Raw genomic sequence first — 72089 nt, 5'->3', positions numbered from 1 at the left:
CTGCTTTAACTCATTAGGAGCTGCGCGTGGGATCTTGGAAAACCTCTAACACTTATCACACTTTCGCACAAACTCCATCAAGTCTTCATTCATAGTCGGCCAGAAATAACCCTGCCTAAGAATCTTCTTTGATAAGCTTTGCCCCCAGCATGATCTCCACAAAATCCTTCATGCACCTCCCTCATCAGCTCTTTAGCCTTTTCTGGTGTAATACATCTGAGCAGTGGCATTGAGTATCCTCTTCGGTATAGAACACCATCGACCAGTATGTACCTAGCAACCTGTCTCTGAAGAGTCCTGGCTTTGTTTCTATCTACTGGTAGTACACCACTCGTGAGATACTCCCAGTATGGTGCCATCCATGTATCCACTAACCAGACCTCCATATTGGCTTCATCTGCTCGTATGCTCAGCTCGCGTAGCCGCTCCATTGGCACTATATTTAAAGTGTCAGCATCTTTCGCACTCGCAAGTTTGGCTAAGGCATCTGGGTTTGAATTCTGATCTCGAGGTATTTGCTGGAGGGTATATTTCTCAAATTGCGCCAACAGATCTTTGGTTTTGTTCAGATAGGCCACCATTTTCAGACCTCGTGCTTGATACTCCCCCAAGACCTGATTCACTACCAGCTGTGAATCACTGTAAATATCCAGCACCTTTATGCTCATATCTTTGGCCAACCTTAACCCAGCGAGTAGGGCTTCATACTCGGCTTCGTTGTTTGAAGCGGTGAAATCAAACCTAATCGCGCAGTGAAATCGATGCCCTTCTGGCGTTATCAATATCATTCCTGCTCCTGTGTGAGATTCGTTGGACGATCCGTCCGTGAATAACTTCCATGAAGGAGCTTCAACTTGAGGCTCAGACGCACTAGGTTTTTCGCTCTGCTCACTGTCTGGGAGTTCAGTAAATTCTCCAATGAAATCATCCAAGACTTGTCCTTTTACTACTGCTCGCGGTGAATACGTTATATCGAACTGCCCGAGTTCAACTGCCCATTTCAACAAATGACCAGCAGCCTCTAGCTTTTGTAGAACTTACCGAAGGGGCAGATCAGTTAAGACTGTGATGGGATGGGCTTGGAAGTAAGGACGTAACTTCCTTGAGGCCAAGATTAAGCAATCGGCTAATCTTTCGATGGGAGGATATCTCAATTCGGCCCCGATTAACCTCTTGCTTACATAATACACTGCCTTTTGTATGCCTTCTTCCTCTCTTACTAGCACCGCACTAGCAGCATATTCGGTGATCACCAGGTAAATGAACAAAGTTTCTCCATCTAAAGGTTTTGATAAGACAGGAGGTTGTGCCATGTGGGCTTTTAAGGCATGGAAAGCATGTTCGCAGTCTCCAGTCCACTCGAACTTCTTGTTGCCTCTAATTAGATTAAATAATGGGACACATTTATCCATCGATTTTGAAATGAATCTACTGAGTGCGGCAATCCTTCCAGTCAAACTTTGCACATCTTTGATTTTTACCTGCGATTTCATATCGATCAGGGCTTTGATCTTTTCGGGGTTGGCTTCGATTCCCCTCGAATTAACAATGAACCCCAAAAATTTCCCGGATCCTACTCTGAAGGAACACTTTAGAGGATTTAGCTCCATTTGATACTTATTCAAAACATTGAACACTCCTGTAAATCCTTCACATGTCCTTCTGCCTTTTTCGACTTTACCAGCATGTCATCCACGTATACCTCCATGTTTACTCCGATCAACTCCTTAAACATGTGGTTAACTAGTTGTTGGTAAGTCGCATCAGCGTTTTTCAGTCCGAAGGGCATTACTTTATAACAGTATAACCCTGTATCGGTCCGAAAGCTAGTGTGATCCTTGTCAGGGGGATGCATACTGATCTGATTGTATCCCGAGTATGCATCCATGAAAGAGAGGTTCTCATGTCCTGCAATTGCATCGACTATCTAGTCGATCCTTGGGAGTGGGAAGCAATCTTTAGGGCAGGCTTTATTAAGGTCTGTGAAATCCACACAGGTTCGCCATTTGCCGTTAGGATTGGGAACCAGTACTGGATTAGAGACCCACGATGGATAAAACGCCACCCTGATGAACCCATTCTCCTTCAGCTTTTCAACTTCTTCTTTTAAGGCTTTCGATCTGTCTTTATCAAGCATCCTTCTTTTCTATTGCACGGGTGGAAAGCTTTTGTCGACGTTCAGGACATGGCTGATGACTGCAGGATCTATCACAGTCATGTCTTTATGTGACCAGGCGAAAACTTCCTGGTTCTTCCTTAAAAATTCCACCAGTGCGTGCTTTGTTGTTGCTTCCAAATTTTTGCCGACCTTTACAACTCTGGTCGAGTACTCTTCATCAAGCTGGACCTCCTCAAGGTCCTCGACAGGTCCAACATCTTCCTCAAAATCCCCAAAGCGAGGATCTAAGTCTCTGTCCTCACTTTTGGCAACACCCTATTTGGTGACTTCATCACCTGATTGGGCTTGTGCTTCAATGGCCATCTGCAACCTCTCTGGGGAGTGCTCCTCAACGTTCCCTTCTTGGCCTTAGTAATTGAGGCATTATAGCACTCCCTTGCTTCCCTCTAATTTCCCAACACGCGTCCTACCCCTGCGTCTGTTGGGAATTTCATGGCCAGGTGCCATATTGAGGTGACGGCCCGAAGGTCAACCAGTATGGGTCTTCCGATTACAGCATTGTAAGCCGAAGGACAATCGACTACTATGAAAGTAGTGAGTAATGTCCTGGTAGCGAGCGTTGTACCTGCTGTTACCGGAAGTCTGATTGACCCTGTTGGAGCGAGTCCCTCACCAGAGAAGCCGTAAATTGTTTGGTTGCAGGGCTCCAAATCCTTAACGGATAACTTCATCCATTCTAGCGAAGATTTATACAAAATGTTAACTGAACTTCCTGTATCGACCAGCACTCTTTTTACCATCATGTTGGCAATTTGAACATCCATAACCAGCGGATCGGAATGCGGGAACCGAACATGCTGGGCGTCGTTATCAGAGAAGGTTATTTCACCATCCTCTGACCGAGCCTTCTTTGATGCCCGGTCCTCCACAGTCATCATCTCGATGTCCTGGTCATGGCGTAGGGTCCGAGCATATCGTTCCCTTGCCTTTTCGTTGTTTCCCACAAGGTGCGGGCCTCCACAGATGGTGAGTAAAGTGCCAACTACGGGATCAGGCTGCAAAGGTGGCGAGCGTTGGCGTGCAGGCACCTGGTCGTTGCCACCTGGAGCCTCTCGTTGGGAAGCCTCTGAGACCCGTTCGTATCTCCTCAAGTGCCATTGTCTCATAAGGAACTCGATTTCATCTTTCAGCTGGTTGCACTCGTTCGTATCGTGTCCGTAGTCGTTATGAAAATGACAGAACTTGGTAGTATCCCTTTTCAAAATATCCTTTTGAATGGCAGCGGGTCTTTTGTAAGGCACACTGGAACTCGTGGCCTGATACACCTCTGCTCGAGACTCGACAAGGGCAGTGTAGTTAGTGAACCGTGGCTCATAACGGTTGCCCTTAGTGCGCTTATTCTCGGAGGTAGAAGGTTCATTATGGGGTCTCTTCCCCCCATTTTTGTCGTTGCCATTGCCGTTCCCGTTGCCTTTACCGTTGCCTTTGGGTTTTGACCCATTGGCGGCTTTGGCGGGGTCTTCAGTCCCCTTATCTTTGCCTGGGGTCTTTCCCTCGCTGACAATGGCATCTTCGAGCTTGATGTATCGATCAGCTCAATCCAAGAATTATTGGGTAGTCTTAACCCATGCTTCCTGAGGCTACTCCACAGAGGCGTGCGACGCCTAACTCCTGCAATTAGGGCCATCATTTTTCCTTCATCTCCCACTGTTTTGGCTCCAGCAGCTGCTCGCATAAAGCGCTGGACGTAATCTTTCAGTGGTTCTCCTTCTTGCTGGCGTATCTCAACCAGCTGGTTTGCCTCAGTTGGGTGCACATGACCCGCATAGAATTGTCCGTAAAACTCCTTTACGAACATCTCCCAAGATACAATACTTGCAGGAACCACTCCTGCGTAGCATCAGAAAGTGTTGCAGGGAAGATCCTGCACCGAGCGTCTTCAGACACTTTCTGAATGTCCATGTGTATCTCAAACTTGTTGACATGAGATACTGGGTCACCATACCCGTCAAAATTTAGAAGTGTGGGCATCTTAAACTTACTGGGAGTCTCTGCCACAGCTATCCTCTGAACGAAAGGAGGGCCCCTTCTCCTGTCGTATTTGATGTGAGACGTTCTTCCCCCGACTGGCTGTTGCACTGCTTGGTTCAGGGCATCTATCTGGGCTTGCATGGCTTCAAGAATCGCCAGGTCCTCTGCTACTGGGGGAATGTACTCGTCATGCCTTTCCTGGCGGTCGTTGAGTACATCCCTTAAATCTTCGTCTCTTCGCCGTTGCTCACTTGCTCCGAGCCAGTTAAAGACGTTGTTTTGTCTGGGCTGCTCCCCAGCGTTACGTCTCTCTTGTTGGTCTTCTCTAGGTGGTGAGCTTCTGCCTCCACCCCTCTCTTCATTTCTCCGACCGGCATTCCCTCTGCCTAAGTCGGCCTCATTGTAACCATGGCCATCTCTGAACCTCGATTGGCTATGGTGGAACCGACTGTCCCCTCGGTTGCCTCCTCGGGCTGGAACTTTCTGAGCGTTAGGGGGAGGCCTGCGCTGGTCGGTAGGTCCCCGTGCATTATCATGCCGTGGGGGGCCCCAGACCGCAGAACTTATCTCTGAGTTCCTTCTATTGCCAGAAGGACGCTGTCCCCTGCTCGGTGGGTTCGGCTCTTCACCCCCATGGCATCTAGGACTACGGGGCTATTGCCCGGCCCTATTTTTCCTTGGCTGCGGGGGATTGCCTCGACCAGCCTAGAATGGAGGTTGCATCTCAGGGTCCCTTGGTGGGACATCATCCTGAGGCATTGGTGGTTGCTCGGGCCTTTGAGGGCTCATTGGCTGGATCGGAGGGCTAGGATTGGGACCCCTTTGAGGTGGCCCATTTGAGGGTTGATCAGGCTGTGAGGCAGGTGCAGCCTAATTTCTAGCCAATTTCAGGGCTGCTTCGAGGGCTTCCATGGCCTCCCTCTGACGACGGTCCATCTCCGCCTGTCTTTCACTTAGCTCTTGGCGCTGGCGCTGGCACTCTATCTCTTGCTGCTGCCGCGCCATAGTCTCTGCAGCACTTTCTTGACTGGCCCTCAGATTGGCCAGTACATCTTGCAATACCCCCAAGGTATTTCTCAGCGTTTCGGAGTCCAGTTCCTCCTCATCAAATTCCAAGTGTGGCTCATTTTCAGCCATGTCAGGAGGAGGAGGTTGAGATGGTGCAGCGCCAGCCGTCTGCCCAGTCTTCTTTGTTGTTTTTTCCATTTATGCTTCAACAATCTCGTCTCAAGCTCTCAATGAAAGCACCAGAATGTTGACCTTTGATTTGGTCAACTGACACGGAGTCAAACGCTTGATGTGAATGAAGGTGTTGAAATAGATCTAATGGAAAAACAGTAAAGGACACAACAAATTATAGTGGTTCGGCCCCACAAAATGGTAATGACCTACGTCCACTTAAGCTATTATTGATATTAGTTCTCAAATGAGTGATCAAAGAACGAGGGTTCTCTGAGTTTCACAGACTTGAGAAAGATGAATAATATAATCGTAAGATAATAGCTTTAATTCTCTTGTAAGTATCAACTTAATTCAGCCAAAAGTCCATTCCTTGAGCTATTTCTCTCTATTTATAGGCTCAAGGAGGATTACACGAATTAGTTACAGATATTCTTTCCTAAATAATCGGATCATCATGGATCATGGGAGATAATCTCGGATATGATTACAATTGTACAAAATTATCTCTAAATATATGGAGCATACGACCAGGCTGGTCGCATATAAAATCTGAATGTTACGTCAGGGAAACCTCACTGGATGATGGTCGAACAAACCTTCTGCCAGGTGTCAGCCCGTGTTAAAAACGCCTGCCACGTCACCCATGCCTGCTTTTTGGATAACAGATTGAATGATTGTTATGGTTATAACAATGGATAACGTATTTACATTTAGTGTAAAACGTTCTATGAATTCAAGAGTGGAATGATGAGTCTATGGTGGAGTCACAAGAAATTAATAAGGTAGTGATATTATTTGTTATAAATAAACTCACGATAACTTATTGGATGAAAATCACTTCTATGCGTGTAATTATGTTTTCTATTGTATGTTATTTTGTGCATATAGAAAGCATACATATAGACTTATATAAATGAGATCCTACAACTGACTTTAGAGCCAATGGCTGCTAGTTTGTATGTTTACATACATGTATGTGATATTTTGACATGTTAGATATGTTAATTGGATGGTAGCATAATTGTTTGCATGTTTAAGTTTTATGTATGTGTGATGCTAAAAGAATACTGTTCATAATTTTTGTATGTTTATGTGTGTTATTTTGTTATATAAAACGCATAAACTATGTACATAAAATCAAAGTTTGAATATTGCACAAATATTTTTTTTTTTTTGGAATTTTTTGTTTAGCCTATGAAAATATGTATATGTGCATATATGTTTAAGTATTATTTTTTTAAGTTATACATATATTTATGTATATATATATATGTGTGTAAATAACATAGTATTTATATTATATATTATATACATTGAAAAATTAAAAAAATAGAAAGGAACGTTAATGTTTTTTTGGGGAAATATATATATATATATATATTAGTTAACATATTGATATACATGAAGGAAAAAAAATTATTTATTTTGAATTTGTATTTTTAATTCCTTAATAAATGATATATTTTTGTGCAAGTAAATATCTATTTTTTGGTAATTTATTTTCTAAAAAGAGAATAATGATATTTTTTATTGGAATAATTGAATTAATTTTTAATTTGATTAATATTTTAAGATTGATTGAATTAAAATTAATTGAGTTTAATTAATTGATTGATTTCATGAAATTGTTTGATTAATTTTTCTTAGCTATTCATTTATTTTGGTAAAAAAATGTACATACATAAATTAGTAACATGTCATATAAATTTTATGCTAGATCCATCCAATTAATAAACATGTCATGCATCATTATAATTGTCATTTTTGCAAATTTGTGCTTAGAGAATGGGCTTATAGTGATGGCCCATTATTTTAGATAATGGCAAAAATGTCAAATAAAACGGGTCATAATCTTGATAGGTTTTATTTGGGCCCAATTGAACATATAAAGTTAAAATTTCTCTCTTGTGGGTGGTTCCATTTGTGAAGGCTCATTTGCTTTGCATTACTAAATTGGACCTAATCAATTAAAAAAGCAATCAATAAAACGAAGGTTTAAATTCCTATCTTTTGCATTATGTATGGAAGTTAGGGGGTCTAGTAGTGGGAACGACATGCTGGGCCCAGACCTCGGTTGGGAAAACTTATACAGGATCTTATTTATTCTCATGTAGATCTTATATTAAACAAATTAATATAAGAAAACCTAGAACATGTTTTTAAAATTGAATTCATATAGAGATAATGATAAGAACACTTACATTATTGTGCAGCGAAATGATTGAGTTCTTCCTTCAGTTTCTCTAACCCTTGTATCCTTTCTGTTGTAGGGTATCACCATGAAACTGAACCGTTCTTCAATTTTCTTCACAGCATTCCAAAGTATCCTTAGAATCACCTAGACTAGAGTGGGCAATTCTCAACACATGAGATAGATACAGGGAGAATAAGAGAAAATAATATTTAGGCTTAGAAAATGACTAATGCTGTAGAGAGAATCTAAAACCTAGAGCATCAAGAATAGATCTTCTGATTTTCTGTCAGATAGTCTTTTGGTAATCTCAAACATACATATTTTCAACTCTCACTTAGCATATCTTTTATAGACTCAATTAGGTCATTTATTTTAATTATTAAAAATCAATAAAATAAAATATAATATCAGCCATTTGGTCAAAATTCTCATAGGTTTAGGCACTTAAAATCAAGGCATATATTATTTTCTATTGATTTAATTAATTAAATAATTATTTAAATTATTTATCAAATTAATTATTTATAATTTGAACCTTGATTTAAACTTATTTATTAATTTAGATACAAATTTATCTTAATTAATAAATCTGCCCTAATTTTTCTTTTCTTCTCTAAACTACATAACTCTGTGAAACTATCCAAAATTGACCTGGTCAACTTTGATAATTCTAATTGATAATTAAATCAATTAATTGAGGTTATCTAGATGAAATTATCCAAGGTACATTGGGGACCATGGGCCCATGAATTCAAGCTCCAATAAGTCATCATAAATTTACTAACCTATTAATTCATCGTGACTCCACTAAAGACTCAGAATTGCACTCTTGAATTCATGGAACGCTCTATTATAAATATAGATACGTTATTAATTATCAATTGTTACAACCACAATTTTCACTCAATCCTCTATAGACGGTCTACAATGAGATAGGACTAAAATACCATTTTACCCATCATTTTATTTTATCCTTAAAACACTTAGCTCCTTATAAATGATATTTCAGTAAACTAATATTAATTACTGAAATGAGATATCTATCATTTAGCACCTTGAACCAAACTAAAAGGAAACCATAGTTTCACTTCTTCATCAGAAGCTATAGATGTTCATATCTATGATTAACACTCTCACTCAATTATACTACTGAGTTCCCAAGATGTAAGTATGGGCTTGTCCATAGGGTAAGCTGGTAACGAACAAGTCAAAGAACTCAAATAATACAATCAGTTAAACTACTAACCACTCAGAATTGAGATTGAATTGACATATGCTCAACTATATGATATGACTAGAATAGATAATAACGATATGTTTACTTATCTTATCTACTGTCAATATCGGTCCAGTCCGATGTAACAAATACATCTGATCTTATCTACTTTGCTAATGTTCTGGAAAGAACATAACACTACAATGTGTAAGTAGATCATATCGTAGATTGGCAAGTCAGTGTAAATCATGTGCACTGACTAATCTTAGGACATAATTATTTTTGAACATATAATCATATTTATATTCCACTGTGATTGCATCATTATAAATATGATTAGCTATATGCTCGGGATTTAATAGAAGTTAATATTAAAAAAATAATCATGAAAGTAAAACATGTGAGAAAAGTGATTGACCAAGTCAAAAATTGATTTCTATTCTTTTATTGATAATAAAATGAGATTGCAAATGAATTTGGTTTTAATTATGGCATAAAACCCCAACAAACTCCCACTTGCACTAATTGAAACTAATGCCTTAATCTACTAATCCCATTTCCTTGATATGCTTATCAAATGTAGCTTATGGCAGTGTCTTTGTAAATGGATCCACAAGATTGTTTTCAGATGCAATCTTCATTACCTTCACATCTCCCCTGATCACATATTCTCCAATTATGTGATACTTCCTTTCTATATGCTTACTCCTCTTGTGACTTCAAGGTTCTTTCGAGTTGGCTATCGCTCCTATGTTGTCTCAAAACAACACAAGCAGTTTATCCATTTTTGGAATAACACCAAGATCCGAATAGAACTTATTTAGCCAGACTATTTCCTTAGCTGCTTCTGACCCAGCTATGGTGGAATCTGAGATTGCAGACTATTTTATGCTTCTCCATATCACAGCTCCACCCCCAAGAGTAAACACCATTCCAAAAGTAGACTTCCTGTCATTGACATCAGTCTGAAAATCTGAATCAGTGTAGCCTACAAGGTTCAAAACACCACCCTTGTAGACTAACATATAATCCCTAGTTTGCCTTAAATACTTCAGGATATGCCTAACTGCTATCCAATGTTTTGATCTTGGGTTTGACTGATACCTACTTACTACTCTCACTGCATAGCAGATATTTGGTTTAGCACACAACATAGCATACATCAGACTTCCAACTGCAGATGTGTAAGGAACTTTTCTCATTGCATCTTCCTCTTTAGGAGTCTGGGGAGACTGCTTTTATGAAAGATGAATTCCATGGCGGGACGGTAGACGTCCTTTCTTGGTATTTTTCAATGAGAAACGTTCAAGAACTTTATCTATGTAAGCTGCTTGAGATAGAGCTAAGAGTTTGTTCTTTCTATCCCTAATGATCTAGATACCTAGAACATAACTAGCATCACCCAAATCCTTCATCTGGAATTGTGTGTTCAGCCAATTCTTCACATCTAACAATTTCTTAACATTGTTTCCAATGAGTAAGATATCATCTACATAAAGAACCAGGAATACCACTATTTGATTTGCCTTCAGTTGGTAAACACAAGGCTCATCAATATTTTGTTCAAAGCCATAGGTTTTGATTATTTCATCAAACCTAAGATTCAACTTGCAAAATTTTCCTTCTTCTCCAGCTACTTTAAATCCTTTTGGATGATCCATATAAATGACTTCGTCAAGCTTTCCATTTAGAAAAGTTGTCTTGACATCCATTTTCCAGATCTTATAGTCGAGAGCGGCTGCTATGGATAAGAGGATACAAATTGACTTGAGCATCGCTATCAGACTAAAAGTTTCCTCATAGTCCACGCCTTCTCTTTGGGTATAACCCTTTGCCACTAATCGAGCTTTATAAGTTTCGATATTTCCATCAACACCTCATTTCTTCTTGTAGATCCACTTGCACCCAATGGTTCTAAAGTCATTAGGTGCTTCCACAAGATCCCAGACGGAATTTGAGTATATGGACTCCATTTCCTGTTTCATGGCTTCTGGCCATAGTTCCTTTTCAGGGCTAGTCATTGCCTGTGTTGAAAGACAATGGATCATCATCACTAGTGTCACCAACAACCATATTTATTTCACCATCCAAACCATAGCGAACTAGGTTCCTAGAAACCCTCCCACTTCGACGAGGCTCTGTGACTGTTTGCTCAGGAATAGTGGTACTTTCTTCATTTAAATTGACTTGCGTCGGTTTGACACGAAGAGTGGAAATTTCATCATCAACTCGCATTGATGACGATGGAACATTGGTTGGAGTCAATTCTTCAACCATCTCCTCTAAAACTACTTTGCTGCATGATTTGAAGTTTTGGACATAGTCATTTTCCAAAAAATTAGCATTCATAGAAGTAAACACTTTCTTTTCTAAATGACTATAGAAAATTCCACCCCGAGTACCTTTAGGATAGCCAACAAACATGCAAACTTCAGTTCGCGGTTCTAGCTTTCCCTCCTTTTTCCTTAGGACGTGGGTGGGACACCCCCATATTCTACAATGGCATAAACTAGGTTCACGACCATTCCAGCGTTCTAAAGGTATTTTGGGGACTGATTTGGACGGCACAACAATGAGAATGTTGTCTAGGATTTCAATTGCATGTCCCCAGAACAAAGTTGGTAGAGTTGTGTAACTAAGCATGCATTTAACCATTTAAAATACAGTTTTGTTCTAGCTTTCTGCTACACCATTTTGTTGCGGAGTACCCGAGGTAGTAAGTTGTTATAAAATCCCAAGTTCAGTTAAATGATCTTGGAACTGCATATCCAAATATTCTCCACTCCTATCAGATCGCAAGATCTTTAACGTGTTACCTAATTGGTTCTGAGCCATAGCTAGGAAGTCTTGAAACTTTGAAAATGTTTCTAATTTCCTATGCATTAGATATAGACATGAGTATCTAGACTAATCGTCAATGAAAGTGACGAAATACTCAAAACCACCCATGGATTGTACATTCAAAGGTCCACAAACATCTGAATGAACAAGTCCAAATGGTTCCTTGGCCCTATCACCCTTTGTAGAGAATGGACGCTTGGTCAGTTTGCCTTCTAGACAAGATTCACAGACAAGTAATTCACCTAAGGTGAGTTTCCTCAAAGGCCCGTCCTTTGTAAGTCTTTGAATCCTATCATAGCCAATGTGACCTAGTCTCAAATGCCATAAGTACGTCATGTTATCGTTATCGGTCTTTTGACGTTTCTTTGTCCTAGGTTTAACTACTTTGAATAAATCATTGTTAAGAGCGAGGGGTTCGTTAGGTTGCAGAATATAGAGCCCGTTTTCCAAACATGCAATACACAATTGTGATCAATTGAAAGAAATAGATATATTAGAACTTGTGAAAGTCATAACAAATTGTTCTAATTACAACATGGAAACTGAAATTAAATTTCTACTAAAATCCAAAATAAAAAATACATCTTTCAAGATTAAATATTTATTTCTGAACTTCAGGAGAGCCCTTCCTCTAGCTTGGACCGTAACAAACGCTCTGTTCCCAACACTAAGCTTTAAGTAGCCTTCATCCACTTCCTCACGTGATTCAAGAAGTTGTAAAGAGTTACAAACATGGTTAGTAGATCCAGAATCTATAATCCAAATGGATTTATCATTCTTTAAAACACATGTTTCTAAGATAAATGAACTATAATCAATACCTTTGTTTTTCACTGCTAGAAACTTGGGGCAATCTTGTTTCCAATGCCATTTCTCTTTGCAATGAAAGCATTTACCTTTACATTTCTTGTTTTTCTTTTTCTTCCCCTTAGGCGTGTGTGCACTAGGTTGTTCACTCGTCTTTGTAGCCTTTGCAGGCTTGGGGTTGTTGTTTTGTCCATCTATCCTCTTGTTTCCAACTTTCAAAGACGAAGCTTGGTTAGCTTCAGCCTTAGCTGGATCAGCAGCAACAACAATAATCTTCTTTTCTCCTCCCTTGCTTGGTCCTCCCATGATAGACTCAAAAGTCTGAAGCTTGTTCACGTGCTGCGTCAGACCATAGTTGAGTTTATTCATCACATAATTGGTGGTGAATGGAAGGAAAGCTAAAGAGAGATTGTTGAGGATTAAGCTGAGTTGAGTCTCCTCTTCTATAATTGCTCCATGCAGTTCAGCTTCCTGAAAGTAGTTGGTCATCTTGATCAGGTGATCACGAACGTGCGGAGACGGTGCCATCCGAGCGTTGGCATATTTTTTGGTGGCCTCAAAATGAGTATGCACAAACTTTGCACCGAACATGTCTTGGAGCTAATCCATGATTTCGTAGGCTGTCTAGACATTCTCCATCTTTGTCTTGAGAGTTTCGGTCATACTAGTCAACATGTAGTACCGCGCCTTGTTGTTAGTCACCTGCCCATGCTCATACTTATCCCTCACAGTCATAGTAGCACCTTCATCTAGAACTTCCAGGGATTCCTCAGTCATGACGAACTTGGAGTTGTCACCAATCAACACAATGTTGATGTTTTGCTTCCATTTAAGGAAGTTTTCTCCAGTGAGTTTATCCATAGAAAGTTGAGAAAGGATGGGACTAGACACAACCATACTTAAAACTACCAATTATCAATAAAATATAAATCAATCACATTTGCTCAATAAAATTTCTATTCACACAAATTTCAAGAAATAGCACAACATATACCAAAAATATGTAAGATATGAGAAAAAATACCAAAAAATATCATATCTCTATTTCTTTAGGTTTTTAACTATTCTATGATATCGTTGTCCCAGTTGGCGAGAGTAAAAAAATAACACTAGTTAAATAGAGTTTTAAACTCATTTAATAATGGACACCATTATTAACAACTTACTATTTGATCAAAATAAGAAAACAAAATCTCTTATTTTATGAGCTAAACTCATGGTTTCGATAATCAATAGATTTAGTCCTAGTAGTCACTGTAGGGGTGAGTCTAGTAGAATTTGACCTATAATTATCTATCTTTCAAAATTTAACCGTGTCAAAATAACTAATAAACACATTCTGTTAGGGGACGAATCAAAGCGTCTCAAGGCCTCATTAAGCTATTGACCTTGTTAAACCAACAGTGGATATCAAATATAATTCTTAAAATAAGCTCATTATAACAATAGTATTTTTATTATTAATTTTCGAAAATTAATGACTATGGTTCTCCAAAAAATTATAAGATTAGAATTTTTTAAAACCAAAGTCCTATAATTTCCTATTAATTCTAAAGTGTCACATTGGAACAAATTCAATTAATTTAGAAACAATTTGTTGCTAATAAATATTTAGGTGTAACTAATATAATGAACATATACAATTAAGTCCAACTCAGGCAAATGAGTCAGAACAATTGGTCTTGCATGAAGGAGAGCTGGGTCAAGTATGTCGTTCCCACTACTAAGGCCCCCTAACTTTCACACAAGGTCCAAAAGGTAGGAATTTAAACCTTCGTCTTATTAATTGATTAGACCCACTATAGTCATGCAAAGAAATTGGCTTGCACAAGTGGAATCACCCACAAGAGAGGAATTTAAATTTTACATTTTCTAATGGGCCCAAATAAAACCTATCATTTTATGAATATTTTATTTGATAAAAATCTATATATCAAGCAAACATATGGGTCACTATATGCATTTAAGCTCAACTGCAAAAATAGCACATATAGTGCAAACAGACATGTTATAATTGGATGAGCCTAATCATGTTATTAAATGAGCAAGTCTATGAATTTATGCAAAAATACGACAATTTATTTCATTTGCAAAAATACCACAGTTACTTTTTTAGAATTTATCCAAAAATTCGAATTAATTAAATTTTTGCAAAAATAAATAAGTCAATTTAAATTAAATTTATCAACAATTAACTTAGTTTAGGTCATTTTCAAAAATATTAATTTAATTTAAATATGATTTGTCAACAATGAACTAAAGTTAATTTAAATCTCATTTATTAAAAAAAACATTTTATTAATTGGTTTGAAAAACGTGATATTTTTAAAAATCTAACCAATTATAAATTTTTAAAAACAAATAACATCTGTTGTTTTTTAAAAAATATCTTAAACAATTAAACAAATTCAAATATCTATAAAAATATCTAGTCAACAAATTTTCAAATTTCAAATAATTTAAATATTAAAATCCATAAAATAATTAGATATTAATATCTTAAAATATCAGATTTTTAAAAAAATATCAATTATTAAAAAATATCTTTAATATCTGATAACTTAATTATAATATCTTAATATATAAAAATATTTAAAATTAATTAGATAACTTATTTTTATATTTGAATTTGAATCTTTGTAGAAAATATCTATTTTTTAAAAGATCAAGCAACATAACTATCATATTTCAAAAAAAAATATTTTTAATTAATAGAAAAAAAAACCTAATATTTTTGTATTAACCCATTAAAAAATACATTAAAAACTTGAATTTTAAGAAAAAATTCATCGCAGGCCGCAGCCAGTGAAAAATTTGTCGCAGTGAGACCCTCAAAATTTCAGAAAAAATTCTTCGTAGGTCGCTGCCTGTGAAAAAATGGCCGCGGCCTGAGCCCAAAATTTTAAGAAAAATTAATCGCAATCCATGGCCTGTGAAAAACAGGCCTTGACCAGAGCCCGAAAAAAATTTAATAAAATTTTGTGTAAGTTTTCAATCCAAAAATGTTTTCTAAATAAATTTTACCTTGTTTTATAACAAATAAAGCATTTATAAAAATTAAATGCATCGAAAATACAACAAAATAATCCAAATTTGCTAATAATCACATAAGAATCAATATGCTTCATATAAAACACGAAATCCATCCAATTATTTAACACATCAAATAATTCAACTTTTACAATGTTCACGCATGAAAATAAAAATTACCAAAGGCTCTGAGGCCAGTTGTTCGGAAAACTTATACAGGATCTTATTTATTTTCATGTAAATCTTACACTAAACAAATTAATATAAGAAAACCTAGAACATGTTTCTAAAATTAAATTCATACAGAGATAATGATAAGAACACTTACATTATTGTGCAGCGGAATGATTGAGTCATTCCTTCAGTTTCTCTAACCCATGTATCCTTTCTATCACAAGGTATCACCAAGAAACTGAACCGTTCTTCAATTTTCTTCACAGCCTTCCAAAGTATCCTTAGAATCACCTAGACTAGAGTGGGCAATTCTCAACACATGAGATAGATACAGTGAGAATAAGATAAAAGAATATTGAAGCTTAGAAAAGGACTTATGTTGTAGAGAGAATCTAAAACCTAGAGCATCAAGAATAGATCTTCTGATTTTCTGTCAGATAGTCTTTCTATAATCTCAAACATATATATTTTCAACTCTCACTTAGCATATATTTTATAGACTCAATTAGGTCATTTATTTTAATTAAAAAAATTAATAAAATAATAGATAATATCAGCCATTAGGTGGAAATTCTCATGGGCTTTAGGCTTGTGAAATTTCACATTTAATTATAAGCTCATTGGACCTAAAATCAAGGCTTGTATTATTTTCTATTGATTTAATTAATTAAATAATTATTTAAATCCTTTGTCAAATTAATTATTTATAATTTGAACCTTGATTTAAACTTATTTATTAATTTAGATACCAATTTATCTTAATTAATAAATCTGTCATAATTTCTCTTTTCTTCTCTAAATTACATAACTTTGTGAAACTATCCAAAGTTGGCCTGATCAACTTTGATAATTCTAATTGATAATTAAATCAATTAATTGAGGTTATCTAGATGAAATTATCCAAGGAACAATGGGGACCATGGGCCTATGAATTCAAGCTCCAATAAGTTATCATAAATTTAACAAATAAATTTACTAACTTATTAATTACTCGTGGCTCCACTAAAGACTTAGAATTGCACTCTTGAATTCATAGAACACTCTATAACAAATATAGATACGTTATTAATTATCCATTCTTACAACCATAATTTTCACTCATTCCTCTATAGATGGTCTACAATGAGATGGGACTAAAATACCGTTTTACCCCTCATTGTTTTTTATCCTTAACACACTTAGTTTCTTGAAAATGATATTTCAGTAAACTAACATTAATTACTGAAATGAGATCTCTATCAGTTAGCACCTTGAACCAAACTAAAAGGAAACCATAGTTTCACTTTTTCATCAGAAGCTATAGATGTTCATATCTATGATTAACACTCCCACTCAATTATACTACCGAGTTCCCAAGATGTAAGTATGGGCTAGTCCGTAGGGTAAGTTGGTAACGAACAAGTCAAAGAACTCAAATAATACAATCAGTTATTATACTAACCACTCGATTGAATTGACCTATTGTCAACTATATGATATGACTAGAATAGATAATAACAGTATGTTTATTTATCCTGTCTACTGTCAATATCGGTCTAGTCCGATGTAACAAATACATCTGATGTTATCTACTTTGCTAATGTTTTGGAAAGAACATAAAACTACAATGTGTAAGTAGATCATATCATAGATTGGCAAGACGGTGTAAATCATGTGCATTGACTAATCTTAGGACTAACTTATTTTTGAACATATAATCATATTTATATTCCACTGTGATTACGTCACTATAAATATGATAAGTTATATGCTCAGGATTTAATAGAAGTTTATATTAAAAAAATAATCATGAAAATTAAACATGTGAGCAATGTGATTGACCAAGTCAAAAAATTGATTGCTTTTCTTTTATTGATAATAAAATGAGATTACAAAGTAATTGAGTTTTAATTAAAGCATAAAACCCCAACTCCCTCCTCCATGCAAGCCCAATTTGTTAAGGCCCATTTACCTAAGTTGGACTTGATTGTATTAGGTTAATTTTTGTTGAACCTAAATTAATTAATTAGTAACACAATAATTCTAAATATTTGTAGTGGATTTAAATGGGTATTTTAGAATTAAAGAAAATTATAATGAGGTTTATTAATTATTTTAAATAATATAAAAAAACCTAGTTTTATAAATTTTACATGGAAAATACTAAATTAAAATAATGAGCTTTAATTTTTGAAATTCGATCTCTACCGTTAATTTAACAAGGTTAGAGTTTAGTTTGGCCTTATGGCGCTTTGATTGCGTCTCCCTACGGATGGTGTTCACTAGACTTTTAACAAGGTACAATTTCTTAGGATAGATAGTTATAGATCAAACCCTTATAGACTCATCCCTACGATGACTATGAGAACTAAGTCTATAATAATCGAAATTGTGGGTCTAGCTCATAAAGTTTGAAATAATTGGATTTCGTGACTTTGATCGAATAGGAAGATTATTAATAATAGTTTTAGACTATTATTAATTGAGATGTTTTCTCTAGTTAACTAAGTAAATTTGTGATTCTCACCTACCAAGACACATTATTCATGGCTAGATAAAATACCTTAGAAATAGTATATATGTGTTTTTTAGTATTTTACATATCTATGCATATTTTATATGTTTGGGCTATTTCTAAATATTTATGTGATTAAATGTTTGTTAAACAATGCACTAATTTCTACTTATTGATAATTGAAGTTCTATGACGAATCCCATTAGCTCCCTTCTCTCCAAGGAACTCCTCACTGTAGAGAATTTTCCCGAATAGAAGTCAAACATTATCATTGTGTTGATCGGCGACAACTCCAAGTTTGTTATGACTGAAGTTTTTCCTGACGTCCCTGGTGATTTATCTTCAAAAGAATCAAGGGAGAAGTACCAGCATTGGGTCGCTGCCAAAGACAAATCCAAGGCATACATGCTAGCTAGCATGTCGGACACGCTAAGGACGAAGCTGGAGATGTTGAAACTGCTTATGAAATCATGGAACAACTTTAGGAAATGTTCGGACACAAATCTGGACAAGCTCGTTTTGAGGGAACGAAGAAGTATGCTAATGCTAGGATGGCGCCTACAATTCATGTTTGTGATCACTTCATCAAGATGAAGAATTACTTTCAAGAGGCAAAATTGCACGGAGCCACCATAAACAAGGAAACTCAAGTGGGGCTTATTCTAAATAGTCTTGCTCCCAATTATTCTTTCATTCACCACATACAACTTACCAAACAAAATGAAGTACATAATGCTCAACCCATGAACGAGCTTCAAATGTTTGAAGGTATCAATGGTGGACCAAGTAAGGGACATGACAAGAAGTTTGCTGCTGCTACTGAGGATGTGTTGGTATTAAATGATCAAATCAAAGATACGTAGCGGAATATATAGACTCATTTTAATAAATATTAATACCAGTCAGGATCATACACATAGATATTAAATGACATAAAAAACAGATCATGGATTACCACTTGTAACCTATCAAGTATCCTTGAATCTTTTTGTATAAAATCAACGATCTTCCAATCTAGCAATCTGAAAGCTCCCACCCTGATCTTCCAAACCAATCCTCAAACACACAAGGATGTGTGTGGGCACGTAGGATTCAAAAGGTTGATTTATGTGACTCTCTAGATTTACTCAACACATGAGATCTAGAGAGGTTTGATTGAGATAAGGTTTAGAATAGTTTTCAGGCTTTTAGAAAACTATCGCTTTAGAGAGAGAGTCTATATTTTTATTCTCAAAATAATAATAAAGCTTCTATTAAAAGTCACATGCTATCTTACTAATATAAAGATATTTAATCTCATTAAATAATCTTTATTTTATTAAAAATATAACTCAAATTAAAATTAATCAGATATTTACATTTAATTATTTATTTAAATCATATTTAAAAAAGAATAATTAAATAACTGATAATATAAAATTATTTGAAATTCAAAATTCAAATCTCAGGGATACAAATCCCTGAGTTAGGCGCCACACACTGTGTTGCACAGTGTGTGTCGCCCAACCTAATCAGGGTTTCCCTGATTTTCTTATTTGTTTTGTTTAATCAATCTTTAAGACAATATATTTATCCCAACATAAATATCAGTTAACTAAAAATTAACTTTATCTTCAAATATCAGTTTTTAATTAAATAAATAAATATCATATTGTAAATAAGATATTTATTATTCTCTCTCTCTCTTCATATTAATCCAAACAAGATTAATATTAATTTTAACCTATAGTTTTTCAAAATAAAATATATATAGATAAATAATTAATTAATTCACAATTAATCAATTATCTATAATTATCACATAATTATCTCATTGCCCTAAAAATTTAATTCCTTTGCAATTTAGTAATTTCTCTTTATAAATCGTTCTTTTGACATCCTTACCCTTGACAGTGTAGGACAGATGTGATCTGGGGACCATGGACCTATAATATGAACCTCCAATAAACCAAATTATTAATTAAACTCTTTAATCTAATAATATTAATTATTAATTCCATGATTACTCTACTATAAATATGGAATTGTACTCTTAGTATTTATAGAATTATATTTACAGAGTTTTCTCTTGTATTCCATTGATATAATCAATATATGTAGTTATGTCCTCCATTATTGGTTCGTTAATTAGAGCTGATCAAAATTACCATTTTACCTTTCTAATTACCTCTTGATCCTTAAGTACCATTAATTCAATAGCAAATAATTAATCTATAATCTAATTAAAGATTTGAGCTCAATAACTACTTAGTTCCAGAATTAACCCTTAAGGGAACCATTATTCGACCCGTTAGGAAAGTAGGATTCCATTATTGTAATTCATGTTCCCAACCATTCATGATATTAAATCTCCAAAACAAAAGTCATTAACCTCATTATTCTAAGAGACCTTAACGAGTGAATAAAAAGATCCAATAAACATAAATAGGAGTTTATGAATACTCAAGATTTAGACTGATCTACAAATGATCATCTATTATGATAAGAATTAAATCTTTACGTCAAACGATAAGTTTATGAAGATAATTAATTATCATCGGTCATGTCATATATAATATCTATTATATACAGCACCTTTACTAAGTTGTCTATCCACATCAGTAATCTGAATTTAGATTACTCGCATCTCGTATGCTTAGCAAACCGTGCTAGTAACCATTCATTAAAGATTCATACTTTAATATGTTACTGACTATTTTATTCATTATATATGATCTTAATTCTCTCGTACTAATACAAGATCATATTCTCATAAATGAATAGGGAATTTTCTTGATATTATTATATAATTAATTAAAACAATAATTATAACATTCAAATATAATAAAATTGTACTTTTATTTGAAACCAATAAAATGTCTTTACATGCATTTAGGGCATCAAGCCTAACAATCTCTCACTTGCCCTCAAAGCAAGTGAGGCATCTCCCCAATTCCATATTGCGCACGTGACCCATGAACGAATTTGCAGAAAGTGTCTTGGTAAACGGGTCAGCCAGGTTCTGTTCTGACGCTATCTTCATAACAGTCACATTACCTCGGTGTACAATCTCTCTTACCAGATGGTATTTCCTTTCTATATGCTTTCCTCTCTTATGGCTTCTCGGTTCTTTGGAATTAACTACTGCTCCAATGTTGTCATAGTACAAGATTAGTGGCTTATCCATGTCTGGAACAACTTCCAGATCAGTGTACAACATCCTCAACCAAACCACCTCCTTAGTTGCTTCACAAGCCACTATGCATTCGACTTCCATGGTTGAATCAGTTATGCTGGATTGTTTAATGCTTCTCCAGACAAAAACTCCTCCACCAAGAGTGAACACTGACCCAGATGTCGACTTTCGACTATCTTTGTCTGATTGGAAATCAGAATCAATGTATCCAGTGCGGTTTAGCTCACCCCCTAAATATACAAGCATATAATCTCCTGTTCTCCTAAGATACTTCAGAATGAGCTTTACTGCAATCCAGTGTTCCAAACTAGGATTTGATTGATAACGACTTACAATCCTTACTGCATAACATATGTCAGGCCTAGCTAGTACACAATATAACATACATTAGACTCCCAACTGTTGAAGCATAGGTATACTTTCTCATATCCTCTTCCTTCTGAGGTGTCTTAGGGCATTGTTAATTAGAGAGAGGAATTCCTTGTCTGGTCAGTAGCTGACCTTTCTTAGAATTCTCCATGGAGAATCTTTCAAGCACCTTATCTATATAATTAGTTTGAGAAAGTTTCAAGATCTTGTTCTTCCTATCCCTTAGGATTTTGATTCCCAAAACATAGCTCGCCTCGCCCAAATCTTTCATTTGGACCTTTTCGGCTAACCACTTCTTCACGTTCGACAATGTCTCTACATTGTTCCCGATGAGAAAAATGTCACCAACTTAAAGAACTAAGAAAACAACCACTTTTCCTTTTATGTATTTATATACACATGCTTCATCTACATTCTGTTCGAAGCCATATGTTTTAATTGTTTCATCAAAAGTGATATTCCAAGATCTAGATGCTTGCTTTAATCCATAAATGGATTTCAACAACTTACACACATTTTGATATTCCCCTTTCTTTATGAAGCCTTCTGGTTGTACCATATAGATACTTTGACCAAGATAGCCATTTATAAAAGTTGTCTTGATGTCCATTTGCCATAACTCATAATCATTGGCAGCCGCTATGGATAAGAGAATGCGAATAGATTTAAGCATGGCCACAGGAGAAAATGTTTCTTCATAATCAACACCTTCTCTCTAAGTGTAACCTTTGGCTACTAGCCTCACTTTTAAATTCTCTACTTTCCCTTCTACACCTCTTTTCTTCTTGTATATCCACTTACACCCTATGGGCCTGACATCTTCAGATGGATCCACAAGTTTCCAGACAGAATTGGAATACATCGATTCCATTTCTTGGTTCATGGATTCTTGCCATTTCTCCTTTTCAGGATCATCCATTGCCTCTTTAAAGGTTAATGGATCTTCCTTGTCTGTATCAGAAACAAGGACATGTGCCTCATGTTCATAGTGAACAGGTTGTCTCACAATTCTCCCACTACGACGTTGCACTGAGGTTTCTTTTCCAGGAATCATGGTTTCCTCAGTTTTTCGTTTATCATTTAATGATGAAGATGATTATGATGGAAGCTTATCAACTGTGAGTTCCTCCAATACTACTTTTCTCCAAGGTTTATTGTAACGCCCTGGATAACCAAGACTGTTACACTGTGTATTTAAAATAGTGCAAGACTTGCTAATCAAGTCGTTTGAATAATAATGTGTTCCTAAACTCAACTATCAGGTTAGGTTTAAAATATTTTAATCATAAATGGTTAATTTTCATTAAAATGGATGTTTGGTACATGGGATCCCAAAAATAAGGTATAAGTAATAATTTACAACTCTCAAAAGTTTAATACAATCAAAAGCCACTCTATTGGAAAAATACAAGTTTTAGGGCTCTGTCCCTATACTTTCCCTCAGTCGTGGCGGACGAGCAGTAGACTATGTACACTGCACCCCCAGAGCTCTCCAACTCATGGTTGGTCTAGTCTCCCTTTTCCTTTACCTGCACCACGTAGCACCTGTGAGCCAAGGCCCGGCAAGAAAACAATAAACAGTAAGCACATATAACAATAGTGATATTCAATTAGTCTTAACTCAATCAGTTCAGTCATTTAACAGAATTCAAGCATATAACTAAACAATAGTAAACACATCATCTCAAGCACATATCGAAACCAATTACACAAATGCTCAGGGTTGGCACACTTAGGCCGAGCCCTCTGTTTATCCAGCTAACCCCAACTCACTTAGGTCGAGCTGCGTTTAGTACGCTTATCATCAGCCTCGGCACCCTTAGGTCGTTCGTTCTCAAATAACATAACAATCGTAAAATTACATAGTACATGTATGCAATTATTGGGAACCTCAGTCCCGTTCACAAGCACAAGGGTGCAGTCTTTGTATCTCGAATCCCGAGCAAAGAATACAGAACGGTCTCGAGCACGATCCTCAGTCTTGAGCCTTGGCGATAAACCTATTCACAGTGTCAATGGGTAATCATAAATTTCTAATCCAAAAAAATACTTAGGAAATAATATCTAGCCTCCGAGACCTCGATTTCTACTAAACCGGGTAGTATAAATCATCCTGAGCGCCTAAGTTTGAATTTTCGAGCCTCCCCAAACCTTAAACCTTATTCCCCTTAATTTCCCCATTGCGGGCCGTGACTTACCCTTGAGGGTCGCAACCCACCCCTTAGATAGAGGCTCAATCCCCCTCTGATGGGGGACATGGGCCGCAACTTGCTCTCCCCCGAGTCGCGATGCGCCTGGCGAACAGAGGCTCCTCTCAAAAATTCATGCAGGGCACGGCACCTGAAGAACATGGTTCCAACCCGAGCCCCTAAACCCAGAAAAACCAACTTTCCTCGGCATTTTTCCACGAGTTCAACCTCAAACTTCCACCCCAAACCAACAGCCAAACCTGGATGTAACGACCCAAAATCGCTAATAAGGCTTAAGGGCCTTGATTAGCGTGCCAGGAGGGCATGATGGGATTTATGTGTGACTTTGATGAGTTAAATGCATGATTATGATTTAAAGCATGTATATGACTATTTGTTTATCTGAGATGCATGACTATGTATATTAGTATGCATGTAGGCCCGGATCGTGTTAGAAGGGCATAATTGTAATTTTAGCCCGCTGAGGGCATATATACCACGTGAGTGTGGTGTTATTATTGTGATGCACGTGCCGAGACGGTCCTAGAGAGCTAGTTTACTCAAAAGTCACAACGGGATTTTATACCCGGCTCGGGAGGAGCCTAGGGGTACCTTGGGAATTTTATGGTTAAGTTGAGATTTAGCGGGTAATGGTTATTGGAGATTTAGTAACCTGGGTAACCATTAGTTACTGCTGAGAGTAACAAGTTCTAGATAGAAAATGGTAGAAATGAAATATTAGTGAAAGGACTAGAGTACCCTTGAGGGCTTAGTTGGGAAAGGATCATTTGGAGGGGTAGCATGGTCATTTGGCAAGGGGTTTAGACAAGTTTCAGCTGGGATTATAGGGTACACGGTTTGGGCATTTGGTTTATTTGATGGCTTTGTTAAAAATAAAGATAAGGAAAGTTAGGGCAATGAGAAGAAGAAGAAGAAGAGAAAAATGGGCTGAAGTGGGAGTTTAGGAGGAGATCAAGGAGGCTTTTGGGTGAATTCTTCATTCAAGGTAAGGATTTTATATACACTTAAGACTTGGTTTCTGTTTTGATTTGAGAAATATAAAGTTTGAGTTATGTTTTTAAAGTTTTGGGTGGAGTTGCTGAAATTAGGAATCAATGGGTGGATCTTTGGGTGTGATGGTGTTTTGGTCTTGATTCTAGTATCTATGGGTGTTTAGATGGTCCATTTGAGGTTTTGATTTGATTTTGGGGTTGAGGTATTTGTTTGGGGTGATTTGGAGAGGTTGAGGCTCGGGAAAAACGCATGGGAAAACCCAGAAATCTGGGTTCGCGTATGAGCGGCGCGGCCCTGTTCTTGGGCGCCGCGGCGCGAGGTTGCATCAGGAGAGGGGTAGGTCGCTGGGCGTCGCGGCCCTTGAGGGGAGTGTCGCGGCCCTAGGCCATTTTGGCAGGCAAAATTCTGGTTTTTAGGGCTTTTGCCCGGGGACTCGGGGGATGGTTCCGGTGTATTGTTTTAGTGAATTAGAGGTCCTGAGAGTGCGGGATTGGTCCCGGGAAGTGGTTATGAATTGATTAGTATTAAAGGATGTTTTATGTGTGTTGTGACTAGGCTATTGGAGAGGCTCGTGCTAGAGGACCGTGCTCGCGGCTTGAGTGCATCAGGAGGCTCGGAATACAGGTAAGAAAACCGTAACACCCGAGAATAGGGCATGGCCCCACTGTGTGATTGCAGGGCATGGCCCCAGATTGTATTATGTGAAAATGTTTAACCTTAAATGAATCATGATGTGTGTGAATGATTATTTCGAATGTACTATATGTGTGATTATACTAAAATGAACGGCAAGGGCTGAGAGCGGCATAGGCCGGGCGCGGCAGCGGGGCCGAAAGTAACACTCAGCACATGGGATGCTTATATTCAGGGTGGGACCCAAGGCACATGGGATGCTTATATTCAGGGTGGGACCCAAGGGATACATGAGTTATCCTCGCGGTGAGAACCGAAACCCCAGGCTTTGGTAAGGCCTCTGGGGCGGCATGGCCGTGCTTGTTTATTATGATGGTTTTTCATATTTATCAGTGAATTATGCCAGCTATATGAATTGCATATGCTATGTATTATTTGGGTTTTCTTGCTGGGCTTCGGCTCACGGGTGCTCTGTGTTGCAGGTAAGGGCAATGACTGAGTCAACCAACCATGAGTACGGAGAGCATGAAGCGACGCGTACATGTTTGGCCTGCCCGACTGCTTTGGTTGGGGGTTTATTCGAAAATGGCTGTAATAATCTATGATTTTTATAACTGATCAATTGTAAACTTATTTTGAGATGTAAATAGTTTTCAAACCTTATTTTGGGATCCCAAATGTTTAATACTAGAAGTTTTATTGAAACGACGCATTTTTCTAAGATTACAGCCTTAACTTTTAATTAGTCACACTTTTGTTTAAAAACCTCGGTTAGCGAGTTCATTGCACACTGTTTTGTCTTAAAACTCACTTAGTAACGGCTCTAAGGAAGTAGGGCGTTACACTGGATTTCAGCCTAGAATTCCCACCATTTTGGTCCAAACATTATATCTAGCTCATAAGCAATTTCTTACTCCTATTCAACACTAAAATTCACCTAAATCCAACTAACAAGCTAAGTCCCATGCAAACTCTAACTCGTAACATAACCTTCGTAGAATTAGAGAAAACTAACTTGAATTCTTACCTCAGTTAAAGCTTGAGTTTCTCCAGCTATCCTCTGCCTTTTTTTAGCTTAATTCTTCAGTTTAATCCAGCCAAACTCACTCCAATCCAACTTAAATCAAGTCCATTCCTTCAGCAAACTCAAAGTCTCAACTCAAGGGAGAGACTGAGAGAGAACGTGGGTGTGAGGGTGAGAGAGTGCTGAGAGTTTCCTTAATGTTCCTCATCATTCCCTATTCTTCTGAGTATATCCTAACCCAACAAAAGACTATTTTGCCCTCTAAGCTTATTAGTCCTCTAAGGGTTCTTAAGGATAAAACAGTCATTTTCCCCCAGTTCCTGCTAATTCCTCAAATTTTTCTACTATTAACCAGTTAACCCTGTCAAGTCTAATTAATTACCAAATACTTATTCGTTACTCAATAAATCCCAAAATATTCCCTAAACTCCCAAAAATAACCTCAGGCTCCCCCGAGCTGGGTATTTAAACCCCGCTGTGACTATTTCGCTAATCTGCTCACTAGGACTATCTCGATCCATATCCTACAAATATATCCATATAATAATGTGGTCTCAACCATATATCACATAAAATCATATTGATGCCCTTAACGGGCCAAAATTACAAATATGTCCTTATAAGCATAATATGGCCTACATGCATATTCAATACTCATAAACATGCATATCACATAACCATATAATCATTTTAATCATGCATGCCACATAGTCAAGCATTTAACCAATTAAACACACATATATCCAATTATGCCCTCCCGGCACGCTACCCAAGGCACTAAGCCCTATTAGCAATTTTGGGTCGTCACATTTATAGTTATTGATATAGTCATGTTCAAGGAAGGTTGCATTTGTGGAAACAAATACATTTTGATCCTTGGGACTATAGAAATAACCGCCTCTTGTCTCTGGAGCGTAGCCAACAAAAATGCATACTTCTTGTAACGACCAAAAATCACTAATATGGCTTAAGGGCCTTGATTAGTGTGTCGGGAGGGCATAATTGGTTTACGTGTGAATTTATTAAGTTTAATGCATGATTATATTATAAGCATTCTAGTATGTTTATATGAATATAAATGTGATTATACACTATAATTGTGAGAACCACATTATTATGTGGGTAAATCTGCAACATGCAACTTGAGGCGATCCTAGGGAGCTAGCTAGCGAGAAAGTCACAACGGGGCTTAGTACTTGACTTCGAGTAAGTCAAGGGGTATTTTAAGTATTGGATGATTATTTAGATTATCGGGTTATGGAAATAAATAATTGAAGATATATTTGAGGTTAGGAAGTCTAAGAGGGAATACTGGGGAATTTTACCATTTTGCCCTCGGGGACGTTTCCGGTACCCTGAGCCTTGTGATTAACTTAATTACCTAAGGATAGATTAAATAGAAACTCAGAACTCAGTGGAAACCAAGGAACCGACCTACTCTCCTTCTCTCTTTCTCTCTCAAAGGAAACCATTGGAATCTAAGGGGAAACTCAGCTGGAAACTCTATAATTTAAGCTAGAGTTTTGAGGGAGTAGCTCAGTTTTAGCAAGGGAATTCAACCAGGACTGAGGTAAGGATTGAATCACACTTTTTGTTATTGAAATTCTATGGTTTTGATTGAGTTCTAAGAGGTTTTTGGGTTTTGAATTTTAAGGACTAAATAGAAGATAGAAAGTTTGGGTTTTAGCTCAGAAATCATCAAGGGAGTTGGTTCATCAAAGAAGGTAAGATCTAATTCGTGATTTAGTGTTTGAATTCTGAGTTTTATGGCTAGTTTTAGTGTTCTTGAGTAAATGAGCTTCAGAGATTGAAGTGGGATTTTGGTAAGTTTTTAGGTTAAGTTTCAGCTGGGTTGTGTAGCTGGAATTGTGTTAGAAGTTTTGTGATAATTGAGTTGTGGAATTGGGATAGTTTTGGATGGATTTGGGTAAGGTTTGAGAGTCAAAAATGGAGGTTTTTCTGGGTTCGAAGTGGTCGGGCCGCAGCATAGCTCCTGGTGAGTCGCGGCCCTTTGAAGCTGATGCATGCTTAGGAAGGAGGGCGGGCTGCGGCATGGGGCTTGTAGGGCCGCGACCCGTGTCTGGTTTTGGGCGTGGGGGAGTCTCTGGTTGGGGCCATGCTGTAGCATGGGTGGCTTGAGCTGCAGCCCTTAAGGGATTTCAGGATTTTGGGACTTTAAGCATGGGAATTTTACCTAGGGGGCTCGGGATTGAATCTTCTACCGTGTTTGGTGGAATTCAAAGTTCCGGAGACTAGAACTTTCTCTAGAAGCCCTTTTATGATTATTGATGGTATCCCTTATCTTGGTTGTGACTAGGTACTAAGCTAGGGCTCGAGGATCGGATCGTGCTCAAGAGGCATCGCTCATAGTCAGTACACTTGGGAATTAAAGGTAAGAGAACTGCACCTGGTTGTGGATTTATAATGGGACTAAGGGTTCCATATTTTGTATGCTTTGAAATGATAGTATTATGCCATGTAAACAGTAAACCAACGGCCTAAGAGTGCCAAAGTTTACACTGGCACGACTCGGCCACTGGTAGCTGAGGATAGCTTATTATGCACTGAGCTCGGTTTAAGCGGGTCGGAGTATGTGGGATAAACAGAGGGTGCAACCTAAGGCGTCGACCCTAATTATTATGTGATTTGTTTGTTATTATTGATTGGTAGATTGTTATGCTGTATAGCTGAGTGATGATTAGCTGATTCTTTGGTTGAATCTTCATGCTTTGTGATTACTGTGGTATATTAAGTGTATGAACATGCTTAAAGGGGTATCCAAATGTTATTATTGCTTGTTATGTAATATGATATGTTTTCTTACTTGGCCTTGGCTCACGGGTGCTTCGTGGTGCAGGTAAAGGCAAGGGCAAGCTTGATCAGCCCTGATTCGGAGAGCTCTGAGAGCAGTATGTACATGATCAGCTGCTCAGCCACCACGGTTGAGAGGGAGATAGGACAGGAGAACCAAAAATGTCTGTTTTGCCTTAGAGTGGCTAATGGTTGTTTAAACTTTGAAAATTTTGTAAACTAACTTTTGAACGCTGTTCCTTTTTGGGATCCCATGTGTAAAAAAATGTTTAGTTGTATGAAATGTACCTTTTTGAGACCAAAACCCTTTTAACCCTAGTTCATTAGTGGTTCCTGTATCACATTTTTCACTAAATGACTTGATTAGCAAGTCCTGCACCTTTATAAGTACACAGTGTAGCGGTCTTGGCTATCCAGTGCGTTACACTTCTGACCTTGATTCAAGTTTCCTGATTTAGGTCAGAGAGCATGAGCATGACAACCCCAAATGCGGAAATGTTGCAGACTAGGTTTGTTTCCATTCCACAGTTCCAGTGGTGTTTTGCTAATGGTCTTAGATGGGACTACATTCAAAATGTAAGTCGTCGTTTGAATTATGTATCCCCAGAATGAGAGAGGAAGTGAATAGTAGCTTAACATAGACTTGACCATGTCCAACAAGATCTTGTTTCTTCTTTCAGAAACACCATTTTTTTGTGGCGTTCCTGGTGCTATGAGTTGGGATAGAATACCATGCTCCAGCAAGAATTCTTTGAATTCTAAATCCAAATATTCTCCACCTCGATCAGATCGAAGTGTCTTAAGGGTCTTACCTAACTGCTTCTCAGCCTCAGCTTTAAATTCTTGAAACTTACCAAAGGTTTCAGATTTCCTAAGCATTAAGCAAGTATGACCATATCTTACGTAATCATCAATAAAAGTGACGAAGTACTCATACCCACCTCTTTCTTGTACATTGATTGGACCATAGACATCACTGTGTACAAGCTCCAAAGGTTATTTGGCTCTATTGTCCTTCGCTAAGAAAGGACAGTTGGTCATTTTTCCTTCTATGCAAGATTCACAAACCAGAAGAGTTCCAACTCTTAGTTCTCTCAAAGATCCATCTTTTGTTAACTAGTCTATCCTATCTAGACCTATATGACCAACTCTAAGATGCCAAAGATATGTGCCATCCTCGTTTGAAACTTTTTGTCTTTTGTTACCTTGCGGTTTTGCTACTTTAAATAATTCTAAATTATTGAGCGTTCGTTCATTTGGTTTGAGCATATATAGTTCGTTATTATGTTCTGCATGACATATTTTGAAACCATTCTTCAAAATAACAATTGCATTATTACTAAAAGATATATTAAAAAAAATTCATGCAACATAGATAAAGAAACTAAATTTCTAGAAAATCCAGGAATAAAATAAACGTTGTTCAAAACTAAATAATCGTTCCCAAAAATCAAACAGACTGTTCCCTTTGCTCTTGCTGAAATGAGCGCTCCACTTCCAACTCGCATGGTCACCTCGCCATCTGTCAGCTCCCTTGATGACTCAAGTATCTACATAGAAGAACAAACATGGTTAGTGGCTCCTGAATCTAAAACCCATGATGACATATCGTCTTCCAACACACAAGCTTCAAATATAAGCAAATCATATTTACCTTTCTTTTTCAGCTGGGAGATACTTCTTACAGTTTCTCTTCCAGTGACCTTCAACTCCACAATGGAAACATTTTCCTTTTGGTTCTTTCTTCTTGGAGTTGTTGTCATTCTTGTTCTCCTTGGCTTTTGGTACCTTCTTGCTTTTCTTGGACTTCTTGCCCTTTCCATTGTCCTCATCATTGTTCTTCTTTCTCTTTTTGAATTTATCCTTAGAGTTTGAAGGTTTCTCCTCTACCACATTTTCCTCAGTCTCTTTGGTAATGGATTTGTTAAGAGACTCAAATGTCTGCAGTTCATTCAACAGTTGGGTCATGTTGAATTCCAACTTATTCATAATATAGTTGGTTGTGCACGTAGAAAAGGCAGGAGTGAGCAACTCCAGTATGATAATTACTTGTGTACGCTCATCAATGATGGCCCCATGTATTTCTACTTCATGCATCACGTATATCATGTGCAAGAAATTTTCACGTACAGAAACACCTTTCTTCATCTTAGTAGTCATGTAGGTTCTAGTAGCCTCATGTCTACTTTGATCAGATTGTTGCCTAAACATGGCCTGTAGAGAATCCATTATCTCAAAGGCAGTTTCCATGGAATCATGCTTTGTTCTCAGAACATCATTCATGCTCACAAGCATGTAACACTTTGCCTTATTATTTGATTGAATCCAGGCATCATACTTGTCCCGAACATTCTTTGGGGCAGTGGCAGCGGGCTCTTCAGGACATTCCTCAGTTAGGACAAATTTTTTGTTCTCACAGATTAACATAAGATTTAGATTTGATTTCCATCTTATAAAATTATCACCATTAAGTTTTTCAAGTGATAGTAACGCAATTATTGGATTGCCATCATTCGACATTACTGAAATAAATAAAATATAATAATATCATCATTTGAAAAAATATCAGTGTTTTGGAAAGCAAACATGATGCATGAAATGAATGCAACAATTAAAACACATAAATTAACATTCACTTTTCCATGATAAAACTACCCAACAAATAAAGTGTCGTCTTAGGGTCGGTCTTAAATTCAGATAGCTTATTTGACAATCTTATCTTTATAATTTAAAACTTAAAATAATATTGTATTTTCTCTTTTAAATATTAAGTACCAACGGTTTGGTCAAGATGCAATTATCTACCGCAAAAGCTTAATTGCATCTTTGTAAGTGTAACTCATTATTTCGGAATTCGTGACTTAACTTAGAGAGTGCCGTCTTAGGGTCGGTCAAGCCTAAAATACATCACTCATTCCTATCTTCTTAAGAAGCCAACCTTGGGATTAATATGTCTAGAAACCTTACTTAGGGGGATGGAAACTAAGCCGCCTCGAGGCCCTATTCATATCTCACGGTGTTGTACTAATAATGGAGACCATAGGTCACATTGAGATGTTCACCTTCTCCCACTTACTATTTTAGATTAAATGTGTTTTATTAAACTAATCAATTAATTCCAAATTAATTACTAGTTTATTAATAACCCTATGAATGTAATTAATTACAAAATACATTTATAATTATAAAAGAGCTTGTTTCTATAATTAATGTGATCTAGATAATTACCTATTACATTCATCTAACTTTACTAAAACGCTTTTTACATAAAGTTGGTTATCTTAAATGCCTATAAAATCTATTTCCTTTATTATGGTGTGAGTTACCAAGTTTTAACTAATTTAATACTTAGTAATTTACAAGCAATTGGTTTCTCCAAAACAATTCATATAAACAAATAGGACAATCCTAGATAATCATGTTTCTAAAAGATGCATGATTAATGAGAAATTGTGTGAGGTTTCATGAATGGCATGTGATTGACTAATGCATGATCATGTTATCAATCAAACATCAATGAACATTTATTTAAATAAATACAATAAATAAATAAACAATAAATGATAAACCGAGTACTATTGGGTATTTCTAAAATTTACAACCCTTGAAAAATTTGAAATAAGATTGCAATCTAAGCCTGTGTAGCTTTCAAGACTCTCCGAGAATGTTCCTCCTCTCCTTTAGGCTTTCTTGCTAATCTTTAGGAACTTTGTTATGCCCAACCTATTAATTAGAAACAAACTTTCTAATTAATTTATTTAATTAAAACTAACTTTTAATTAAATAACCATTTTTGTTATCTTTTTAATTTAGTTGAATTTAAATAATTAAATAATCAAATTCAAATAATTATTTAAACTTAAGATATTAAAATATCTTAATCAACTCAAATATATTTTATTTTCTAATAAAATAAAAAAATATAACTAAACTCTTAAATTCAAATAATTTAAAAAATAATTAAATAAAAGATTTTTGCACAAAATTAGGAACTAGGGTTTGGGCACCAAGATTGGTGCCCTAGCCATCATAGCGCTGGCGGCACCATTGAGCCTTAGGCTCGGGTGCATGGTTGTAGTACGGCTCGACGCTAGGTGCTAGGTGCACTGCAGCGCGCGGCAAGAGACCAGGGCGCAGGGGTGCGAGCACGCAGGGGCGAGTGCGCGTAGGGGCACGGCTGGGCGTGTGCCCGCGGAAGCAGGAGCTCGAGAGCTTGGGCGAGCTCGCGGGGTATACACAGGGAGCCGCAGGGCTTGCGTGCGAATAGGGCTCGAGCCTGTCCCGAGGCTGGTGCATGCGGCTGGGCTTGGGTCCTTCTCATCTTTTGTGTACAGAATTGGAAAATACATATTTCACAAATAAAATTTATAAAAAAAAAAAAAAAACCTATGCCATTTATGGCTTACATAAGATCTAGGAAAACAATAAAATTCATAACACAATAGCACCATATAATTAATGATCCATCATTCAATCATCCATTCAAAAAAACATATCCATCCATTCAATATACATATCAACATACATATAACAAATGCAAGAAACCCACGCAGTATTTAATATATATATATATATGCATAGACTGCTCTGGTACCCATTGTTGGTATTAAATGATCAAATCAAAGATACGCAGCAGAATATATAGACCCATTTTAAAAACATACTAATGCCAGCTAAGATCATACACATATATAAATATTAAATCACATACAAAACAGATCAGGGATTACCTCTTTTAACCTATCAAGTGTCCTTTAATCTTTTTGTATAAAATCAACGATCTTCCAATCCAGCAATCTAAAAGCTCACACCCGGATCTTCCAAACCAATCCTCAAACACACAAGGATGTGTGTGAGCACGTAGGATTCAAATGGTTGATTTATGTGACTCTCTAGATGTACTCAACACATGAGATCTAGAGAGGTTTGACTGAGTAAATGTTTATAATAGTTCTTAGGTTTTTAGAAAACTGTCGCTTTAGAGATAGAGAGAGTCCATATTTTTATTCTCAAAATAATAATAAAGCTTCTTCTAAAAGTCATTACTATCAAGCTTATATAAAAATGTTTAATCTCATTAATTGATCTTCATTTTATTAAAAATATAATTTAAATTAAAACTAATCAGATATTTACATTTAATTATTTTTTTTAAATCATATTTAAAAGGGATAATTAAATAATTGATTAAACAAAATTATTTGAAATTCAAAATTCAAATCTCAGGAATAAAAATCCTCGAGTTAGGCGCCACACACTATGCTCCACAGTGTGTGTCGCCCAACCTAATCAGGGTTTCCCTGATTTTCTCATTTGTTTTGTTTAATCAAGCTTTAAGACAATATATTTATCCCAACATAAATCTCAATTAACTCAAAATTAACTTTATCTTAAAACATCATTTTAAAATTAAATAAATAAATATCATATTGTAAATAAGATATTTATTATTATATCTTTTCATACTAATCCAAACAAGATTAATATTAATTTTAACCTATAGTTTTTCAAAATAAAAACTATATAGTTAAATAATTAATTAATTCACAATTAATCAATTACCCCTAATTATCACATAATTATTTCCTTGCCCTGAAAAATTAATTCCTTTGCAATTTAGTCATTTCTTTTTACAAATCATTCTTTTGACATCATTACCCTTGACAGTGTAGGATAGAGGTGATCTGGAGACCATGGACCTATAATACGAAGCTCCAATAAACCAGATTATTAATTAAACTCTTTAATCTAATAATCTTATTTATTAATTATGATTACTCCACTATAAATATGGATTTGCACAGTAAGTATTTATAGAATTATATTTACAGAGTTTTCTCTTGTAGTCCATTGATATAATCAATATAAGTAGTTATGTCCTCCATTATTGGTTCGTTAATTAGTGATGGTCAAAATTACCATTTTACCCTTCTAATTACCTCTTGATCCTTAAGTATCATTAATTCACTAGCGAATAATTAATCTATAATATAATTATAGATTTGAGATCAATAACTATTCAAATCCATAATTAACCTTTAAGGGAACCAATATTTGATCCGTTAGGAAAGCATGGATTCCATTATTGTAATTCATGTTCCCAGCCATTCATGATATTGAATCTTCAAAACAAAATTTATTAGCCTCATTATTCTAAGAGACCTTAACGATTGAATCGAAAGATCCAATAAACATAAACAGGATTTCATGCATACTCAGGATTTAGACTGATCTACAAATGATCATCTATTAGGATAAGAATTAAATCTTTACGTCAAACAACACATTTATAAAGATAATTAATTCTCATTGGTCCTCTCATATATAATATCTATTATATACAACACATTTACTAAGATGTCTATCCACATCAGTAATCTGAATCTAGATTACTCGCATCTCGTATGCTTAGCAAACCGTACTAGTAACCATTCATTAAAGATTACATACTTTAATATGTTACTGACTATTTTATTCATTATATATTATCTTAATTCTCTCGTACTAATACAAGATCATATTCTCATAAATAAATAGGGAATTTTCTTGATATTATTATATAACTAATTCAAATAATAATTATAACATTCAAATTTAATAAAATTGTACTTTTATTTAAAACCAATAAAATGTCTTTACATGCTTTTAGGACATCAATCCTAATAGGACGCTCCTGGAGAAGCTAACTTAGCTTCATCCTCGAAGAGCAACAAGAGGAATATGAGAAAGAACAAGAAGGGAAGGCCACAACTACTGCAAAACCTGCTGGAGGTGCTGCAAAACCTATTAGGGCAAGACTCGTAGCTAAGAAATCCAAAGGAGGCTATACCTTTTACGACCTATCCAACCCTCCACTTTTAATAACGAGTTATTTAAGGTAGCTAGATCTAGGACCACCAAACAACAAAAGATCGATAACGATAACATGACGTATCATTGGCATCTCTGACTTGGTATATTAACTATGATAGGATCAAAAGACTAACAAAGGATGGGTCTTTGAGGGAACTCACAATGGGTGACCTACCTGTTTACAAATCTTGTCTCGAGAGTAAAATGATCAAGCATCCATTCTATTCAAAAGGAGAAAAGGCCATAGAACCATTAGGGTTGGTTCATTAAGATGTTTGTGGACGGCTGAATGTTCAAGCGAGGGGTGGTTATGAGTATTTCGTCACTTTCATTGATGACTACTCGATTTACACGTGTCTTTACCTAAAGCATAGGAAATCTGAAACATTTGAAAAGTTTAAAGAATTCCTTGAAATGGCTCAAAACAAATTAGGTAAAACGTTAAAGATCTTGCGATCTAATAGGGGTGGAGAATACATGGTTATGCAGTTCCAAGATCATTTAGCTGAACTTGGGATATTATATCAACGTACTGCCCCAGGTACTCTGCAACAAAATGGTGTTGTGGAGTGTCTGAATCACATGTTAATGGAAATGGTCGGTCCATGATTAGTTATTCAAGTCTTCTGATCTCTTTTTGGGGACATGGCGTGTAAAATTTTAAATGTCGTGTTGTCTAAAGTTATCTCCAAAACACCCTTAGAACTATGGAATGGTCGTGAACCTAGTTTACTTCATTATAGAATATGGGGGTGTCCCGCTCACGTCCTGAGGAAAAAGGAAGGAAAGCTAGAATTGCGATCTAAAGTTTGCTTGTTTGTTGGCTATCCTAAAAGTACTCGGGGTGGTTTGTTCTATAGTCCACAAGATAAGAAAGTTTTTGTTTCTACAAATGCTACTTTTCTTGAAGAAGACTGCATGTCTAATTTCAAACCTCGTAGCAAAGTAGTCTTGGCATAATTACAATCTAACTTAGCTATTCCTACTATTTTGATTCCATCAACACAAGTTGATGAAAACGAAAAATATTCCAACTGATCTTCTTCAAGTGATGCAAGTTGAGATTAACGAGGAACAACAAGAAACCACAGTTCCAGTTCAGATAGCTACGACACCTCATCATAGTGGGAGGGTTTCTCGTACCCTAGTCCACTATCGTATGGATCGTAAAACCAACATGGTCGTTGGGGACACATGTGACGATGATTCGTTGTCTTTCAAACAGGAAATGGGTAGTGTTGATAAGTGTAATGCCCCGAAATCCCTAATGGGGTTTAATGGCTGGATTAGTAGGCCGGGAGGGCCATAATTGTTTAATTATGCCATTAAATGATTATATGCATGTTTATGTGAATATATTATAATATGATGTTAAATGCATGCGTGTGGGTCCACATTTGATTATTTGGGCATTTTGGTAATTTGGCCCGTTTAGGGCATATTTGTGTATTTTGGTGCATATTGTGATTTATGGATGAGATCCCATTATTATGGGGATATATTCGAGCTATTCGGCATGAGACGGTCCTATGTTGCAAATTAGCAGTTTTGTCATAACGGGGTCAATTATTGGGATATTGGATAATGAGAATGGTTATTTGATGATAAATTGGGAGTTATTGGGATCAAGAGGAAATTCTGGGAGTTTTGACTATTTTTCCCCCGGGGATGTTTTTGGAACCCCGAGCATTAGGTTTTATTTGAGGTTACTTAAGCCTGAAGTAGTTCGTTAGAAAGAAACCGTACATTCAAGCACCTTTCTCTCTCTTCCCGTTAGTTTTTTACCGTTCGTGGCAATTTCGAAGAAATCTTGAGTTCTAGGAGTCGGAATCAAGCAAGGATCGAGGCATACCGATCCTAGGAAAGATTAGAAGCTTCTTAACTGAAGGATTTAACGAGAAACAACCCAATCAAAGGTAATCTAAGTTTTGAGTTTTTAGAGTTTCTAAGCTCTGAATTGGATTTTGTGTATCGATGAGTTTTTTATTCGTTTGAGCCTCGGGATTTGATAATTTTGGATCATTGGGATATTTGGGAACTTTTATTTTTGGATTTGGAGATGTTTATGTATGTTTTTGGAAGGTTTTAAATGGTAGAAATCATAGTTATGGCAGGTTTCCCAGGAGGGGCCGCGGCCTTGTTTTTGGGCGTCGCAGCCCAAGCTCGAAGAAGGAGGTGAAGTTTGTGTGTGCTGGGGGTCGCGGCACTAGGTATTGGGCGCCGCGGTGCTTGCTCATGGTGTGGCTGGGGGCCGCGGCTCAAGATTCTAGGGTCACGGCTCATGAAGGGTTTTGAGGCCAATTGGGTGTTTTGATCATGGGAACTCAATTTTAGGCCTCGGGATCGTTCCTACTACCCGGATTAGTGGGATTTGATATCTCGAAGGCTAGATCTAGGTTCAAGAACCTTTGTTATTCAATTTATTGATGGTATCCCATATTTGGTTATGACTAGGTGACCGCTAAAGGACTTATGTAACGCCCTGGATAGCCAAGACCGCTACACTGTGTATTTATAAAGGTGCAAGACTTGCTAATCAAGTCATTAATTTGAAATCGTGTCGCTAAGCATGTAAGAGCTAGGGCTAAAAAGGGTTTGGTCTCAAAAGACTCATTTAGCATATATAAACTGTAGTAACATGGGATCCCAAACAAAAACGAAGTTAAAAGAAAGTTTACAGACTCCCAAAAATACATGAAGAACCACTAGCCATACTAAGGCCAAAACAGGCGGTCATCAGGTTTCATGTCCTTGCTTAGATCTCAACCGTGGCGGTCGAGCACCTGGCTATGTACATTTCGCTCGCTGAGCTCTCCAGTTAGATCTGATCAAGCTTTCCCTTGCCTTTACCTGCACCACGTAGCACCCGTGAGCCAAGGCCCAGCAAGAAAACATCACAGATAACTCTAATCATAACAACAGACAAATAGCTCAGTAAGCATGTATACTCATCAGATATTCCACAACAGATAATCAGCATATACAATTCAATCCAAGACACATTCTATCTCACATATCATTCATATCTCACAATATTCAGGGCCGACGACTTAGGCCGCACCCTCTGTTTAACCCACTGACTCTGGCCCGCTTAAATCAAGCTCAGTGCATAATAAGCTGTCCTCGGATACCAGTGTCCGAGCCGCGCCCTGTGCGCTAGTGAGACCCTTGGCACCCTTAGGCCATTGGTTCACTAAATGGCTTGCATGGCATGATACCACCTTTTCAAGCATCTACAATAGGGAGCCCTTAGTCCCGTCACATATATTCAACCGGGTGCAGTTTTCTTACCTTTAGTCTGTATGGTTATCGAATTACGAGCAACACCCGTCAAGCACGATTCGTTCACGAGCCTAAGCTTTAATCACCTAGCCACAACCAAAGCATAGAGTTTCATAAATAATCAAATATAGGTTCCCAATTACAAAACTAACTCTCGGAACTCCTAATTCCACCAAGCACGGTGGTGAAACCAAACCCGAGCACCCAAGACCCCTCTCCCATGCTTAAAACCCTCAAAATCCCAAATGTGCAACCAAGGGCTGCGGCCCCCAAAGCCTAGCCGCGGCCCATGCCCAAAACAGAACCCATTCCCTCAATGAACCACACACGCGCCGCGGCCCTTGCCTTGGGCGTCGCGGCGTGCCCCCTTGGCCGAACCTCCTTGCCTTCTTTGCATGCTAGGGCCGCGGCGCTCTAGAACAGAGCTGCGGCCCTCCCCTTCGAACCCAGTTTTTTCACCATTCTAGAGCTCAAAACCTTACCTTAATCCATCCCAAAACTCTCCAACTTTTAACCAATCAATTCCCAACCTTTTTAACATGACCTAAACAGCATAACTCCCAAGAAAACATAGCCTAACCTACTCCAATCCCTTCCTTCCAATTTCTGCAACCCAAATGCTTAAACACACACAAACCAGCCACCAAATTTAATCTAAAACCTCCAAACCAGAAGTTAAAACTCACCTCTGCTGTGGAACCACTTCACCAAGCTGTAGCCAAGTCAAGTCCCCAAATTCCCCTCTTTAATTCTGCCTTAAACATCACAACTAAACTTGTTTCAGCACTTAACTAAAACCCAGCAAAATCTCATAATTCAACCACAGAAAACAGAGTTAAATACTTACCTTAATCCCTGTTCTAATGCTTGATAAATCCTTGAGCTAGACCTTCAATTCCTCATCTCAAATCACAGAAATCCCAGCTAGTTCCCATGGTTTCCTTTGTGTTTTTCTCTGTGTTTCCTTGAACGTGAGTAAGAGAGAGAGAGCCTAAGTGTTAGTCGGTTTATGTTTTGTAAAAGCTTCCTCAAGTCTAACTTATCTGTTAAGTTAATCCCGAGGCTCGGGGTGCCGGAACCGTCCCCGAGGCCAAAATGGTAAAATCCCCCATTATTCCCGCCTAGACATTCTAACCTCAAATATATCTCCATATATTTATTTCCATGTCCCAGTAACCCAATTCACTATCCGCTATCTAATAACAACCCCGACTTCTCCAAAGTCATAACTTAAACCCCATTGTGACTTTTCCCGCTACCTGACCCTAGAATCGTCTTGAGTTGTGCACAACAAACCTGTCCACATAATAATGTGGTTCTCACATATATCACATATCATATTACCAAATATTATAATCATATAAACAATATTAAACACATAATTATTCATTAAATCACAATTATTCCATTAATGCCCTCCTGGCACACTAATCAAGGCCCTTAAGCCTTATTAGCGAATTTGGGTCGTTACAACTTAAGGGTTGATCATTCTCAAGGGTCGTTCTTTTATTCATTCTCGCTCGAATCAGAGGTAAGAAAATTGCACCCTGTATATATGACATACGTGATTGTGTTGAGGAATGTTGGTTATTGAATGTGGACAATGATTGCATATTAAATGCTTAGCAAATCTTGCTTACTTGTGTATGGCACTGACTAGTCAGGGTCGGCACTAGTCGCGTACTATTAACCTGAGAGTCAGAAATGGCATAAGCGTCATGAACGCAAGGCCGATAAAAGATTAGACCTAATCAATATCAGCGTTGAATGACTCCAGGAGCATGAATGCTGGACCGACCCTAAGGTCGATGAAAATTATAAGCGCTTGACTAGTCTAGGACTAGTTACTCAGAGCCAGGGCCTAAGGCCTAGGTGGCTGCTTGTCACGTGGCTAGGGAGCGAAATCCAATGGTTGTGACTCTATGGTCATGCGTTAGGTTATGTTGGTGACCAGTTCATCAAACACCTATCTTGATAAGCTAGTGAAAGGATCACTTATTTGTAAAGCCCAGGTGACCCTATCGTCACATGGCTAATGGGAACAGAATCCACTTTAGTGACTTTTCCATTTGTCACTCCTCTATTTTGGACTGAAAGTCCTGAATGATTATTAAGATCATTGTTGATATTATATTCATGCAATATTGTGTTTTCTTGCTGGGCTTTGGCTCATGGGTGCTATGTGGTGTAGGTAAAGGGAAAGAAAAGCTCACCCAGCCTTGAGTGGAGAGCTTAGGTGGTGTTGTGTACATATGCGGCCGCTTGACCACCATGGTCAAGGAGTTCTCAGAGGAACTAGAGGTTTACCCTATTTTTGCCGCTTAGGTCAGTAGGTTGTGAATTTAAACTGTAATGACCCTTTGAGTTGTAAATAACTTGTAAATGTTTTGATGGGGCCATGAACAGTTTTATGTTTTAAATGAAATATATCCTTCCCTTTTGATTGGTTTTCGACCTTAACCTATTAATAACACCTAGAAGCATGTTTTTAACCAAAGAACTCGGGTAGTGAGTTAAATTCACGGTTCATCATTCACCGTAACTGTCCTGGGGTAACCAAGGTGTTACAACTTGGTATCAAAGCGTGCCAAGGTTAGGGTTCCTGTAGACTGGCTAGACATGTACACTCATCACTAAAGTCAAGCTCGACTCATGGTTTGGTAACTATTTATGTAGTTACATGTATAATTGCTTAAATGTAGTATAAATGCTTTACCTGTTTACATGAGACACCATGTTTAACTTGTGCCCTGAATATTGCATCTTCAGCAACCGTGTGCTAAATAGTACTGAAATTTCTGGAACATACTTATTAGTATTTTTGATTGGGAATTATTATGTGATACATGCTAAGTGCTAAATGCTATAATCATGTATCTATTTGTATATTTGTATGACTACGGAATATGATAATTTTCTACTTGTTCTTGGACCGTAAGGCGGCAAGAGGTTTAGTTATCACTACCTGATTGGCCGTATTGACTATTATTTCAGCAAGGTATAAGCTAATAAGAATGAATCTAGGGCAGACATATACTTCAGCTGGCCAAAGTGATCAAGGCAAGAATAATAATAATAATCAGGGTCAAGAGAATGACCAGGGACAAATTCCATAGCCAGTTCCTGCAAACTGGCAGCAGTTATTTAGCGATCTGCAGGCTACAGTATTGAGACAGGGAGAGGAACTCCGTCTCCTGAGACAACAGCAAGCACCTACAGTGGCTAGTGTATCAGAGGCACCTCCTGTGTTGGTGCCAGCAGCTGAGCAGCTGCCTAAGGTTGGTAATAAATGGGAGCCTCTCTATGAAAGGTTCAAGAAGCAGCAACCTCCAGTTTTTGAAGGCAGTACAAATCCTGCCAAGGCAGAGCAGTGGATGAGTATGATTACCACCATCCTGGACTTCATGAGGGTGACTGGTAATGAAAGGGTGGCTTGTGCCACTTATATGTTTCGGGAGGATGCCCGAATTTGGTTGGAGGTTATTACCCAGACCAGAAACGTTAATGCCCTGAGTTGGGAAGAGTTTCAGACTCTATTTAACGAGAAATATTATAATGATGCCATCAGGGCGGCAAAGGCTGAGGAGTTCATCAGGCTACTTCAGGGAGGTTTGTCAGTCACTGACTATGCCCTGAAGTTTGATCGTTTGGCAAAGTTTGCCATGGAGCTGATGCCCACTGATGGGACTAGGAGGGGGAGATTTCTCTAGGGGCTACAGCCCAGATTAGCTTATGATGTTCGTATTACCACTGTGGCTGGGGTTACCACCTATGCACAGGTGGTTGAGAAGGCACTCACAACTGAGAGTGCGGAGAATAAGATCTGGCGAGACAGTGCAGCCAAAAAGGAGTTCAGGAGGACAAATCCTCCATTTGTGGGTTCAAGTAGGGGTGGAGGCCCCAGTGATCAGAAGAGGAAGGTTCCTGACACCTTCCCAGTTCCATGTCCTGATAGGCGACCTCGTGGTGTTTCAATGGGTCGTCCAGGTGGTAGTGAAGCCTGGAAGTCTTATCCTGAATGCCCTAGATGTAAGAGGTGTCATTTGGGAGAGTGTAGGGCAAGGGCCTGCTTCTCATGTGGAGCAGTGGGTCATCTTAAGAAGGATTGCCCTAAGGTCAGAAGAGAAAAACCCAAGAAAGCGAACAGCTCGGCCCCAGCTCGAGTGTTCGCATTGACACAAGCAGAAGCTGAGGCTTCTCCCTCAGTAGTTATAGGTCAGCTTTTTAGTGCTGGAACCCCTTATAATGTTTTGATTGATTCGGGTGCTGCACATTCTTTTGTTGTTAGTAGAATTATTGATAGACTGTGTAGACCCTGTGATTTTTATGCTATGGGGTTTGGAACTTTGTTACCCACTGGGGAATTAGTGGTATCTAGTAGATGGGTCAGATCTTTGCCAGTAACAGTGGAGAGCAGAGAGTTGTCAGTGGATTTGATAGAGTTGGTTATGAATGACTTCGACATGATATTGCGTTTGGACTAGTTGGGGAAGTATGGGGCAACCATTGATTGCAGAAGGAAGATGGTCACCTTTGAGCCTGAAGGTGAGGATCCTTTTGTGTTTGTTGGTACTGTGCATGGACCTCGCATACCTATGATTTCTGTACTAAGGGCTAGAGATCTTATGCAAGGAGGTTGCATTGGGTTTTTAGCCAGTGTGGTTCACACCACTTAGGTCGTGCCAATGAGACCAGAAGATACCAGATTAGTTTGTGAGTACCTGGATGTGTTTCCAGAAGATTTTCCAGGGTTGCCACCACATAGAGAGATATAGTTCATGATAAAACTGGCACCAAGGGTGGAGCCAGTGTCTAGAGCCCCTTGTAGAATGGCCCCAGCTGAGTTGAAAGAATTAAAGGTAAAGTTGCAGGAACTGTTGGATTTGGGTTTTATCAAACCTAGTTTCTTACCTTGGGGTGCGCCAATGCTGTTTGTGAAAAAGAAAGATGGTTCTCTGAGGATGTGCATTGATTATAGAGAACTAAATAAGTTGACAATCAAGAACAAGTATCCTTTGCCAAGGATAGATGATCTTTTTGATCAGTTGCAAGGTAAGACGGTATTCTCAAAGATCGACCTTCGTTCTGGTTATCATCAGTTAAGGGTCAAGGAGGGAGATATACCGAAGACTGCTTTTCGTACCAGGTATGGGCATTATGAGTTCTTAGTTATGTCGTTTGGATTGACTAATGCCCCTGTTACTTTTATGGATCTGATGAACAGAGTGTTCAAGGATTATCTGGACCAGTTTGTGATCGTCTTCATCGATGATATCCTAGTATATTCTCATTATGAGTCAGAGCATGAGCAGCATCTGAGGTTGGTTCTACAGAGACTGAGGGAACACAGATTGTTTGAAAAATTCAAGAAATGTGAGTTCTGGTTATCTCAGGTATCCTTTCTTGGGCACATTGTCAGTAAGGATGGGATTAAGGTAGATCTAGCGAAGATTGAGGCAGTCAAAGATTGGCCAAGGCCGAAGAATGCTTTTGAGGTTAGAAGTTTCCTTGGATTGGCAGGTTATTATAGGCGTTTCATGGAAGGGTTCTCAAAGATTGCTACTTCGTTGACTGAGCTGACACGCAAGAGTCAGAAATTTGTGTGGTCAGATAAGTGTGAGAACAGCTTCCAAGAACTGAAGCAGAGATTGATTACAGCTCCAATTCTGAGTCTTCCAACAGATCAGGAGAAATTTGTGATTTACTACGATGCTTCTCATTAGGGTTTGGGCGGTGTTCTAATGCAGTCAGAGAAGGTAATTGCTTATGCTTCACGTCAGCTGAAGGAGTATGAAAAGAGATATCACACTCATGATTTAGAGTTGGAGGCTGTGGTCTTTGCTTTAAAGATATGGAGGCATTATCTTTATGGAGAGAAGTGTGAGATCTATACAGGCCACAAGAGCCTGAAATACTTCTTCACCCAGAAAGACCTGAATATGAGACAAAGGCGTTGGCTGGAGTTAGTAAAAGATTATGATTGTGAGATTTTGTATCATCCAGGAAAAGCCAACGTGGTAGCTAATGCTTTAAGCCGAAAGGGTCCAGAACAGATTTATGGTGCGAGGCTGATAGCCAGAGAGTTAGCAGATGACATGACCAAAGCTGGTATCGAGTTGCTAGTGGGTCAGTTGGCTAATATTTCACTACAGTCTACACTATTGGAGAGAATCCAGGAGGGTCAATTGAGTGATCCACAGCTGATCAAGATCAGAGAGGATGTTTTGGCTGGAGCATCCAGAGATTATATAGTGTCTGATTTGGGCTTGTTGAAATACAAGGGGCGGATATGTGTTCCGTTAGACACTACTTTGAGGCGAGAGATTCTAGATGAATCTCATACTACACCTTACTCTTTGCATCCAGGCACCACAAAGATGTATCAGGATGTGAGATCATTGTATTGGTGGCTGAGGATGAAGAGAGATGTAGTGGAGTATGTGGCTAAGTGCTTGACATGTCCGCAAGTCAAGGCTGAGCATCAGAGGCCGGCAGGGTTATTGCAGCCTCTGGATATCCCAGAGTGGAAATGGGAGGACATCACGATGGATTTCGTGGTGGGGCTACCCAGGACTGTTGGTCAGCATGATTCTATTTGGGTGATAATGGATTGCTACACCAAGTCAGCTTACTTCTTGCTAGTGAGGACTACATATACAGTTGATCAGTATGCAGATCTCTATGTGAAAGAGATCATGCGCCTCCATGGAGTGCCAAGGTCAATTGTGTCAGATCGGGACCTCACTTTTACTTCTAAGTTCTGGGGAAGTTTACAAAAGGCCATGGGAACACAGTTGAAGTTCAGTATTGCTTATCATCCTTAGACAGATGGGCAATCTGAGAGGACGATCCAGATACTGGAAGACATGCTGCGGGCATGTGTGCTGGACTTTGGTGGATTTTGGAGTAAGTATCTACCTTTGATAGAGTTTTCCTATAACAACAGTTATCAGTCTACCATTGGGGTTGCACCTTATGAGATGTTGTATGGTAGAAAGTGCAGATCTCCCATTCATTGGGATGAGACAGGTGAAAGGAGATACTTAGGTCCTGAGGCATTTCAGAGGACCAGTGAGGCCATTGAGAAGATTAGAGCTCGGATGCTCGCTTCTCATAGTAGACAGAAGAGCTATGCATATCCCAAGCGTAGGAACGTGGAGTTCCAAGTGGGAGACTATGTCTTCCTTAGAGTCTCGCCATGGAAAGGGGTGAGAAGGTTCAGGAAGAAGGGCAAGCTGAGCCCTAGATTTGTTGGTCCATTTGAGATCCTGGAGAGGATTGGTCAGGTGGCTTGCAAATTAGCCTTGCCTCCGGCATTGTCAGTCGTGCATAACGTGTTTCACATTTCAGCTCTTCGGAGGTATGTATCTGATGTAACTCTTATTTTGAGCTATGAAGATCTGGAGCTTGAGGAAGAACTCTCCTTCGAGGAGCAGCCAGTCCAGATACTTGACAGAAAGGACAAGGTCCTCGTGAATAAGGTGATACCTTTGGTTAAGGTATTGTGGAGGAACAACAAAGTCGAGGAAGTGACTTGGGAGCTGGAATCAGATATGCAGAATCAATATCCTGAGTTGTTCAGGTAAATTTTGAGGATGAAATTTCTGTAAGGAGGGGATAGTTGTAATGCCCCGAAATCCCTAAAGTGGTTTAATGGCTAGATTAGTAGGTCGGGAGGGCCATAATTGTTTAATTATGCCATTTAATGATTATATGCATGTTTATGTGAATATATTATAATATGATGTTAAATGCATGCGTGTGGGTCCACATTTGATTATTTGGGCATTTTGGTAATTTGGCCCGTTTAGGGCATATTTGTGTATTTTGGTGCATATTGTGATTTATGGATGAGATCCCATTATTATGGGGATATATTTGAGCTATTCGGCATGAGACGGTCCTATGTTGCAAATTAGCAGTTTTGTCATAACAGGGTCAATTATTGGGATATTGGATAATGAGAATGGTTATTTGATAATAAATTGGGAGTTATTGGGATCAGGAGGAAATTATGGGAGTTTTGACTATTTTTCCCCCGGGTATGTTTTTGGAACCCCGAGCATTAGGTTTTATTTGAGGTTACTTAAGCCTGAAGTAGTTCATCAGAAAGAAATCATACATTCAAGCACCTTTCTCTCTCTTCCCGTTAGTCTTTTTACCGTTCGTGGCAATTTCGAAGAAATCTTGAGTTCTAGAAGTCGAAATCAAGCGAGGATCGAGGCGTAGCAATCCTAAAAAAGATTAGAAGCTTCTTGACCGAAGGATTTAACGAGAAACAACCCAATCAAAGGTAATTAAAGGTAATCTAAGTTTTGAGTTTTTAGAGTTTCTAAGCTCTGAATTGGATTTTGTGTATCGATGAGTTTTTGATTCGTTTGAGCCTCGGGATTTGATGATTTTGGATCATTGGGATGTTTGGGAACTTTGATTTTTGGATTTGAAGATGTTTAGGTATGTTTTTGGAAGGTTTTAAATGGTACAAATCAGAGTTATGGCAGGTTTCCCAGGTGGGGCCGCGGCCCAAGCTCGAAGAAGAAGGAGGTGAAGTTTGTGTGTGCTGGGGGCCGCGGCACTAGGTATTGGGCGCCACGGCGCTTGCTCCTGGTGTGGCTGGGGTCGCGGCTCATGAAGGGTTTTGAGGTCAGTTGGGTGTTTTGATCATGGGAACTCAGTTTTAGGCCTCGGGATCGTTCCTACTACCCGGATTAGTGGGATTCGATGTCCTGGAGGCTAGATCTTGGTTCGGGAACCTTTGTTATTCAATTTATTGATGGTATCCCATATTTGGTTATCACTAGGTGACCGCTAAAGGACTTAAGGGTTGATTGTTCTCAAGGGTTGTTCTTTTATTCATTCTCACTCAAATCAGAGGTAAGAAAACTGCACCCTGTATATATGACATGCGTGATTGTGTTGAGGCATGTTGGTTATTGAATGTGGACATTGATTTCATATTAAATGCTTAACAAATCTTGCTTACTTGTGTATGGCACTGACTAGTCAGGGTCGGCACTAGTCGCGTACTACTGACCTGAGAGTCAGAAACGGCATAAACATCATGAATGCAGGGCCGCTAAAAGATTAGACCTAATCGATATCAGTGTTGAATGAATCTGGGAGAATTAATAGTGGACCGACCCTAAGGTCGATGAAAATTATAAGCACTTGACTAGTCTAGGACTAGTTACTCAAAGCCAAGGCCTAAGGCCTAGGTGACTGCTTGTCATGTGGCTAGGGAGCGGAATCCCATGGTTGTGACTCTATGGTCATGCGATAGGTTATGTTGGTGACCAGTTCATCAAACACCTATCTTGATAAGCTAGTGAAAGAATCACTTATTTGTAAAGCCCAAGTGACCCTATCGTCACATGGCTAATGGGAACGGAACCCACTTTAGTGACTTTTCCAATTGTCACTCCTCTATTTTGGACTGAAAGTTCTGAATGATTATTATGATCATTGTTGATATTATATTCATGCAATATTGTGTTTTCTTGCTGGGCTTTGGCTCATGGGTGCTATGTGGTGTAGGTAAAGGGAAAGAAAAGCTCACCCAGCCTTGAGTGGAGAGCTTAGGTGGTGATGTGTACATATGCGGCCGCTTGACCACCACGGCCAAGGAGTTCTCAGAGGAACTAGGGGGTTTACCCTATTTTTGCCGCTTAGGTCGACGGGTTGTGAATTTAAACTGTAATGACCCTTTGAGTTGTAAATAACTTGTAAATGTGTTGATGGGCCCATGAATAGTTTTATGTTTTAAATAAAATATATCCTTCCCTTTTGATTGGTTTTCCACTTTAACCTATTAATAAAACCTAGAAGCACGTTTTTAACCAAAGAACTCGGGTAGCGAGCTAAATTCACGGTTCATCGTTCACCGTAACGGTCCTGGGGTAACCAGTGCGTTACAATAAGGTTCTTTGGCTTGAACTCATGAAACAATAAATGGAGTCCATGTACTCTAACTTCGTCTGGGATCTTGTAGAAGCACCTAGTGACTTTAGGGCCATTGGGTGCAAGTGGATCTACAAGAAGAAGAGAGGAGCTGATGGAAAGGTCAAGACTTACAAAGCTCGACTCATGGCAAAAGGTTATAGCTAGAGAGAAGGAGTTGACTATGAGGAAACTTTTTCTCCGGTTTCCATGCTAAAATTTATTTGCATACTCTTATCCACACCCGCAGCTCTTGATTATGAGATTTGGAAAATGGATGTCAAGACAGTGTTCCTTAATGGGAACCTAGACGAAACCATTTATATGGATCAACCATAAGGGTTTAAAGTTACTGGACAAGAAAAGAAAGTGTGCAAGTTGAATAGGTCCATTTATGAACTTAAGCAACCTTCACATTCCTGGAATCTAAGGTTTAATGAAATGTAGCGTCTCGAAATTTTACTCAGTTAGATAGTAGTAGCTGTAGTAGCTTGTATTATTTTAGTTTTCAAGGTTATTGGTTCAAGCCAGGATTTAATTGGAAACTCGTAGAAATAGTTATGGATTTTATAAGTTTAACCTATAGTCTAGAAATATTAATTTTAACATAAGGTTTGATTAATATAGTTAGTCCTAGAAATGATATTTATTATAACCTAAGGTTTAGATAGAATAATTAAGAACGTGACACTTGTCACATGCATGTTTAAGATTTAAGCATTTTAGATGAATAAATTAATAAAGGATAGATCTAGAAGGTCTAGAACCTTCCAGCAGCTGTTAGGATCACGTTTTACCTAGTCAAAGTTGTTTAAACAAACTTCAAGTGTGCTGAAAGTGTGCAAAAACGTGTTTAAAACATCAGTGTATGTCCATATATCGCAGCTATAGGGATCGATATATCACCTAAGGTTGATATGGAAAACACGTTGACTTTGCACGAACGAAACCACGAAGGCTCGGGATATAGGGACAGGTGATATATCGCCTATAGGGGGCGATATATCGCCTGCCTTTTGTATTTTTGAAACTTCGTGGAATCAAATTAGAAACAGTCTCAACAACTTGGACTTGCTCTTGAACGTTTTTGACCGAGTTCTGGGCATATGTTGAACAGAAAATTCAAATTTATTCAATCATTATTCATTTATTTATTCTTCTTAAAATGGGTTAGTTTCACTCCTTGAACTCTATAAATAGGACATTTCACTCAGCCATTTCATTCATCATTTAAGAATTCTTCAGAGCCTTCAAGCTGCTAAATTTATTCTAGAGAGAAAACACTAGGGTTCTGGGATTAAAAGCTTTCCAATCTAAGCTTTTCTAAACACTTGGGAAGTAAGATAGAGTGACATTTCAGTATTGAGATGTAGATCGAAGTTCTAGTCTATCCAAGGTATTCTTTATCCTCAGGTTTAGTTAATTATAGTTCTTCTTATTCTTTCAAATCCTAACTTGTTATTTTGGCTTTTGGTTAGGTGTTTGAGTTTCTTGAAACTTAAGGTTTTTGGTAAGTTTCTATCTTAATGGTTTAGATCTTCTTTTCATCTCCATTTTCTTAGGAACTTATGATTCTTACTGTTTGGTTTTAGGAGTTTTCCAATCTCATTCTTGTCTCCGAGATCTCGATTTTCGTAAGGAAAATAGGTTAGATTGTATGTGGTATGATATGTTTATATGCTATGTTATGTTGATATGTTATATATATATATATGTATGTATATGTTTTATGTTGTAGTCACTTGGGAAATATAGTTGCTTAGATAGAAAATAAGCAAATCCCAATATTTTTTATCATTATCGTAGATTATAGTTATGATTTAACCTACCTCGAATAGTAGCAAGAGGACCTAGATGGTTTATCATATATTATATTTATTTAAATCTACCTCGAATAGTAGCAAGATGACCTAGATGGTTTCTATCACATACTACGGTAATGAGTTAATGGCCATTAGTATTGTAGTCCTATATTTTTATGATGTACTTTTTTACGTCATATGTTTTATGATATATGTTTTTAGTCTTATGATTTATGATATGTTTTAGTAGATTTTCTTTGCTGGGCATTAAGCTCATTCCTTTTATTTTAGATGGTACAGGAAAATAAGCTTGGAAGGCGGGATGGATTCATGGCAGCTTTGGCATGTGTGTTGGGAGAGGACTGAATGATTGGATTGACGAGAAAGATCGAGGATGAAGTTTATATTTTTGAGTCTTTTTAATTTATGTATTATTTTTTTTTTGTATTTAGCATTTGAACAATTAATTAAAGATTTTTGTTTTCTTTATGATTTTATGTAATAGCAATGGGATCCTGTATTTTGGATTTTTATAATAAAGTTCTATTATCCTATGTATGTATTCCAAAATAGTAGTTATGCTTAGTAGTTTTAATGGTCAGAGTAGTCGGGGCATTACATGAAATCATTAAAACCTATAATTTTAAGCAGAATGTTGATGAGCCCTGTGTTTACCAACTTAAGGAAAAAAACATTGTGGCATTCTTGATTCTCCATGTGGATGATATCTTGCTCATTGGAAACAATGTCAAGAAATTATCAGACATAAAGAACTGGTTGGGAACTCAATTCCAGATAAAGGACTTGGGTGAAGCAAGTTATGTTCTTGGTATCCAGATTTTGAGGGATAGAAAGAACAAAACTTTGGCTTTTTCTCAAGCAGCTTACATACATAGATAAGGTGCTTGAGCATTTCTCTATGAAAGATTCAAAGAAAGGACATTTACCGTCCCGACATGGAATCCATCTTTCTAAAAAGCAGTCTCCACAGACTCCTGAGGAGGAAGATGATATGAATAGGATTCTTTATGCATCTTCAGTTGGAAGTCAAATGTATGATATGTTGTGCACTAGACCGGACATCTACCATGTAGTGGGAGTTATGAGTAGATATCAGTCAAACCCTGGAAAGGAACATTGGATAGCGGTCAAGCACATACTGAAATATCTTTGACGAACTAGGGATTATATGCTAGTCTACTCGGGTGGAGTTCTGAACCCATTAGGCTACACTGATTCTAATTATCAGACTGATGTTGATGACAGGAAGTCAACTTCTGGAATGGTGTTTACTCTTGGGGGTGGAGCTGTGATATGGAGAAGCGTTAAGCAATCCGCGATCTCAGATTCTACCATGGAGGCTGAGTACATAGCTGCTTCTGAGGCAGCTAAGGAAATAGTCTGGCTGAGGAAGTTCTATACAAATCTTGGTGTTATTCCAGAAATGGATAAACCCCTCATTTTGTATTGTGACAACAATGGGGCGATAGCCAATTTTAAAGAACCTCGGAGCCACAAAGGAGTGAAGCATATATAGAGAGGAAGTACCACATCATCAGAGAATATGTGCCAAGGGGAGAAGTGAAGGTCATGAAGATTACATATGAGGACAATCTTGCGGATCCATTCACAAAGACACTATAATAGACAACTTTTCTAAAGCATATAAAGTGAGTGGGTTTGAGAGAAATGTCGCATTTGTTTTAAAAGTGCAAGTGGGAGTTTGTTGGGTTTTATGACCTTATAAAACCACATTTCTTATGTAATTCATTCATTATCAATAAAGTAGTAGAAATTATTTTGTTCAATCAAATTGCGCTGTTTACATGTTTTATTACATGATTAATTATTATTAATACAAACGTTTATAAAATCTCGAATATATGTATAGTTACAATTATAGTGACTCAGTCACAGTAAATTATAATTGTAATTATATGTTCAAAAACATTTTGTCCTAAGATTAAATCAGTATACTAGATTTTTACTGATTGGGTAATATACGATAAGATCTATATACACATCTAGTGTGATGTCATATCCAGGACACTGCCCAAGTAGATAAGATCAGATGTATTTTGTTACATTGGATTGGACCGACATTGATTATTTATAAGATAAGTAAGTATCATTATTATCTAATCTAATCATATCACAAGGTTGGCCATAGGTCAATTCGATTTTAATTTTGAGTGATTAATATTTTGTTAATTGTATTATTCAATTGTTTTGATTTGTTCGTTACCAGCTTACCCTACGAACTAGCTCACACTTGCATATTGGAGATTTGGTAGTATAATTGAGTGTGAATATTTATCATAGATATGAAACCTATAGCTTCTGTTTAAGAATTGAAACGATGATTTCCTTATAGCTTGGTTCAAGTATTAAATGATAGAGTACTCATTTCTGTAATTAAATTTACGGAAATATCATTTACAAGGAACTTAGTGGGAGTTAAGGATAAAATATCAATGAGGGGTAAAGCGGTAATTTTTACCCATCTCATTAGTAGATCATCAATAGAGGATTGAATGGTGGTATAGCAATGGATAACGTATTTACATTTGGTGTAAAACGTTCTATGAATTCAAGAGTGCAATTCTGAGTCTATAGTGGAGTCACGAGGAATTAATAAGGTAGTGAGATTATTTGTTATAAATAAGCTCACAGTAACTTATTGGAGCTTGAGTTCATGATCATCTCTTATCAAAATGAACCTAGTAGTCTTGAATAATTAATTTAATTAATAATTATAAAAATATCATATTGACTAGGTTTAATGTTAAATTATTTATTGATATTTTGTTAGAAACGAAATAGAAGAAAATTTGAGGTTTTTATTGCAAAATCTCAAAAAGAGAGTATTATAGTCAATTGGAATAATTTTGTTAATATTAATAAATTGGTATTAATATTAATAAAATGAATTAAATAAAGGTCAAAATTATAATTAGTTAATTATGACAAGTATTTAATTAATTATAATTATTAAATAATTAAAATAAAATAGGTAACTAAAACCTATTTTATATCCTAGCTAATTGCCTATATATACTAGTGTTATAAAATGTATTAGGCCAGGTGAATTTGACAAGGTAAAAATTTACTACTAGTATTCTATACCTAGCCGCTCACTCTCTCTTAGTTTTCTCTCTAGGAATTCTCTTTTCATGTGTTGAGACTTGGCTACACAAACACTAAGTTGTTTTTTAGAAAGACTTGGAAGACTGTGCTCTTGTCTCAAAACAGTTTGGATTCCTTGCAATACATAGCATTCAACAATGACAAAATGTTAGGGAATTCAAAGGGTGTAGTCATTGTTTCGCTATGCATCTCATAAGTACTCTAATGGTTTTATTGTTGTATTTACGAATATCTGTATAAAAATTACTTCTATGCATGTATTTATGTTTTCTATTATATGTTATTTTGTATAATATAAATCATCCATATAGACTTGTATAAATGAGATCCTACACTTATTACATATTATATGATTCTTTATAAAAAAAAAATTAATTAACAAGACAAAATGTCCATTGTACATAGCTCCAACCTAGTATTACATATAAATATATAGTTATTTGTATATAAGTGTTTTTTAACTGCATGATATTCTTTCCTTTAATCACTTGACCCTTTGAATTTTATGGGAAGTTTCTCCATTTTTAATGTTAGATAGTTCCTCTATAGTTCCTCCAGAGGATGAAATTGTTGACTAAAGACGGTTAAACCAAGGCATGATTACAAAACATCTTTTAAAGAAAAACAAAAAAGAAAGTACTACTTCGGGTTTCTATAATATTTTCAAATACATATTTATTTGTGTAAAGGATTCTAAAGATAAGTTTACATGTATCATAATATCACAGCATACCATCTTCGCTACACTTTAAGCTTGGATAATGTTCAAAGCATTTTCTCGTATATACGTGTATATATAAGTGTTATTATTATACTTAGTATTAACTATTAGATTAAGATTAATAATTTATATTTATAATTATTAATTAATATTTTTAAAAATAAATTTTAATTTTTTCAAATATTTAGAAGAACTATTTAATAAGATGACGCTTACATATTTATTAAATAAATAATAAAAAATTATTTAATATTCATTCTCCATTTTTGATTTATTCATTCCATAAGAAAAAAAAATATTTTAAAAATAATGAGAATAATTAATGTGACCATTATCTTTTTAACTAATGTTTATTGCCTAATTAATCTAAATAATTTGAAATTATTAATTTTATATATTTTATTTATTTATTTTCATCCATCATTATAATTATTCATTATTAAAAATTTGTTTAATAGTTTATGATAATCATCCATAGCTAATAATTATTGAAAAATCTTCTATATATATCATAGTGAAAATATATTTAATCCAATAAAATATCATTTCTACAAAACTTGTAAGAAAGAAAAAAATAGTGATAGGAGGTGGCGTGTAATTAAGGAATGCTGTGAAACTCGATTAAGATATATTTATGTGAAAGGGAAAGAGAAAATAGTGTTATTATTAGAATAAGATTGTTATTAGAAAAAGGGTAGGAAGTCGGGAATATGGATGGTGAAGTCTGTCAAGTACAGACATGATAGGCTGGGCTGTGTTTGTAGTTGTGGAGGCATTTCTTTGTTAAGTGGTTGGGGATTAGACTTATCTTTCATTGTCTCGTACAACTCACTTATTTCACATACTAAATTAATACATCAAACTTTTATGGTCTTATATCATTTTTTTACTACATGTGATTTAGTTGATTTAGTTTAATTAAGTGATGGACCCTCTCTTTTAAAAAAAATACATTTTATCAAATGTATTTTATACCCTATGGTATATGGAATCTGAATTTAGTCAAGTTAGTTTTACTCTCAGATTTTATTTACAGAGTGATCCACATGAAAAATGAGTAGATATTTAACAAGCATCAAAATCTTTATAAGATTATATTTAAAAATATTTATATTGAATTTAGATTTAGAGAACCAATTTTAACCATTTGATACAATAAGATCCAAAAATATATATCTAAAAACAAAATATCCATCATAGAAATAAGTGAAAATAAAGACCAAAATAGTATAAACCAACTTTTATTACAAACTTATAATTTTTTAGCCATTTAATTAAAGTATCCTAAGCCAATAATATAATCTTCCATAATATAACATGATCTCGTTCTTTAATTTTTAATTGCATGGTTTGATTTTAAGAATATAATTCCATCATTAAATAGACATACATATATGCATATTTATAATTTTGTAGGGATAAATGGCAACATTTATAAACAGATGTTCCAAATATATATAAATATATATTAAAGAAATTTAGAAGGTGTGATGTGATTATTGGCACATCTTTTTTTTCTCTTCATACTTTTTTAATTAATTATTATTATCAAATATATTAATTTAATAAATTGACTTAAATATCATCCTTATATATTAAAACAAAATTTAACTTTTATCACACCTTCAAAATATTTTATATATCCCTTATATATTAATTACTTTATCATTTTTAATAAAAAAAATTAGGGCTTTTTTTGGAAATACATATATCAGGAACTTTTTTTTTGCAAAAATACGGTTCTTATATGTTTGTTTCATTAATATATATATATTTTAAAGTATATTCAATATTACGGTTTGCAAAGTGGGTCTCCCACTCTTCCTTCTACACAATCTCCATCTCTCCCATCTTCCTGATCTCATCTTTTCTTCTCTACGAGCCATTGCCGAATTGTATAGCTTCAACAAAGCAATCAGAAATCTCCTCCCGTCAAATCCAAAACACTCAAATCCGCAACAAAAAATTGAAATACCAACAAAATCTGCAATTAGGTTGAAATCCTATTGAATTGTGACTTCAAAAACAAACCCAACCACTCAAATCTTTGCAACTTTCAGGTAAGTTCTTATTACTTTTGTTGTTTGGTGTTTCAAAGGTTGCTATGAATATTGAATAAGTTGCTTATGGGTTGCTCTGTTTTTTTTTATATTTTCTTGATTGATTTGGTTGAATCTGAATGGGTTGCTGTAAATATTTAGGTTGCTGCAAACAAGCGATTGGAAGTGAGTAGGATAATAAAGCTATTGTCAATTTCATGAAATGAGATAAAACTGAATTTCTGGGTTGCTGATTATGTTGCTGAGTAGTTCCTTTAAGTTTAATGAAGGTTGCTGACAAGCCTGCTTAAGAGATTCTCAATTTTTCTTTTTATTTTCTTGATTGATTTGGTTGAATCTGAATGGGTTGCTGTAAATATTTAGGTTGCTGCAAACAAGCGATTGGAAGTGAGTAGGATAATAGAGCTATTGTCAATTTCATGAAATGAGGTAAAATTGAATTTCTGGGTTGCTGATTATGTTGCTGAGTAGTTCCTTTAAGTTTAATGAAGGTTACTGACAAGCCCGCTTAAGAGATTCTCTATTTTTTTTTCTTGATTGATTTGGTTGAATCTGAATGGGTTGTTGTAATATTTAGGTTGCTGCAAACAAGCAATTGGAAGTGAGTAGGATAATAGAGCTATTGTCAATTTCATGAAATGAGGTAAAACTGAATTTCTGGGTTGCTGATTATGTTACTGAGTAGTTCCTTTAAGTTTAATGAAGTTGCTGACAAGCCTGCTTAAGAGCTTCTCTATTTTTTTTTTCTTGATTGATTTGGTTGAATCTAAATGGGTTGCTGTAAATATTTAGGTTGCTGCAAACAAGCGATTGGAAGTGAGTAGGATAATAGAGCTATTGTCAATTTCATGAAATGAGGTAAAACTGAATTTTTGGGTTGCTGATTATGTTGCTGAGTAGTTCCTTTAAGTTTAATGAAGGTTGCTGACAATCCTGCTTAAGAGATTCTCTACTTTTTTTTTTATATTTGCTTGATTGATTTGGTTGAATCTGAATGGGTTGCTGTAAATATTTAGGTTGCTGCAAACAAGCGATTGGAAGTGAGTAGGATAATAGAGCTATTGTCAATTTCATAAAATGAGGTAAAACTGAATTTCTGGGTTGTTGATTATGTTGCTGAGTAGTTCCTTTAAGTTTAATGAAGGTTGCTGACAAGCCTGCTTAAGAGATTCTCTATTTTTTTTTCTTGATTGATTTGGTTGAATTTGAATGGGTTGCTGTAAATATTTAGGTTGCTGCAAACAGGCAATTGGAAGTGAGTAGGACAATAGAGCTATTGTCAATTTCATGAAATGAGGTAAAACTGAATTTCTGGGTTGCTGATTATGTTGCTAAGTAGTTCATTTAAGTTTAATGAAGGTTGCTGACAAGCCTACTTAAGAGATTCTCTATTTTTTTTTATATATTTTCTTGATTGAATCTGAATGGGTTGCTGTAAATATTTAGGTCGCTGCAAACAAGCGATTGGAAGTGAGTAGGATAATAGAGCTATTGTCAATTTCATGAAATGAGGTAAAACTGAATTTCTGGGTTGCTGATTATGTTGTTAAGTAGTTCATTTAAGTTTAATGAAGGTTGCTGACAAACCTGCTTAAGAGATTCTCTATTTTTTTTTCTTGATTGATTTGGTTGAATCTAAATGGGTTGCTGCAAATATTTAGGTTGCTGCAAACAAGCGATTGGAAGTGAGTAGGATAATAGAGCTATTGTCAATTTCATGAAATGAGGTCAAACTGAATTTCTGGGTTGCTGATTATGTTGAGAAGTAGTTCATTTAAGTTTAATGAAGGTTGCTGACAAGCCTGCTTAAGAGATTCTCTATTTTTTTTTCTTGATTGATTTGGTTGAATCTGAATGGGTTGCTGTAAATTCTTAGGTTGATGTAAAAATATTCATAAAACGATCATTTTGAAGAAGGTATGAGAACAAGCAATTGTCAATATCTTTGGATTTAAAGAGGAGTGATTGAAAGGAGGTAAATATTTATTTGTACTTTGCTTAGAACAATTGGTAACTTAATTGGGTGTTTAAAAAGTTGCTATAAATATCGTACATGTTTATTATTGTTTGCTTATGTTACTAATAATGATTTGAAGAGGTTACGTAAGAGTTTGTTTATTTGCTTAATGGGTTATAAAGGTTGCTAAATAGGTCTCTAATTTGTTGTTTAATGTGTTAATAAAGTTGATGAAGTGGTTGCTTAAGGGTTTATCATCAAGGTAGATTGTAAGTTGTTTAATAAGTTGCTTATATGTTATTTACAAGGTATATCTTGGTTGCAGGAAATGGATAGCATTGCAGTTTTACTCCAACACAATGGGCAATGGGATTAAAACAAAAACTATATCAACTTTGATGTTTGTGGAATAGTAATTAGAAATGACTGCAACTACAACAACTTGATTGGTATGATATGCAATGAATTGAAGCTGCAACTTGAATCTACACTTTTGACAAAACAGTATCAAGTTAAAGATGGATACCCTCCTTTAAAAATAGTTGATGACTCACAATTGAAGTTCTACATAGAGTTGAAGAAAAAGGAAACGAATATCACAAATACCCTTTGTGTCTCACAATTGAAATCAACTCAATGCAGCAATCTTTTTTCTCAACTAGGAGTACAACAACACATAATCAACTATACAATGAAGTTGCACAAACAGAAGAAGCAGCATCAATATAGTTGAGATTATAATAATTATTCTATATGATGAATATCTTGTAAATGAAATTCTAACTAGCTTGGATGGTTTAACTATAAATTAATTTATTTTAGTGAGAATACTAAAAACTCATGTACATATATTACAGAATTCACCGTTAGAAGCATGCGGTAAATATCTTTCTTAAATGAAATTATAAGTATATAAATATATATATATATATATAAATTAATATAAGGAAAAAGATAAAAAAAAATTGATCAGCTTTAGCTTCACCTTCAGAGTAGGCAAAACTATCAGAAAAGTGTCCAAAGTCAGCTATTATTAGAATAAGTACTCATGAGAATGAAAGTTAACTAACAACAAAATGTTCTTTTTCTATAAATATGATAAAAGAAATGAATAAAATATTTTTCTGGAGAAAACATAAAAGTAAAAACATTAGGTGAGTAAGACAACAAAGAAGAAACCGTAAAGGTAAAATTAATAAAATAATTTTAATGTAATATTGAAAAATAAGCGCATATAAAAATGAAAAGATATAAAAGATACCGTAAAAATGAAAAATAAAGATAAATAACCGTATTTTGGGTAATTTCTCAAAAAATTACATACTTTAATTTTTAGTGGTATGAAAATTGAATATTTTGATTTTACTAATGATTTTGATTCTATTAATATAATTGTTTTGGTTTTAAATTATTTATGTGTTTATTTTGTTCTTATTTTGAGTTAAAAAAATAGAATTAAAAATTATTATTAAATTTTTATTCTTCAAAAAATTATTATTTTTAATTAAGAGTGTTAATAAATTATAAATGTAGAAAAAAATTATTTACTAGGTAAATTTTACTTAATTTTTTTTAGAATGTGTGTGAAATATTTTTTTTTTAATTTATAGGGGATTTATTTTTTTTAATTACAAGTTGCGTGTAATTTCTTTGCATTTAATGAGCCTTATAAATATTTTTATATCTCACATTCAAATATCATGAAAGAGTAATGTATGCTCTGATAATATCTCTCAAAAGCTCAATCATATAGTACTATGAAAGCAAAAGACTTGGTTCATTATCCAAGTTTATCTTTTTTTCCCCTTCTATATTCTGAATTTGTGATGCACAAACTTGTTAAAAAATTAATTTTGAAAAAGTAAGAAAAATAAATTTCAAATAAACCTGTCTTTCTCTAACCTTTTTGTTTAAGTTGTTTTTCGACGTATCATTTACTTAAAAAGTAATGATATGTGTACTTAAAATATGCATACAAATATTACACACAGTGACATATCACTGCTCAATTTTAATAAATATAATTTGCTAGACTAAACTGCACAACAAATTATGCGTGCAGAACTATATGTGCTCACTTGGTGATGATTCTTTTTTCATATACCGAAATGAAAATTGTATTAAAATTTTAGCTTTTTTTTATTATTTATTTAAACTAAAATAAAGAACATTATTTCGTGAAGATCGTTTACAATTAAATAAATTTAAAACGAGGTTTTATTATGAAATAAGTTCATTTTATAATTGAACTTATTTTGCGCTTTAATTTATGTTTGGTGTTACTCTTCTGACTTGTTTTTGTGTAGCTCTATATACTTTGGACTTTTGTCGCAATATTTTTTTATTATATGAATATTCTATAAATGAAATAGATAATTTATTTATTAAATAAGGTATAAATATATATTCACTTATTTATGAAACTGTCTCTTTGAATTTTATTTGTCTAAGGTCCCAAACATTTTTAATCGCTTTGAGCTATTACTTATTAAATGATGTTAAAATTTAGGGGTATTTGCGATATAAATACATAATATTTTTTACTTTATACACTTATACACTTAATCTTTTTTTCACGGCAAAAATATCAAACGTTACGTTAACTACCAGCTCCATTAAATACGGCTAGAATTGAATGAGATGCCACAAGTCAATGTACTATTCATACACATCATAATTTTTTTTTAAATCTTATTGATTGATTTAAAAAAAAAGGTAATTAAAAAAAATTTTAAAAATCAAAAGAGGCCTGATACCCTACTCTCCCTTCTTTCCCTTTCTCTTCCTCTTTCTTCCCTAGCCATCATGTGCACCCATCAACAGCACCTCGCCCCCACCATCCTTTTCGACCACTTAACCACCACAACGCCAACTGCCACCACCATCTCCACCTCCACGACTAACTCGCCGAACCCATCCCACAAATCCAAGCTCCCCATGGTCGGCATTCACCTCCACGAAGCCTCCCATCTGCTAGCACCCAACACCACCCAGGTGCGATTTCGCACCTCCTCCGAGCAGCCCAACCGAACACCTCCAACCACCACCACGGCCACCCAAGCGCAGCCGCTGCTCTTTTGCATTTCTTGCCAACCCCCTGCTCACCAACACCACTGCATTCCTGTCATCCAAAGCCGATCCCTTCATCGACATCACCTCAAATTTGTCATCCGAGACACACACCCAATCATTCTGCAATTTCGACACATATTGTGGCAACTTTTCTTCTACATTTAGCTTGCTCAGAGTATTGCATAGAGGTTAGATTGGGGGCTCTTATTTCAGCTTATTTTGGGTGTGCTTTGTGAATATGTTGTACTGAATACTCTCATTTTGTTGCATTTTGTGGGTATTGGGGGTTGTTAATCAGTTAAGTAGCTCCAATATAGTGTTCATTGGTCCGGCTATTGGTTGAAGAAGATGGGAAAAAAGAAAAAAAATGTTGTTTTGGTTGAAGAAGAAGAGAAAAAAGAAAAAAGAAAAAAAGTTAAAAAAAAAATAAGTTAAATTTTTTTAATTTTGTTTTTATTATTTTAATTATTTTTTATTTATAAAATTAATTAATAATTTATTTTTTAAAATTATGAGGTGGACGAATAGTATGGTGACACGTGGCAACTTAATCAATCCTAATTGTATTTAACAGAGCTGGTAGTTACGAAAGTGGGGAAAATGTAACATTCGGTATTTTTGTCGTCGAAAAAGAGATAGAGTATATAAGTGTATAAAGTCGAAAACATTAGGTAGTAATGCCGCAAATACCCCTAAAATTAATATTTTAATATCATATGTTGAAATTATCATTTTACAATAAAAAGCTTAATATTAGTTCAATGATGCTCTACACTAGCTCCATGCAAGCTTATGTATAAAATTAAGGAAAATTTGTGGTTAAAATACTAAAACTTTTATTTTTTTTACACTTAAATACCAATTTTTTATTTTTTGTGGTGAAGGTACCAAAACGTTTTTTTTTTTTTTTTTGCATTTCGGTACCAACTATTAAGTGTAAATGTTGACGCGATTTTTAGCCAACAGTGTATTAAGAAATTATACATGTAGATTAGTGCTAGATTATAAACCGTAATAATATAGCAAGAATTCACTCAAAAGCATAGAACTTTTACATGGTTCAGTGGTTAAAATCCACCTAGTCCACGAGTCACTATTATTACTGTTTCTCTCCCTATTTTTGCAGAGTTTCGGTAATACAAAAGTGTCCCCCCTCTCCTGTCAAATAATCCTAGTATTTATAAGGGAATTCCATGGACATGTTCGAGTCACTGTGTAAATAAACCGCGTAATTAAATAAGGTATATAATTAATACAGATTATTCCTATTTTCATTGGGATATGATTTGATAACATAATAAATATACTCCTCCTATCCCAGATAATAAATGACAGATATATGATACAGCTTGGTCATTAATGAGTGTATAAAGAATCTCCAAATCTCTTGGGATCCTTTAGTATGTGTTGTGTAGGCTCTCACAAACTGAATATTTCACCCGAGCTTGTGTTTAATCAATTACCTGACTCCGAGCTCGTAGTCACTTCAGAGCGCCCAAAGTTGAATCTAAACATTATGAGTCTCGAACTCGATTGTTACCTTAAGTATAGGTCAGATGATAATTTGTATATCGTGTATGAACTGGATTGGATCTCGAGTTGTTCACATCATTAATAACCAGATATTCCACTTGGCTATTTTTCCACATATTTATTTGCCAGTTGTACCTGATCTGAGTAATTGAACTCGTGCTAATTTTAGGGTACAACATTTTCCCCCCAAGCTCCTGCTCGTGCTTGATGTCGTCACCTTCTGACATGCACAATAAGGGCTTTTAGACTTCTGCCATATAAAATCGTGCCTACCCACTACTCAAGTATTGGACACGTGGCTTCCTGCAATTGGCGTCCGTTCGAGTTTCGAGGACTGAAACAACTGTCCTGTCAACTTTTTGTCGCCACATGGTTCATTTAATCTTGGCCCTCGAATCTCGAACTAACCCAATTGGATGGCCCGAATTAATTTCCATAGTTTACTTATAAATAAGATGATCAGTTCTGAGACTTCACCACCTTTGCATTCAAAATATTTCCTTTTAAAAAACCCAATGTTGTACCCAGTTTTCGAGCCATGTTAAATGTGACCTCGAAAGCTGGATTTGCAGCAAATGAACTCGTACAGTTTGAAGCATGCTGCAGGTTTAAATATCGAGACTGCAAAACTGAGACGACTTTGATTATGGTGACCTCGAAATATTTACGATCTTGAAAGGTAGTTTCCGAGACGCATCTATCTTCAGGAATGACCTCGGATCAGGGGGTCCGAGCCTGATGTACGTACGATCTCGAATCCGTGTGACCTCGGGAGATGTCATTAGCTCGAAAGCTGATAAGAAGCCTGGAAGATTAAGGGCTTGGAGATATATGATAATGACTTTGAATATCCACAAGTGTTATCCACAAGAGACGCATGCTGCATTAATTGTTGTAAATCCCATAAAATCTTGGGATATTATTCGATTAGTTATACGCCCCTGGTCTTCAGGGGACGTTTCCTTTTATATCTGATTATAGGCATTTAAAGCCATTTATTTTATTTATACAAAAAGAGTAACTACCCAAAATATGTGGGATAGTATTATGTAGCCCTCTCTATAAATAGAGAGGTCATGCACCATTGTAAGGGACCGAAATTCTGAACTTTGAGAGAAAACTCTGAAGAATTCATGCTTAAGAATTTTCAGAGATAATCTTGAGTTTAATAACAGAGACTCGTGGACTAGGCAGATTTAACTGCTGAACCACGTAAAAATCGTGTGTTTGTATTGTCATATTTTAATCGGCCATTATCAGTTATTGTTTACGTGCTCTCCTTTCACTGTTAACGAAAAATGGCGTCAACAGTTTGGTGCTTTCATTGAGAGCCTTAAGCATTCATCCCTGAGAAAATCATGGCCACAAACAATCAGAACACACCTGAAGAAAATTACCCAAGACGTCCTGGAAAATAACCAATGGAGAACCCGGATGTTGAAGAGAGAAGTGGGTCTTCTGATTCCCGGGGACCACCGCCTCCACCAAGGGATGAGGATATGTACTACAATCCGGAGTGGTACGTTCCTATTGTGGAACTTGAAAATCGGCAACTGAAGCAACTGTTGGCAGAGGCCAACAAATGGAATGAGGAGTTGACAAGGATAGCCGCAGAGGCGCAGGTGGCTCAGCCCCCACCTCCGCGCGAAAACCAAGTCCCTCCTCCAAGGGACGTGCATGTTCCTCCCCGGAGACCCCGTGGGCGTCCACGAAAGGATGCTGCCACAAGGAGGCTGACTCAACCTCCGGCACCAGCAGAGCCATCCGCTCCACCTAGGCCCCAGAGGAGTACTCGAGCTCGGGCCCCGGCTAACCCGCCTGTGGAAGTGCCTGCAGGAACTGAGAATAACCGAACCCCTGCAGAGGCTCGGACTCAGGTACCTGGGAGCGCACCGAATGCGACTGACCCATCTCGGGCAAATTCTGGACCCTCTAGGCCGCGACAAGGGTGGCAGCCACCGCGCCTATACGGTTCCCTCCATCACCCATAAGATATCCTTCGCCCCCACACAGAAACACTCAACCTGTTCGAGGTCAGGATCAAGGGCGTGCGGGGGAAAGACAAGGAAACAGGGAAACTTTCCAGGAGCGGAGAGGCGCTCCATCTGAGAAAAGTCAAACGTTTCGTTCTCGCACGACGGAGACAAGGCAACGTGGGAAGAATCCATCACGAAATAACCGAGCAATGAGTTTCACCAGTGATGTGTCCGGATATACTAGGTCCGTCAGTAAACATGACCAATGTCGTAATAATACTGGAAGCCGCAAGAATCGTGCCGACCTGCAAAATCATCTGAACCAGAGTCGGGGTAATGGAGATCAAACAAATCCGGACCTGAGGGATCGCTTGAATAGGCATAGAGATCCCTCGCGGAGATGCGAGCCTGGAATCACAATCAATGACGATCAATTCCAGGCAGCACCTCCTACTGACCCAGTCCAAGAAAGGATCGATCAGCTCGAAAGAGCCTTTAGGCTTTTGAAGAATGAACGAGGAAATGGTCGATATGAGGACTTTGATGAGGAGCTCGAGTCGTTTGCTCCCCATATTTCTGACACTCAATTTCCTCAAGGGTTTCGGATTCCTCACGTCCCAACGTTTGAAGGAAAAAACGACCCGTGTAGTCACCTGAGCACGTTCAACACTATCATGAGAGCCAGTAACGTGGGTTACGAGCTCAGGTGTATGTTGTTTCCAACATCATTGGAAGGACCTGCCAAAAGTTGGTTCAAAAAATATAAGAGACACTCAATAACCTCATGGGAGCAGTTGTCTAAAGACTTTAAGAAGCAGTTCAGAGCGATGATGGGGGTCAGACCAGAGGCATCCACCTTAACTAACGTCCGACAACAACCGGGCGAAACATTAAAAAGTTACCTAACAAGGTTTAATCTGGAAGTAGCCCGAGCTCGGGACGTGGATGACAGTGGACACCTAATGGCTATCCGAGCTGGTGTATTACCGGGAAGTGCCCTTTGGGACGACATGCAAGGGAAACCGGTAAGGTCAATAACCGAGTTTAACAGACGAGCGCAGAGGTTTGTCAATGTAGAGGAAGCGAGGTCGACGCTCAAAGCGACCTCCCAGTCCGAAACTACAATGATAAACATCAACTCTGCCTCAACCTCGGCGGACCCAGCAGCTCCAAAGCCTGCCACGGAGAACCCCTCCAAGAGGAAAAAGAACGAAGGAAGTAACCCCGAAGCTGAGGGAGGAAAGAAAAAGAAAGGGGAGAGGTATTTCTCCGTGTATAGAGTATACACCGAGCTCAATGAGTCTCGGGAGAACATATACCTGGATAATGAAAACCAGGTCCCCTTTAGGCGTCCAGACCCAATGAGAAATCAAAAATCCAAGAGGGATTCCAGTAAGTATTGCCGGTTCCACAAAGACACCGGGCATACAATTGATGAATGTCGGCAATTGAAGGACGAAATCAAAGGGTTGATCTCGAGAGGTTACTTCCGGCAGTATGTCAAAAACCAGAGTACTGGACAGACGGCCGCGGGCCAGAGAGTAGTGCCGCCTCCGACGACACAAAACAATAACTCCCGAGCTCGGGAAGAAGACAGGCCCCCGCCGATAGATGGAGCGGATGTAATAACCATCTCGGGAGGGCCTCATCTCGCAGGAGGGAGCAGGAATGCCCAAAAGAGATATGTTAACGAGTTAAAGACAGGGGACGGGTCTCCTTATGAACCCGAACCTAGGGCACCAAAAAGCCAGAGGATTGAAACACAACCAATAACCTTCACCGAGGAAGACGCCTCCCATGTTCAGTTCCCTCATCATCATCCGCTGGTCATTACTCTTCAGCTGGCCACTAAAAGGGTCCACCGAGTTCTCATAGATAATGGGAGCTCAGTCAACATCCTTTATAAAGCAACCCTCGAGAAGATGGGACTCTCCCTTCGCGACCTGAAAGCATGTGCAACTACTTTGTACGGCTTTTCAGGAGAAGGAACTGCCTGTATGGGATCCATTGAGCTCCCCGTGACCTTGGGAGACTATCCAGTCTCGGTGACCAAGATAATGGAGTTCGTGGTAGTAGACTTACCATCTGCCTACAATGTGCTGCTCGGGAGACCCGCCCTGGTCGGGCTGGGGGCAATTTCATCAATAAGGCATCTGGCCCTTAAGTTCCCGACCCCTAGCGGAGTCGGGACATTAAAAGGAGACCAATTGGCAGGGAGGGAATGCTATAGCATCTCCTTGAGGGGAAAGAAATAAACGAACGCTCAAGCACTCATTATCATACAAAACAAAGACGGAACGGTTTTAGAAATTGACAAGGAGATTGATCCGAGGATTGAGGAGAAAGTTGACCTCGAACCTTTAGAGGATCTCGAAGAAATTCAGCTCGAGGAAATTGATCCCTCGAAGAAGGTGAAGGTCGGAAAACACCTCCAAGACAAGGCAAAATAGCAATTAATCTGTTTTTTGAAGAAAAACCAGGATGTCTTCGCGTGGTCGCACTCAGACATGGTGGGGATAAGCCCGAATGTAGCAAGCCACGCACTAAACATAGACAAAAGCTTTCCTTCAAAGCAACAAAAGCGAAGACAGCTGGACGAAGACAGAAAGAAGGCGTTAAAGGAGGAGGTTGACAGGTTAAAGGCAAACTGATTCATTAGGGATGCTTTTTACCCTGACTGGGTAGCCAATCCGGTGTTGGTCCCAAAGCCCAATGGGACATGGAGAACCTGTATTGACTACTCAGATCTCAACAAAGCTTGCCCAAAAGACTGTTTTCCATTACCAAGGATTGACCAGCTCGTAGATGCCACGGCGGGGCATGGCCTGATGTCGTTCATGGATGGTTATTCTGGATATAACCAGATTCCCATGCATGCCCCCGACCAAGAACATACGAGCTTCATCACGGATAAAGGGCTATACTGCTATAATGTCATGCCATTCGGGCTCAAGAATGCTGGAGCCACATACCAGCGGCTCGTAAACATGATGTTTTCGGAACAAATAGGGAACAATATGGAGGTTTATGTTGATGACATGCTTGTAAAGTCTCAACTCAACAAGAACCATGTTGATGACCTCGAAGAGTGCTTCGGCGTGCTCAGGAAGTATAACATGAAGCTAAATCCTCAGAAGTGCACTTTTGGGGTATCTTCAGGAAAATTCCTGGGCTTTATTGTGAACTCTCGTGGAATCGAGGCTAACCCCGACAAGATCAAGGCCCTGATTGACATGCCCTCACCTCGAAGGCACAAAGATGTCCAAAGTCTGACTGGCAGGATGGCGGCCCTAAGCAGATTCATCTCGAAGTCTACTGATCGTGGTCTTCCATTTTTCAACTTACTGAGAGGAGGTAAGAAGTTTGAATGGACAAAGGAATGCGAGCTGGCCTTTCAGGAGCTCAAAAAGCAACTAGCGGAACCACCCATCCTGTCAAAACCTGAAACGGGAGAAGTATTGTACCTATACCTTTCAACCACCGAACACGCAATAAGCGCAGTGCTCGTTCGAGAAGAAGAGAGGGTGCAAAGACCCGTTTACTACATCAGTAAAAGATTACTGGGGGCAGAGTCAAGATACCCATTGATGGAGAAACTCGCGCTCAGTCTAATTCATTCATCCCGTAAGCTCCGCCCCTACTTTCAGGCACATCCCATCCATGTGCTGACTGATCAACAACTTAGGCAAGTCCTGTCTAAACCAGAAGCTTCAGGTCGGCTTCTTAAATGGGCTATTGAGCTCGGTCAGTTCGAGATCACCTACCACCCGAGAACGACCATTAAGGCACAGGCATTGGCGGACTTTATAGTGGAATGTACTGGTATAGCCGACGACGAGGTAATAACCACGGCCCACGAGCTGTGGAAACTTTACGTCGACGGGTCGTCAAATGAAAATGGAGCGGGGGCAGGGGTCATTTTAGTTACCCCCACGGGAAGCAGATTTCATTGTGCCCTAAGATTTGGCTTCAAAGCGTCGAATAATGAGGCCGAATACGAGGCTTTACTCGCGGGACTTCGTATAGCTAAGGAGCTCAAAGCTAAAGCTATACATTGCTACAGTGACTCCCAGCTAGTGGTTAATCAAATCTTGGGTGAATACCAGGCTCGCGGCACGAGAATGGCAGCTTATTTGGAGAAGGCAAAATTCGCGTTAGAGTGTTTCGAATTCTATACAATCGAACAGGTTCCCCGCGAGCAGAACTCGAATGCAGATGCCTTAGCTCGACTCGCCACGTCCGCCGAAAACGAAGAGCTGAATGTTGTACCCATAGAACACCTATCAGCACCTAGCATTAACGAGCCAGAAGAGGAAGATGTGTGTATGATCGAGACAGAGCCGACCTAGATGACCCCGATAGTTGATTATCTCGAAAACGGAGTTCTTCCAAAAGATCGGAACCAAGCTCGAAAGTTGATGTATCAACTTCCCCGTTACACAATTTTGGATGGAAGGCTGTACCGAAGGGGATATTCCATGCCGTTACTCAGGTGCGTAACCCCTCCCGAGGCTAAGAAAATCATTGAAGAAATTCATGAAGGGTTCTGCGGAGATCACACCGGGGGGCATAGCCTGTCCAAGAAGATCATACGCCAGGGATATTTCTAGCCAACCATTAAAACGGATTCTTTCGAGTATGTGAAGAAATGTGACAAATTCCAGAGATTCGCCATGATACCCCGAGCCCCACCATCCGAGCTGACCATGTTGACATCCCCATGGCCTTTCGCGGTATGGGGCATCGACCTCATAGGCTCTCTCCCGACTGGCAAAGGCGGAGTGAAATATGTTGTAGTCGCCGTGGATTACTTCACAAAATGGACGGAGGCTGAACCATTGGCAACTATAACCTCAAAGAAGATCCTTGATTTCGTTGTAAAGAGCATCGTGTGCCGATACAGAGTGCCAAGGAAGATCGTATCCGACAATGGAACCCAGTTTGATTGCGACTTGTTCACCAACTTTTGTGAAAAGAACGGTATAATAAAGAGTTTTTCATCAGTGGCTCACCCTCAAGCGAATGGCCAGGTCGAAGCTGTAAACAAAACCCTCAAGAGTTCTCTGAAGAAAAATTTGGAGGAAGCAAAGGGACGATGGCCCGAAGAATTGCCCCCAAGTCCTTTGAGGATACAGGATGACGACTCGAACATCAACAGGGCATACCCCGTTCTCTCTTGCATACGGCTGCGAGGCAATGTTGCCCATTGAGGTAGAAATCCCAATGATCCGAACTCAGATTTACGATCAAAGTTCAAACCACACTCAGCTCGAAGAAACCTTAGATTTGATTGAAGAAAAAAGAGAAGAGGCTCAGCTGAGAAATGCGGCTTACCAGCAACGAACTACCAGATATTTCAACAAGAGGGTTCGAGATCGAAAGTTCGGAATGGGAGATCTGGTGTTGAGACGCGTATTCTTGGCAACTTGAGACCCAGCAGCTGGAGTGCTCGGGCCGAACTAGGAAGGACCGTACCAGATAGAGTCAGTCATCTGACCTAGTGTGTACACACTTGCGAGATTAGATGGGAGCATGGTACCGCGAGCATGGAATGGCGAACACCTTAGACCTTACTATCAGTAGTGTAGGAAAAGTGTTGCCTGTAACCATGAATTTCTATTGGTATTAGCTCGTCTGTTTTTTAATTTCATCAAATAAAAGATCCATTTTGTTCAAATATGTTATTTCTTTTTATTTTTGCAATCTCTCTTAATTTAATAACCTATGGTCACACTCATAGGGTATTAAGGGGGCATCATTGGTACATATACCATCAGCTTAAAAAATAAAATAACATATACAAAAACATATAAAGTATTTGGATATAACCAAATACGCGAGCTTAGATAGTTCGGACACAACCGAACTATCAAAAACATATAAAGTATTTGGATATAACCAAATACGCGAGCTTAGATAGTTCGGACATAACCGAATTATCAAAGACCGAAAACGTTTGGAGTTAACCAGATGTGCAAACTTAAAAGGTTTGGAACAAACCAGCCAAAAAACTAATCGATGATAAGTAGGAACCTAAACCTATTTCGAAATAAGTCAAGATCGAGGCTGGAATATCTTAAAGAAAAATAGTTTCAAACTCTTAACCTTGGAGCAAAAACTGAGGATGAGGAAAAGTGACTAAGCAAAAAAGATATAACCAAATCATTCACATTACATACCATATAAGTACTTTTGGGTTCATGGTTAAAGTAATATCCGACATTGAAAAATAACGAGGTCGGAAGCGGATAATTTGAACAAACTGTGCATGAATGCATTGAGCTTCGAACCTAAATCCACAATATGTTTGTATGAATAAATAAACATAAATGATTCATCCATAAAAAATGTGCAAAATATTTCGAGCCAAGAAATGTAAAGCATATATAAGTAATATTTAAAGAAATTGTATCAGACCCATGGGCATAAATTAAAATAGTTACAAAAA

The sequence above is a fragment of the Humulus lupulus genome, chromosome 2 (genome assembly GCF_963169125.1).
Source record: "Humulus lupulus chromosome 2, drHumLupu1.1, whole genome shotgun sequence".
Taxonomy (NCBI): Eukaryota; Viridiplantae; Streptophyta; class Magnoliopsida; order Rosales; family Cannabaceae; genus Humulus; species Humulus lupulus.
The sequence above is the reverse complement of the archived record's forward strand: the minus strand, read 5'-3'. Positions refer to the sequence as shown.